Source organism: Halichoeres trimaculatus, unplaced genomic scaffold (genome assembly GCF_033239565.1).
Source record: "Halichoeres trimaculatus isolate MK-OKI-2021-1 unplaced genomic scaffold, fHalTri1.1 fHalTri1_scaffold_10, whole genome shotgun sequence".
NCBI classification, from domain to species: domain Eukaryota; kingdom Metazoa; phylum Chordata; class Actinopteri; order Labriformes; family Labridae; genus Halichoeres; species Halichoeres trimaculatus.
The window spans coordinates 14,386,619-14,454,812 of NW_027437187.1; the positions used below are offsets into that span (position 1 = coordinate 14,386,619).

Below are 68,194 nucleotides of genomic sequence, written 5' to 3' on the forward strand. Positions count from 1 at the left end.
TAGCATGCAGTTTCATTTTACCCCTACCCTGTGGATACATTTCATAAATAAGCAGAAATTTAAAATGTGCTAGTTAACCAAATAATAAACACAGATACATAATAGAAAATCATTTCCAGCTAGAGAGATACATTATAATGAACCTACTGCAGTATGCAGTGCTGACCAGTGTTAAAACTCAGAAGAGACATGTTCTATGGCATAAAAAAACGTGCACTACTGGATGTGCATCTTCACTTGCACACATGCATGTATATTTTGTTGTATGAGAAGCTGTGGTGTAATCTTGGATTTATAAGTAGGGGAAATGCTAACATTCCTCGGATCTGTATTTTGTCTAATGGCCAAAAGAAGGCTAATACTTGTTTTTCCCAAAGATTTTTGTCCTTGTCAGTACAAGATCTCAGGCAGTAGTTGCAAGTCTTGCAGCATAACAACCACTTCGTAAATGTTGATCTCATTTAGAGGGAACAAAGAATGTAAAGCACTGAAAGCTTCAGGGAAATTTATCTCAATGTACAGATTCTGTAAAGTGATGCAGGATGTAAAGGTATTACAACTGGATTTTGGAATGTGAAGTGTTCTGTTGAGGTTGATGTATGAGTAATCAGCCAGTCAGACTTTCTGAGTAGGACAAGGTGCAGAGCTTAATCCTACTCTGATGCAACCCCTGAACTCATCAGTAGTCATTCAACAGCAGTTTGGCTTTACTCTACATCTTTAAACAGACATCTGCGTACAAGTGAGATAATGTTTCCCTGGTAGATGTTTTTTTCTCAACACCAGCTACATCCTTGATCCTCAAGTTGCCAATCAATCCAGAATCAACAGCAACACAAGGAAAAGTTGATCCTAACAAGTAGTTTGTCATTAACTATTGGCTACACTAAGTGACCAAAAAGTCACTTTTGGCTCAAAATTTTTCAGATTGTGCGGCAAAAACACCAAAATGGAATAATCAAAATTAGCATTTTAATGTCACTATGTCTGCATCTGGTTCTTTATGGCCTGTACCACATACACAAACTAAAATGATTGCTTTATGAAATGTACATCAGTATTTTACTTGACCTAATGGTAGTGTTTTTATGAGGACTTTTCTGACTTAAAGAGATATTTCATGTTTTGTTTTTAGTAATGTAAGACATTGAGAATCAATGAATAAAACTGTTTCTATTTATTGCTGATTCAGACATTCTGCTACAAGTCACATCTCCTTTGAGATTCTAAGGCTCTGTCCTCTATTTCAGCCTCTTGATCTGACCACCCAACTCAAGAGTCCCTGTGCATACAAAAAATGTTTTGCTACAACTCATCTCACCTCTATTTACACCGTCTTTAGATTCTACTTCAAGTTTTTTTTATTTCTGTTAGTTCAGATCATTCCACTGTGTCACCAGAGGTCGGCTGCAGCCTGCAGCTCAGCGGCATTACGCTAACGAGTACTGAATGTTATTTACTACCACGTAGGTCAGAAAAACTGCAGCTGATGCAGTGGGTGCTGATGAATACATGCACAAGAGTAAAGGTAGTAATGTTGTACATTGCATCAATCAGAGCTAAGAATCGGTGCTGGGTGACTTAAAGGTGGACCAATAATTGGAGCTGCCAGTTTTTAAAGTACTCAGGTAGTTTGTTGACAAACTACATAAAAAGTATCCCAACAATTTTGGCTGTTTGACAGTTGTTTTTGAAACAGAATGAACTTTTACTCTGCTCTTCATCAGTCTCCAACAGTCAACAATGAAAGAAGCATAAAATTAAGCTTGTAAAACTTTCTACTGGCAACCTCAACTCTTGCATTCACTTTAATGTCATCGATACACTGTATAATAACAAGGACAGAAGAGCTATCTCAAGTGAAGCCATAACACTGAGAGCTCCCCCTGGTGACTGGGTGCTGTATTACAGACTGAAAGCCTGCCTCCTCTGTTATAGTAAATAGGACATGGATCTAAGTAGAACATTTAAATAAATGACCTCCTCAAACATGGTCTCTTACTTTTGTGCTGATTTATTTCCAAGTGTTCACTTTTTTCAGAGGTCAGTTTTATTGAGTTATTTGATGACTCAAATGTGTGTTTTCATTTGTGGTAACTGTGTGCATCCATCCCACAGCTTCACCAACTAGATCAATTCTACTCGTGGCCTGGCTCCACAAGCACACAGTCAGCGCTTGTAGAGGCTCTATTTTGGCTTCACACCACACATTGGTAAGAGATAGAGGCGTGTTAGTTTTTGAAGCACATACAGTAATTTACATATTTACTTGTGATTGGAAAATTTGTCAGCTCTGTTTTCATTTTGTGTGACACACAAGCATGTCTCTCCCATGCACCATTAACGCTGACATAAAGATTTTTGTACCCCAACTCTTGTACCTTTGCATCATTGACAGCCGCCCCTCCTTGAGTATCGGATTTGCACAGGTGGTGATCATCCAGCTGCTTTTGTGTCTTTGTTGTTGTGTGAGTCAAGAGGCTGCGATGAAAATCCATTCTCAGCTCTTGAGATATTTTGCTCTTGTTTGCAACATACACACACACACACACACACACACACACACACATACACACCAACAAACAAACACACACAAGCCCACTGTCCATCAGTCTGCTTTGTCCTTCTTCCTTGGTGTGACTTTACTCGCCACCGCAGATCCCACAGCTCCAACACCCCCCGTAACCATGGAGACACTTCCTTTGACGATTCCTGCGCTGGCTGCCGGCACACTGGTAACAGCTGTCTTGGTGAGCTCAAAACTTTTTGTTCCTACCCACGCAACGCCCCCCAGGGTCGCGCCAACAACGTTTCGTGTCATGCTGAATAAGCCGCCGCCTACTCTCCACATGACTCCGCCTTCTGGGATGGGGTGATCCTTATCTGTGTCTGAGAGATACAGAGAAAAAAAAGCTGTTAGGAGAGAAGAACAGTCAAAGCGACTTTAAGTGTCATGAAGAGACAGGCACACACAGAACTGATTATACAACACTACTTTGAGCAAAACCCAACAAAAAGACTGAACTTTTTGTTTTATCCTTCCAGTAAGCGCAAAAAATAATGACTCAAAGCCTCACAGAGAAAAAGACAATGTCTTAACCTTTTTCTTGTGGTACCTCTTATTACAATGTGCAGTATACAAAAGGGGCTGCAGGGTATGTCAACCATGAACCTTGGGGGCTAAAAAATTATGCCCAGCAGAAAAGGCTGTAGTCCCCAGGCCTTCAGCTAGGGGGCAGCTTCAGTCAGTCTACCACTGATCTCAATGATGAAATTTACATCAGACACGATTGAAAAGAGTTGAGTAGATTCTTTTTGTTGTTTGAAAGCTGCAACCTCTTATTGAGTTTCTTCTTTATGACATCTTAGATGAAAAGACCCATCATAAAACAAATCAATGAGCTAATTTCAATCAGCAGCAACACTGCTACATTCTACAAGCTAGCTTTTCTAACTAATTAGACCAGTGATTCTTAAATAGGGGCACGCGTATCTCTAGGGGTATGTGGGAGTACTGCAAGAGGTACTTGACAAATGTCAACAAAATATTGCATCAAAACAAATGGTAACACTTCATATTAAGGTCCTGTAATAAGCATTAATAAGACCTTTGTAAGTACTTATAAGATGCTTATTCACATTATCATTTGTTTATAATACTATATAACTGCTTAATAAGTGTTTAATAAGGTCATTGTAAGGGTTAATACAAGACAACCTAATCTATAAGGTATATGGAACCTAACCCTAACCCTCTTTGTTTTTTGTCCTCTGCTTTTGTCTCTCATGAGCCCTACCCCAGCCCTTCCTCTAAACCTAACCTGTGGGGCCCCATGCCTAAACCTAACCTGTGGGGCCTCACGCCCAACCCTTACAATGACCTTATTAAACACTTATTAAGCAGTTATATAGTCTTATAAACATATAATAATGTGAATAAGTATCTTATAAGTACTTACAAAGGTCTTATTAATGCTTATTACAGGGCCTTAATATAAAGCGATACCAAACAAATGATAAAAAATCTAATTTAAAAACAACTTTGTCAACAGCACTTATTTTTTATGTCAATGCAATATCAAACAGGGCACTATTTCCAAAATAAGCATATTAATTCATTATATACAAAACACCAACTGTCAATTATTCAGCCAGAGAGTATGTAGACTTTCATGTAAACAATAACGCGACCAGGCAGACAGCAGTGGACAGGTGGTTGAAATGAGACAAATCAGGTGGATCATGAAGAAACCGTCAAAAACAAAACTAAACAGTAATTTATGAAAACATTGCCAGTATCCGGAGGAATATATTCTGTAATCTTTTTATTCATGTTATTTCACGTATTATTTCCTGATTTTTTTTCTCTGCTTTATAAGGGGATACTTGGTCGAAATTGTTTTTAGAAGAGGGTACACAAAGTTTGAGAACCCCTGAAATGAACAACCCTGTTAAGTCACCATTGCAAAAGGAATCTCACTCTGTTTAACTGCCATAAACAAAATTACTGGGAGTGACTTTACAATCACACTTAACTTCTCTTTGCTCAACTTTGCCCCATTCCATTTCTCCTATCCTGTTTGGATTATGGCCGTTTCTGCTCGAAACAGGCAGAAGTGGCCAAACCCCAAATCTTCCAGTCGTCACGGTGGTAGTCCGCAAACTAAAGGGTGACATCACAATTGAGATGGACACTCCAGTTTATTCTCATTAAATGGGAAGGATGGCAAGGTCCATTCATAGACTTTAAGGCAACATGAAGTGTCACACTACAGACACCAACCCTATTACATGCTTGGCATATTTTTAGCTTACAGCAGGTTATGTGAAACTGCTCTCATATGATACGACAATAAAGTAGTCTATATACAACCAGAAATGTGGAAAACTCACAAATCTGTCATGTACAAATCCATTTTCACGAGACAAGACCAACTGGACCTGGGGAAAACGAGACCTGATCCACCATCAGCACTGGCAGCAGTACATAGCAGGAGCAGCGGAAGAAGTTTTATTTTGCTTCAATTTCCAAGTCTTTCTCTGTAATGACTGAAATGCTGACAGACCCACATACCTCAGACCATCACTTTAAAATGATAAAATGCCAAAAGGTTTGATCAAGGGAACCATGAATGGCTTGGTCGTCTGCGTTTTTGAAAACTGTCCTCAAACGTCTCACTCACCATTAGACTGTTCTTCTTGGAGGTCTGGGGGAACCTCCTCCTCTTCTCTGTCTTCACACATATGGTGGTTGTTGCTGAAGTCAACGGGGGAGTTACTCTCCTCCACTTCTTGCTGTGAATTCATCACCTGAAAAAAAAACTAATGGTCAATATTACAAAGAGCAAATACACAGAAAACAGGGCTATTTGTTAAAATGGAAGTCGTCATTTAACTAAAGTATTACGTGATGAGCTCTGCTGCTGCATTTTGTTCCCCACACATACGCCAAAATCCTACATCTTCAAAATATTCTTCTGAACACTAATTAAACCAAAAAGATTCCTACAAAGTCAACTACATTCATTTTAATTGGTGAGATTATGTTCTTCATATGGTTTTACCACATGAGGGATGAATCTAGATAGATACTATTTACAAGAAAGGTGCATCTTTACTTTTGTAGACAGGCCAGATTCATGTTCAAACAATACAGTCTTTTGTTTTGATTGGTATTCATTAATAATGTTTTTTTTGACATAGTGTTGTTTATTATTATTACTTTTATATAGTTTTTAATTTGAAGACATTCTGCAGGGTTAACTGTAGAGTTACTCCCATTCATTTTCTCCCCTAACAATTTGGCGATTAGCAACTCTAGACAGCTTCTTTACAACTCTTTGTATGTCAGCTATAGTGACATATTTTGATCACTTAGGCAAGGCCTGGTTCAAATCAAACCCTCAAACAAAAAAGAATGTCAAGTCTTGCTCAGATTTTAAAGGGGAGTGATAAGTATAAAATGCACAGGCTCGAGCCTTTGCATTGTGCACCTGGTCATGTGCATATACAAAGGGTTAGCAATGCCCATAATTCCACATAGGCTATTTCTTGCTAAGTCCATATCAGCAATCTTTCCAATAGCCCACAACAAAATATCAGCAAAATTGGTTAAAAGTAAGATTCGCAATGACTGGTGGAAGTAGAAGTATATTTTAGTACAGTTATACGCTCGAGAAAAACACAATGAACACATGCATATGAATGTGTTCATTATCGACCAAAAAAGTCTCCTCTCAGTTTTTAACAACTTGTGCGCACTGGCCTATGTTTGTGCAAAATAAGCAGACAAGGTTGTGTTTTTGATGCGACAGTAAAGCAACATCAATACGAGATTAGGCTCCATACCATCTCTGATCATTTAATCAGAGGAAATTCATTCATCTGACATCACTGTCGATGTTCGTCATCATTTTGAATGAAGGTAAATCCGTAAACCCACGGTTAGTCTAAGTTATATCATTGTTGTATTAATGCGTGGCAGAACTCTGTGTCCCAGCACCGTTACAGCAGGAGGGATTGTACATATACATTGAGAGATAACGGTAGCTCGCACAAACACACACATACGCACCCACATAAACACCAGCATATTCACGCAAGAACCGAGAACTATAAATACGAAAAATGGTTTACGGAAATATGGGTGTACTTACCTTCATTTAATTACGGCTTTCTGAAATGCTTCTTGATGTAAAGATGTTTTTATCGCTCCTGCTTTTGTTGTTTTGCTGTCAACCTGAAAGCGGAAGTGACGTCACGTTGTTTACTGTGTGCTTGCGGGTGTAATGGCAGCGCGCGACCGCACACTGTCAGTAGAGACACACTGGAGGCACTCACACTGGTCCTTCTTCATTTAAACCACTGTATTTCTACGATAAACATTGTTTGTTACTGTGAGAATGAGATACTTATAAACCTGCCGGACAGTGTCCAGCTCCTGTTTTTGTCCTGAGTCTACTTCTGCCTTAACGATTACGTTAAATCCATCCAAGAAGTCTGCTACTCTTTGTTCAAACCCTTATCTTGGTTATATCTTTGAATTGTCTCTGCAAGTGTGGTTGAATATAGCTATTTTATGTGTCTTAAAATACCCTCAATGAAAATTTTTCAAAGACATTTATTAAAATGGTGTTATTGCTTTGCTTTGTTTATTCTATTTATTGTATCCCGTTGAGGAAAGGTCACCATTGCTACACAGATTTGACGTATTCAAGTAATTTTTAAACAAAAGTAAAAACTCTCATATATTCTTTTCACACGTGCTTTATATTTCCTGTTAGCAGTTACTGAAACTAAATCTGGTTTAGTGTGCACTCAAGGCTGTGTTCAAACATGGATCTGGGACCCTTTTGAGCTTTAGGATCTTCTGATGGTGCCCTGCAGGCCTCTCACAGGCCACCATTTGTGATGACGGCTTTTGTGATAACTGTAATCAGTTTTTTTTTTCTTTTATATCTGTCATGTGTCATTTAAATCTTGCTTGCTGTAGGATGATAATATCAATACATATAAACAGCCTGCAAAATTATGCAAAGGGTGCAGCAGAGGAATCCGTAGCAGAGGAGTAATTTGGGAAGACTGCTGAGCCAGAGTATTATGTACATGAAGGTATATATTTCAGAAACTGAATTGAGTTTTGACTGAATCTGAAAACATTTGTGAGAGAATGGATGAACTGTTACATCGTCACTTTCACTCATTATTGGAATATGATGATTTATCTGAGTGTTGATAGCTCAGCCAAATAAGCCTGCCATGTGGAAAAGGCCCAGTGTGGCAAATTTTCTGTCTAGTTATTATTCAATCTTTATTTTGTGTCCATTTAGATTTAGTGTGTGGGAATGGAATGTTAAGACATAAAACAGATTTTTCTGAATAGCCACATATACCTGAAGAATCACTGCTTTTTTAACAGTAATACGGATAACTTGTTTTTTTTTACTGGAACCAATCCCTCTGGGATTTAAGAGTATAATGTCTCATACTAGTAACAAATAAACAGTCTGACCTTCACAGTGTTCCTGTGGTCACCTATTTTTGCACACAGATGTTTTGAAAACATCTGGTTTTGATCTTATCTCACCATTTTGAACATGAGTGGGAAGTTTTTAATCCAATTTTATGGTTTTATTCCAAAATTTCAGAGAAGCAAAAAAAATAACATATCACTAAAAACTTAAATTTTTTACTGTTCGGGAACACATGTAAATAACTGAATTTTCAATCAAAAAATAACAATGTGCTTTACTTTTTACTACAATTGTACATTTGAGAATTGATGGAAAACAACAATACTTATATTTCACAAATTAGAAACATGATTTTGATTCAAGAGCTTGCAAATCCTGGTGGATAAAACATTACAGAAACATAACAAGTGTTGTGATGGTCAGCTATAAACTGTTCATTTAGGGCAGTGGTGGCAAACACCGTACACTGGACAGTAGTCTAATAAATTTGTTAAGCACTGTTTATTTTAAAGGGATGATTATTTTTATCGAAGTGAGAATAACTTTCCATCCACAGGAGATGTCACTTCACCTACCCTCTTTGTCAAAAACAGAAAGCTAAAGTGTTACTTTGAAGATCCACTGTCATTTAGCCTCCCTTTTTTTCTGATTTAACTTTCAAAAATTGAAAACACTTGACTCTGGTTGATCCTCTGATACCTTTTGATCCAGAAAGGCCTTGAAGTACTGTTGTTACCAAGTCCCACACATGACAGTAGTGGCTTTCTTGGTTTGTGAGCTGGCAGTTAACACACCTGTACCTCACAGATTCTCAGCTAAGGGGCTGAGCTTGTCTGTGGGCTCTAGATTTACAGTTAAAAAGAAACTTTTAAAAACCCCTCTTCAAAAGAACCAACATATTCTTTAGACAAATACATGCAAAATCCTCGGCCAGATGTACTGCCTGTCTTCAAGAATAACTTGGAAAAAAAGTCATGCTGCTAAGTCGACATTGCACACTTATCTAGCTGCCCCTGTGCAGAATATTCACTAGCGTTACCTTTATAATTTGTTTTTTGTAATCCTTGTGAGTGACTTATGTTAACTTTAGGATTCTCTGTTTCTCCCACTTCCCTCAGTGCTCAAGAAACCACTGATCTTTGATTTCACCCGGCTTAGTTGTGAATGTCATCTCTACCTTCAGTGTGTCCTAATAGCAGATGTCAAAGGTTAATGAATGAGTCAGATGTTTGGACCATGTTGTGCTTTTACCCCTTTCCCTGACTCATATCCTCCAGCGATCAACATATCCTTTATCTGATACAAAGTGTTTGAATCTGAGTGACTCAGAAACTGCTCTGGTCAAACAGTTTGTTGGTTTTTGAAGCTCTGTCCTGTGAGGTTGCTTGAGAAGTAAAAAATGTACCTGTAAAATCCAGATGATTTTGAACCTTAGATGACTGATGTCCACACACTTTGGGCAGTATTTGTAAAAGCTGAGTTACAGTATGTGAACACAAACACCACTTCCTTCTGTTTCCTGTGAGAATTGACCTTTGACCCCTACATCTTGCTCCCAGCATCGAGTCCGACACATGGTCTCCCCTGGGAGCCTGACAGCATGTGCTCTACAAGGTCCCTGCTTTCCTTTGCCTGATTCTCTGTATATTTTTTAACTCTTAAAGTCTAAAAATACACTCGAGTGCGGATGTTGCTGCTGTGTTACATAAGCTTGTGGGATTGAAGTGTCAGGAATAAGAGGTTGTACAGAAAGTTTCTGGATCTCAGTTCTCCCTAAGTAAACAAGCATGGAAGAAAGGACAGTTTCCTGGAACAGCTTCACAGAGAAAAATCTACACTGAATTAACTTCAAGCTTCACATTTTGCTCACTTTTTGATATACTTGAGGACAGAGGTCTCAGGTTTCCTGGGCTCCACTTAAAAGTCTGACAACAATAAAATGAGTTCATTGAAGTCTATTTAGTCTGTATAACAGGTTTAAGGTGTCGTATCAGGAATATCATCCCCGCAGTATAAAGATGTGTCTCCTCAGCTCAAAAAATGGTCCTGGACTTTCTCTCTTTCTGCTGCTCTTCTTCATACATCCTCTCCAAAGCTGTAGAGTTAGGGACACAGAGTCTTCCGTATTTACATTCCTGCCATGTCATCTAAAGAGAGTACATTTCTGCTGATCAGCAGAGACACAAGATAAGGTATTTGGTTCAGAGCCCTTTTAGGTTGAAGCATAGCCAAATTGTTTATTGAGGAGTCACTCAGATTACTCTCTGGGGCCCTTATTTGTTTAACTCTGTAAAAGAGTCATAAAGAATGTTTGTGTACGATGGAGGGAAAAAAAACAAGAGCCAAAAAAATGTATGTCAGTGTGTATTATTGTATCATGAGGTAGAAATATGTGGCTGAGGACAAGCCTCATTGGACTATGCAGAAAATACCTTCAAAGACTATCAACATGAAAGCATTCCTGTTGAGATAAACCATTACTCTAGGTATACAAGATAAAATTAGATTCCAAATGTCAAGAGGGGAATTTCCCTTCATGCTACATTTTTATTTCTTCACCACAAAACGTGTTTTCATTGCGATTTTAAGCTGTTTTTTTTCCTGTATTCCCATCAGATCAAAGAGTCTTGTTATCATGAAACTTCAAGCTCTCTCTTTCTTGTTGACTCCTTATTCAAGTTACAGATGACAGCAGGTCCTCGTGTCTTTGAAAACTGAAAGAATGGGCGCTTTCTGTGCTCCAGGCAGGTATGTAGAGAAACTTGCTTTCCAAGACAAAAATTCTTCTTAAAATCATGAGCAGCTTTGCTTGCAGCAAATCAAGATATTGAAAGAAAATTCCTGCCAAAAAACAATGTTACCAGACTGGTTTAACTCATTCACAGTTGTGTTGTTGTGTGAAGAGCTTTTACAAAACAAAAATGAAAGAAACCGTAATAAACTCTTAAAGCGGTCATATATAGTGAGTAGATAACTAATGGGACTCCAACACAGTGAGATGACGTGACATGCAGTGAACGTGCTTCATCTCAAAGAGTTCCTGCTTTATGAAAAAAATCACTCCACATTATCCTTATTATGATGGTAAATGAAAGATGGACTGCACAACATTTAGTCCTTGAGCTACCCAGAGTTTCTTTTCACTACATGTCACATTCAGAACAAATTCAGACACTGATAGCAGCTATGCTAAGTGAGTATCAAGCTGGATGTCCCACCAGGAGCAAACCAGGGTCAGTGTCCCACCCATTGACACTGAGACATGTGGACTGTGGGAACTGGGGTCCAATCATCAACTCACAGAATGGAAGGCAACTGACTCCACCATATAGCCCCATGGTGGAGTCCTAAACTGATGCTTTGATGTAAAATAATGGACTTGTGTCCAAATGACTTGATGATTCTTTCATTTAAGATGGTCAGACAGAGGTGCAGTCTAAGCTGCATGCATGCAGCTGTAAACTCCATAGCCTGACATAGCTGAGGTTGAACCATAGACTGTAAAAAAAAGGTGGTGGCTTGAAGATATCATTTGGCTGTCTTGTATTTAAGTCCTCTTTTTTCTGAAAAGTTTTGTTTTCATTAGTTATAAGAGGTTAAAAACAAGGCTTACGTCACATTTAACAAAGATTGACAACTACTGTTCTTGTGTATTTTTTTCGGGGATTGTAAAATATGTCGGGAGGTAGAGTCAAGAAGTGATTAGACTCTTTAAAGAAAAAAAAAATTATTATTATTGTCACCCGGCTCCACTCAGATTCTCCCAGAATCCCTCACAGTCTCTACTGCGCAGACTCTGGCTGCACAACTGCTTCAATGGCTGCACCTGTAACTGGGGAATTTTGGCTTATTTTTGTTTCCTGACTGACAGATTCATCATAAGATTAATCTGATTTCTTGCTGCAAATTGACATGATTACAGGTAGACGTCCGGGGTCTGAGATCAAAAACAGATCATGTGCAGCAATCTGTTTTAGGGACACTAACATATGAGCTTAATGGCCAGGTGACTTAAAAGGTGAAATACTATGTGGGGTCTCTGTGTGTTTAAAAAATAAAGATATTTTATACGTCTGCATGTCTTGTCATTATTATGTGAGACACATACTCATCAATACGTTACAGTGTTTTAGTTTATCATTGCTCAACAAAATCTGTATCTGTATGTACAGTAAAAGCATATTTCCAGGAAAATTACAGTTTTGATAAGTTCATGGTAAGACACGGGAAACTACACCGTGAGACTCCAGGACTTACACTGTAAGACTGGAGCGTAACCCCACAGATACCCCATATTGTCATGGTACATGTGTGAGAGTAACCCCAACAGTTGAGGAAACTACACATTAAGACACGAAAACTACACCGTAAGACAACAGCTCTAACGCTTTAAGACACAAGTGTAACTACTACACAGGTTCTGCGAAATGACATGTACATTTCGAAAAGTTACCCTAAAAGTTGAGGAAACTCTACTGTAAGACGCGGGCCGCGTTATGAAGTGCTACCTAAGTTTCTACTGCACATAGCTATTATTATCAGTAGCCGTGCTCATGTCTCAGCTCTTGTTTTAGCCTTTAGCTCAGGCTTTAATACGATCACTAAGAAACTCCTCACAGCCCCTTTAAGTACATGGCTGGTGGAGTTTAGGAAACAAATTAAAATCAAAAGTTTGCCAGCAATGAAAAACACTTTCTATTCTTGACAGGACTCCATCTTGTCTCCTTGTTTAAAGTACTGCATTGTTTGAACCATGCGCCCCTCTCACACCCCAGACACTGTAACAGACTCAATCTGCTCTCTATCACGTCTTAGAGCAGCTGCTCTGATCGTCTAATATTGTCAAAGAGTTTTTTTTTCTTTTTTCTTTTTTAATTGGGTAGGAAATACTCAATGATACCATATGGCTGCTTTGCAATAGCTCAGAGTAAGCTAGTTACATTTTTGTTGACACTGAGGTGCTTTATTTAACTATATGAGATGCGGGAGATGAGAAATTTAGAATAGGTGGTTGCACAGTTTCCTCATCCTAACAATTTCAAAGCTTGAGTTCATTCTCTAATTGACAGTTTAATTTTTTTAATGAAAGTAGAGAGTTTATTTATTTATTTATTTATTTATTTTGCTGTAAATCACGTAGAGCTGCTATCAACACATGAGGGCCAGTATTGCGCCTAAACAAAGCACAATACCCCATCTGTAATTTTTTTTTTGTTTGTTTCACTGTCAGCAGGACTTTTACAGTACCCCACAGAACACTCTGGATCACATACACATTAACACTAAAACACAGAAGGTCAGTGTACTCCTCCTGAAGATTAACCACAACACATCAACAACCTTTCAAATTGTAAGGATTTGGTTTTCAGAAGATGTTTGACTACGTTTCAAATATAGACTGAATCTGAAACAAATCTGAAACGAGTTGATCCCATTGTGAACAGCATTACAGTGGGTGGGAGGGATTCCCTCCATTTGTCAGTCATACCAACTCCTCTGAAAACTATGAAATAGTTGCTTGTCGTCATCTTTACCAAAAATAAGAATAAAAATATTTCTGCTGCAGTCACATCAAATACTTCTACGTGAGTGATCAGTCCCATACTGGTGATCCATGAAGTGAAGTTATTTCTTTGGCAGCATTGAAGCAGTGTCCCTTCTTGGTAATCAGTGTAAAAAGGCACTCTACTCTGACTTCTATTTTATGAACACTAAGAGGGGAAAAAGGATTCTCTATTTAATCCTGTTTCTGGACAGTATTAGGGAAAGTTAGAATAATGGCCACTGATGTAGTGAAGATTTGTTTTATACTAGATTTAAGTCACACTATGTTGTGCAGAATCCTTGCAGCCTTTTCACTCTGTCTTTCAGTTTGAAATTTGTTGTGTTTCCTGTCGGCCAGGACAGTTTTTCAGCCTCTCTCAGGGTGACCAGAGGACTCAGATGGTCAAACCTTTCTTCTACCAATCCTCTGATCCACCAGAAATGTTTGGACTATCATCCAGTGATCCATGCTCATTTACTATTGGCAGGGTCTGGGAACAGGGAAGCCTCTGAATGTCAGTTTTATGAGTCACACCTCCACATAAAACTGCTTAAGCGCCCAAGTTGCTGGTGAGTATCATGTGTTTAGGAGGGTTTTGTTCTTCGCTGTTTTTATCTGACAGAGTTGAAACAGACATCCATTGATATTTCTTTTACTGATGAACTATGTGATGGTAAAGAGGAGACGGATTGATGTTGACCATTTTAAACAATAGTGGGGGGAATGAAGTAAAACAAAGTTACAAATAGGCCCAGTAAGGCACACGGTTGGCGTGTATGTCGTTACAGATCTCACATACAGTCAGTATCACTGATTCACTGCATGTAGAGACAATAAGGAAGGAGAGCTGGTGTAGCTTAGCTATCTGCTAAGTTAGCCATAACATGATCGATTTTAAGACTGGAGGTAACAAAGCTAAAGAGGAAGATTACACAGAGACCACCAGAAAAGTGACTTATTAAATTACCATATCACTGCCACTAAAAAGAAACAAATTTCCATCCTGGAAACCCAGGAATAAAGTAATGCATTAGAATATTCCTGTATTACCAAAAATCTGAAGTCCCTGGGCATAGATTGTTCTGGTATGGGCAGAATATGTTATATTAGCTCCACCTGCTCCAGCAAAACAGAAAAAAAAAAAAATAATAATAATAATAATAATAGTCGATGTCGAAGGTTATCACATTATGTTGTAAAAAATTTGCCTTGTCATTAAATTTGGGGTCACATCTCAACAACACATTATAAAACTGTGTTTGAATACCAATATTCCATAATTGAGCTTAAAGTGTTATACAATCTAGCCCGGCACTGCCAGACCAGTTGACAAATGAGTATTAGTCGGGAACTTAAATGGGGCATAACCAGTGAAAGAAGGAACAGGCCTCCAAGCCAGCTGGAAAGAAATGTTATTTAATACAACTTAATAAGTAATGTAACTTGACAGAAAATCTTTGCCGTAAGGTCTCTATGGGGAGGTTTTGTGAGCATAGCATATTGGATCTTGGCAGCAGAAGAAAATCCCCCATGGAGTCCCGACACTGGTGGTGGTAGTGGCTAATGACTCGCTAGGACCGGATGAAGTCTGACAACTCTGCAGAGACCAGGTGGAGATGTGGGACGAGGAGGGGAATCAACAGCAAGAAGGAAATAGAGGCAGGGGCAAGTTGATGTCAAGGTCAAAGTAAAATCTTTTCCTGGTTCGCTGTTTCTGAGAAATAACATCCAAATGGACCAGAGAGTATCACTCTAAGATGATTTCTGTTCCACTCTAGGTGTCGTCACAGATCCTGTATGAGTAGATTTGCTGCCTTTATATCCTGTGTTTCCTTTTGTGCATAGATTGGAAGGTTTTTGCACCTCTCAGGGTGTAATGTGTAATTTCTGGTTTACTGCTGACAGCTGTTTTACATCTCTTTCTAAAGTATCAGACTGATCACTGATAGGATGTAATTTATAGGTATGGACATATTCCCTGAGTCCAGCCTTATTCTTTTCATGTATCCTGATGAGGGGACTCCAAAGAAGTCTCTTTTTTAGGACTTTGATAGCAGAATGACTTAAGCCAATTCTCACTCGTGGACATTGCCTTTTTTATCCGACATTCTTGTTATGCCACTCTCCTCTGGTGTTCGAGATATTGGCTGCTTACTTTGATGTTTTGACCCTTCCATAAAATGGAGAAGGCTGAGCCGTCTTTTATTGTTTAGTTGAACCATAATTTATGTTGGTGCTCAACGACATTTCCTCGATGTCTTGTTTGGAGCCTCCGTAAACAACAGTGATGTAGTGCCCAGAATAAGAGGGAGAAATACCAAAACAAAGTTAGATGAACTGGTTCATGCTTCTTGAGGGTAGACTGCTTGAACTATTTCTGGTTCAGTATTTCCATAAAGACCACCATAGAGAGCACTGCTTCTAGCAAGACAAAGAAACATATGCACATTAGCCAGGTATTAAACACAGCCAGTGTTCTCACTTCTTTTAACTATCTTGATCACCTTTTTGATCACTTTGGAAAAACTAACCCAGCAGAGCTCTAATCTTTAGAAACCTTTAGAAACGGCTGGGAGTACATGCTGTCAAAACCTATCAGGGTCAAGCTGTTTTGAAAGAGTATGTTACACTGAAATAGTTTTCCCCATGAGACTCAACCTGTCCCATAGACTACATAAAAGAAACAAGACAAAGTCAGCATGACATCACCTATTAGACTGCTGATGATTACCTTTTCAAAGGTTTTACCTGGCTAATCATGGGTAATCCCACCCCAAGGAATACACTGCATAATCTGTACTTTTAGTCCAAATTGATCCATAATTACAAAATTAACTTTGTTCTAAAAGAAGATCTGAAACTAGTCACAGGAACAAGACACTCCTCAGGAAAACAAATTCTTGTGTGTACAAAGTGGAAAGCAGACAAACAGACTTCTTTCAGCTTTAAATTTACTTCCTGTTGGTTATTAAATTATAGCAGGTTCATTTTCTACCAACTTTTACATCTAAATTCTTGTCATGGCCTTTTTTACTATTTGTTTCCAATGCACTTTCTTTCCTTTTTCTTTCGTTGCACTGCACTGCAGGTATTTTATAATATACTAAGTAAGGTATAATGTAAAGTGAATTAGCAATTGTCCACTCGTAATGTACATAACCAGTCTACTTGACATCATTATGAAGCTTTCTTTCTGGTTACCATTTGGTCAAAATTTATCACCAGGGACGAGCCAATCACATGTAATATGAAATCAATCTGCAGAGGGGAGTCATTTATAGTTATAAATTAGTTGGTTATAATCATTTATGGATCTAAACTACACTGCCAGGCCAAAATACAGTAGCCACCAATAAAAAGGTCACACACACTAATATTTTGTTGGACCACCTTTAACTTTGATTACAGCACACATCGCTGTGGTATTGTTTCAATGAACCCCTGCAATGTCACAAGATTTATTTCCATCCAGTGTTGCATTAATTTTCACTAAGATTTCTCATTAAAATGAATGCAACATTGGATGGAAAAAAATCTGGTAACATTGTAAAAGCTTATCGAAACAATGCCACAGCGAATGTGTGCCATATTCAAAGCTAAGGGCGGTCCAAATATTGGAGTGTGTGACCTTTTTTTGTGGTGGTGACTTTTTTTTTGGCCAAGCTGTGTATAACTGAAATGGTAACTGGGAATATGCTCCCATTAAGTTGTGTGGTAGGAGAAGGTTTTAGAGAGCTGATGGCGTTTATTGAGCCAGAGTACAAGCCACCACCACAGAGAACATCTATGTGAGTGGAAAAGATGTACGTAAAGAATTTAACTACAGTCCGAGGGCTCTTTGCCCAGTGGCCCCCATTTTTGTTTACAATTAAAATTAAAATAGAAATAATCTGTGAGTGTTCAAGTATTAGATATTTAGAATAATATCGCCCTTTTGGCTGTGGCTGCCTTTCGCAGCAGCTCTCTCTTCTTTGTCCGTTTCTTTTAATTTTTTCATCTCTTTTTCGTAATCTTTCTTTTCCAATTTGGAGTGGATCATTACTTTTAATGGCTCATTTGTTGGTCATGGACACCAACTTTTTGTGGCTTCAGTGATATTTTTACTACTTTTTCTCCTGTGTTTGTCTGGAGATCCTACATGTAACCATGGCTGCATTGATGACATGTGAACTCAGCTGTTAGCAGCCTGTAGCATCTCAATGCTAACTACTGTAAGGCCTGATGTCTTCCCACAAGGTGAGAAGAAGGAGGTGAGGACGACATGCTGGTTGTCAGGTGTGAGCTGGGAAGTAGCATCGACCTGTCCTTCCATCCATCGTTGTTGTGAACGTAAGATCTATCTCTAATAGGATGGACGAGCTAGCTGTGTTAACCTAGCAACAGAGGGAATACCAGAGGGCAGAGTAGCATCATGCTATTCACAGACATGGCTAATGGAGCTAACATCAGACACCAACACCACATTGGAAGAACTTCACCTGCTGTGAGCAGACAGAATACGGGAGACAGAGACTGAACAGACTGCTGAAGAAGCTCAGTCCTGGACCCTGTGGAGGTGGAGGCTGGCTGAACTGGAGAATGATGGACAAGCTGTCATCATCTATTTTCTTATGGACCTTTTTGCACTTTCTATACACTTTCTTACTTCTGTTTTCTTGATTGCTGCTGTGACTTCAATTTCGTTGCACATGTTGCAATGACAATAAAGTTCTATTCTTATTCTATTCTAATCAAATGCAGTATATATGTTGGATTCCTTTGTGCAGATTGACATGAGGTGTCTAATCAGGCTGTTTCTGGAGAGTTCATTAGTGTTGTTTAGGGTTTCAACCAATCACAACCTAGTATTAAAGTCAGAATGCCTGTGTATAACACAATGTTAGCATATTTTGCTGTGATGTATTTGTGTTTTCAAAAATGTCTTTTTTTTTTCATCCATCCATGTTTAAATCCAACACAAACATACTCTGAAGGATGGACCGGTCAGAAACTGTCTCTGGTCATTTGTCATCTCTCTTAAAATGTTCTCAGCCATAACTCATGAGTTTTTATTCAAAGTGAGGGTCAACTTCATCAAAATGTCCAAGAGAGTAGATTAACTGAGTGACAACATTTATGACCCTAGATGTCAAAGGTCAGCTTCACTGAAGGGTTAAAATGACCTGGCCGTAACTCCTTTCCTTTCATGTTGACTCAACATCTGAGTTTCCTCAGAGTGAAATGTGCTTTAAAAAGAAAGCTGCTGTGCCCTGCCTCGCTCATACGACCAGCAGAGGCTTCACAGCCATCAGAGACTATCAGAGCCAAGTTCCTCCGATAAGGATAGTTTTCAAAACGTCATATTGGCGCCTCTGGTGTATGTACCAGTTTGTAGCATTAATTAATTCACTCTGAAGCCTGATATCATTTAGTGTACACACATACAGGCTTCTTCTGACACATGAGAATGTTGTTTGGAATGTTTTCAGTTGGTAAGCTGAGCCATGTTGTCATTTCTTTGACATGTAATGCATCAACTTTGACCCCGCTCTGATTTGTAGCCTCTGGCAGCGGGAGGGAGCGAGAAACCGGGGGAGAGGGAGAGAGAAATGTTGGGTGTGTATCGGGGTGGTTGATCTTGTAGTGATTACAGCGGCGTAGAGACAGACAGAGTGAGGGAGGGCACCTTGTGTTCATCAGAGTTTTATCGTTGTCTAAGTTTAGATCTTGGCTCACAGACGGCTTCTCAAGTAACAAGGCTGCAGGCTCACTTCAGCGACTCCACACTGAGACAGAAACAGAGCTCCACGCAGAGCTTTAAAGGGAGATGAGAAAAGGCACAAGAAAGAAGCAAGTCACAAAATCATAAGACGAGAGGCAGGAGATACTGACGTCTAATGAGAGATTTCAAACAGGAGACAGATGTAGAGAGAGGAGGAGCACAAAGCGGACTACTCTCTCTGGAAACAGTGCTTCGCTGCATCAGTTTGTCTCTGCTCTTTTACCTGCTGGGACTGGACAATGACAGAGGAGGCAGAGGTGGGAGTAGAGCCCTCTCCACCCTCAGAGCCTGAGCAACAGGCTCCTCATTTCCTACAAGATGTCATCTTCCATGGCAAGTTTAAGGTGAGTTTCTCCACGTGTGACATCAGTGAGACAAAGCCAGAGACTAAAATCTGACCAGGCAGAGATACATTCACTGAAGACTATACAAAGCTTCTTGTAAAAGCATTGCAAGAGGATTACTGAGATTTACTAATATTGTAAAAGTGATTCTCAATATCCTGTTAAACTGACTTTTCTTAAATATCAGTTTTTTTATTCCCACTAAAGTGCATTTATCTTAACTGTTGTAGCCTCTTAACCCTCACTGAACCCATTTTGCTGCAAATCATTCAAACTATTAAAGATGTTTTGAATTTTTGTGGGGATGCCAAAGTTTCTAAAGATACCAGTTATGTCACGGTGATTCCTGGAAAAGTATTTTCAGAAAGACAAACAAGACATTAGATGTTGTTGTTTTTTTCTGTTTTATGGTCCTGCTCCCTGGGCGCAAAGTTACGAAAAAGAAAAAGAAATATTCTGCTTTAAAAAGAAACTCGAGACTACCATTAGTTTAAAGAGGGCAGAAGCTTGAGGTTTCAAATGAATTAAAAAAACAATAACCAGCAAGAAGTGTATCATTACGAAAATACTAACGTACACCTGCTTTTGGGGGCAGCTGAAACCCTCGTAACTTTGCTGTGGATCTGGTTGATCAGTGCCTTCAAGGCACTTTGGTTCATTATGATGTATTTCCTTGAGCATCTTTAAACTCTTTACATTTCTTGAGTCTGTACAATATAAACAGAAAGACTAGTGATTCAAAAATTCATAAGAAATAATAATATCATAAATATTGATAGAAATTCTTGACTGTGCAATCAATAAAACTATGTCACATAATTCTGATGTTTATTGTAATTTCTGATTTAGAGAGCAGAGTTGGATTTTTAATAGTTAAATTGAACAAAAAATACATTTTTAGTAGTATTTGTGATAACTGTGATGCCTTTTTTTGTTAAAACTATGAATGTATTGCAAAACTACATTTGTGTTCAACCTTAAGGTCATATAGATAAAGTCAAGCTCAGCAAAATCCTCCTTTTGAATTTAAAAAATTTAGACAAAATAATAATTTAAAAAAATAGCATCAGACAGTTTTATAGGTAGGCAGGAGATCAACATGACCCAGGCTTTTCTTGTCAGCTGAGGTCACAATGAAACAACAAAGTTATGAATTGTTTTCACTTATTTAAGAGTATTTTTTTAACTAACAGGGCACTATGGGCTCCATAAATATGTCTGTTATTCAATGTAACTGTGTCAGATGGTAAATATGTTTTAGAAATATATCTAAATATTATTTTATTATTTTTTGTAATATTTTTTCCCCTCACAGGCCCTTGGTATCATTGTGTCTTTATGTTCTCCGTACGACACTCCTGATTATAACAAGCAGTACAAAGATGAAAACACATGTATTGGTATCCTTTGAGCATTTTTGATGATCTCTGAGGCATAATGTACTTTACTGTTGCTATCTTGACCTATAACTAAACCTAAAATGAAGTTAATTCCCCTCATTAATAGGAGAGCTTCCTCAGTATTTCATACATGACTCATCTCTGGTGGTCTGCAAAGCTGAGGGCTCATAAAACAAGAGCAGGATCAGGACAGGAAGGAAAGGCAGGACCTGGTGCCTCTTTTATGAGACATCCATACTCTTAGATTAAATCTTAATTTGAAAGCAGCGGTGAAGTATTTGATGATTCATAAATATATTCCTATAACCAAGCTACAAGTGGAACACAACCTCTGCACGACCCAAATACCACTTGTAAATCAAATCCAACTATCAGGGTTTAAATTGGGATTTGTAATGTGGGAGGGGTTTGTGGTTACAGGGTTGCACATGTGTGTGGGTGTAAGACACCTTCCTGGTCAGTGAGTGTGTTGGCAGGCAGAGAGTTAGCTTTTCAATGTGAATGCTGGCTCCACAGCTATGTCAAAAACGATAAATATAATATGAAAAAACCAACATTCATTCAGGAATTAAATATAGAGACACCTATCCTTTCTGATTGGATTGATATCTGATACAAATCAGCAGTCAGATTAATTCTAAATGCAAAGTCAAATGTTTGCTAGCAGTGGCTATACATTGCTACACACATTAAAGTGACAGTTATGGCAAAAAAAAAAAAAACAAGGTTACATAAAACCTGGTTGTATGAGGGGTAACTCAGAGGCAATGAGCAACCTGTCCTGTCTGATACTCTGTTTAACTTTTTTGAAAACACAGAGACATTTTAACACGTTAGCTGAGGCTACTTTGAAAACTTAGCCTAAGCTTGTCAGCTAGCTTAATGTCATAGTTAGCTACCCCAAATTGGAGGGAATCTGCAACGAGCCACTGGAGGTATTTCTTACACAAGCTAAGAGTTAGCAACATCTTCAACACCAATTTTACTTTTATGTTACAAATCTATGAATGTACAGGGATTTTTCTTTGTTTCTTCTTTATTTTTTCCTGGAATTATCACAAGTATGTATTAATTTGATAAACGTGGAATCAAGTAATGACATGTGGTTGAAGGAGAAGAGGCCTCTAAGTGTCGTCCTAATTTAACCCCTTTGGTACCTGGCCTTGGTATCTGGTATGAGCAGTGGAATCTCCCCCGGTAGCAGGTGTATCTGAGTGTCTCCATGATCAGTGTCTTCTTCTTGTGATCTTAGTTCTGTGCCTGACAGCTGACAGATGTTATTAGGCTGTTGAAATAAACACCGCTATTTCCACTTGTAACGTGACACGCACGTGCAGTGGTTTCTGCAGTAAACATGGCACTTGCAAACTAATGTCAACCTCCGTGTCCTTGGTATCTGCTCAACCAGGAGCATTTGGGGTTAATTTTAATTTAGGTTTTCCTTTAGACATAAAGTGAACAGACACCCCCTTTTCTGGCTGCTCAGAGTCCTATCAGCCACCCCCACCAGCCACTGGTAGTCTTGAACTGAAAAGACTTTTTAAATCAAACAACACTCCAAGGAGTTTAGTTTCTTTAAATACATGCTTAAAACTTAATGAGGGAGACAAGTGTATTTTGATGACTAATAATCTAACATGAGTGTCTCTTACATATTAAACTTTAGGGGATTTGGTTGCTTCCATAGCAGACTAATATAATTCACATTAAACTGAAAGTTTCTATTTGCTCTCCAGATGCTCTCACCTGCTTGAGATGTTCAGTGAGCACAGTGACAATCCATTTTTCCAACATAGAATGCTGAAGAAACAAGTCTTCAAAAATAATAAATAAATAAATAAATACCTTTCAGCCACAGTATCAACAGACCGAGGTCAAATGTGCTGGACTTCTGCAGATTGATGTGATATGATGTAAATGATCAGGCTGCCCTGGCATCACAGCCGAGGAATAAAGAGATTTAACAGTTTTGACATTTTCTTAAAGGTAGAGTCTGCAGGAATTTCCGTTACTTTTTAGTAAACATAAATTCAAACTGGGCTCCTCCTCCTTGGCTCAGTGCCAGCAGCAGCCCACACACACAGGCTCCAACCATGACAATATGAACACACTCACTAGCCCAGAAACCACCTGCAGCATCGCGTTTCTATGTGGGAAAGACTCAAGAGCTATGCATCAGACTTGGCATGTTAGCACAAGCTAATCACAGGAATTAAACACAAACCTGCTCAGTAGAAAGCCAACTTGCATAGCTTTTCATCCCGTGCTGCTAAAGCCCAGCCAAGCTTCACCCTCCTTTAAGAAAATACTTTATCTGTTTGGTGTTTTGTTTCCCTTTGGTTGTGTTGTTCTTTCTCTGTGCTACGTCCATTATCGTAGCTGTTGTGATTAGCTTCCACTCATTATCATCAACACGCAAAGTCACTTGCCCACTTGGTGCTCTGTGATTGGCTGAGGTAACCACACTTACTCTTGTAAGTTCCAAAAAAATGTTTTAACACGACCAATGAAATCAACATACAGGCAGAGGAGAGGGTTGAGGCAGACTTGGACACTGACACACACGAAAAGAGGCTTGTCAGAGATGATTTAGCAGGATTATTCCTGTGAAAGTTGACATTAGGAAAATCCTGCAGATCCTACCTTTAACAGTCTGTGACAAAAAAAAAGAAAAGAAAAATTTAAATGGATTTTCATTGATGGGACAATATTAGCCCCTTAAAATAGCTCATTTTACTTTGTATGTTTGAGATTGTTACACCCCTGTTAAAAATGTAATTAGTGTTCATAGTGTAGCAAAGTCACCTGCAATCAAGCTGACATTGAAAATGGTATAAGAGTTAAGACAGAGGTGAATCAGCCCCCGTGAGGCAGGAAGATGGAAGAAATTACACACTGGGTCAGAAGTAAAAGGCTGGTGTTTACTCTGTGTACTTTGATCTGAAGACACCTCCTGACTCATCTCCAGCCAGGCCTCATGAACAGACATTGCGGGGAGAAATACTGTAAGAAGCTGAGGTCACTGCAGCAGAGCTCATCATTCACAGAATATTTTTATCTCATACAGAGACACACAAAAGCATCATCTCCTCTACTCTGGCACTGAACTGCCCCTGAGAAAATTCATCTATCATGTGTCATCCAAATCACAGCAATGTGAAGGAAGTCCAGCTGTAACAGTACGCCCAGTGGGATTGCACAACACCACGCACATGCAGATAGCACTTTCATTAAAGGTGCAGCCTGCAGGTTCACTGCAGCCTCATTCATCACTGCTCAGTTGTAATAGTTAAACATTAGCAAGACAGAACTAAGAGCACAGAAAGTTTTGGTCCATTCACACCTCATATGTCCATCTCAATGGTTCAGTGGCAATGCTGAGACTAAATATGTTGCCTTTACAGCATTTACACTCTGCACTGATAAACTGGAATTACATCAGTAAAGAACAAGAAGACAAACATGAGAATGTTCCTGATAATCCAGTACTCTTACTTTTTTATTTTAAGGTAAAATGTTTCCTTAAAAAAAAAAAAAAGATCAACAGAAGTAGGACATTTAGACTATGTTGTCAGTGATTTGCAAGGACAGCTAAAAGATTGCTTCTTCATTCATGTAAGCATCCACAGCCTGTAATCCAGTGAAGGACTAGTAACCAGGGCTTCTTTTCTGCTGCCCTCATGTGGTGGAGACTCATTTATTGTGAGTTTTACTGCACTGTGGAGCAACCCTCTGACAGTGACAGCACCATAGTTTCTGTGTGCAGAAACTGAAAAAATGTGTTTTTCTTATACAAATGCTTTGGTCACAGGATCATGGTTGTTACAACATGGACTGTGAGGAGAAGTGTTTGTGGATAGTTTTTGATATAATGAATAAAAAAAACAGAAACTTAACAGTTGAAACAAAATTAGGAGCTGATTGTTTTACACTTTTTTTCAGGTTAGACCTTCTGGGTATTTGAAACATCACATGTAGAGACTAAGTGGTTGAAATGAAAAGTAAATGGTAATGGCAAATTAAACATTTGGATGAATGACCTCAAATGTAAAGTTTTCAAGATTAGATTATATTTCAGACACCTGCAAACATGTGCCTAGTCATCTGGGTCTGAATTGTGGCAACAAAGAAATGTGGAAAACCATTTTCTGTTTGGATGGTTTAATATGAGAATTAACCTTTATTTGTATTCATATTTTTTACGGTAATTAATGAAGTATTCAATTCTATTTTTTATTTTTTCGGATGGAACTTGTGTTTTCAACCCTGACTCTGGAAATAAGTGATTTATGAAACCCTTAATATTTCTTTAAAATCTGTTAAGTGTAAAAGTCAGTTTTGTTTAATCCTCATTTTCCAGTTTTATGCAATAAGACATCTGTCCACCCACAAGAGGCTGAGGTAGATCCCTCCCATTCTACACCCTCATACAACAGTAACTCAAAACAGCTGCCAAATATACTCTCAAGTACAGGACAGCAGGAAACTGTGTGCAAACTAAAATGTGAGTGTGAAGTCCTACAACCACTGAACCTACATGTCTTAAACATCATCAAGCGATCAGTCTGTGAATCTGTGATGACTTCAGTGTGACCACACATTGACACCTACGGAAGTCTTTGTCAACACTGTCACAAGTGAGTGATTGAGTCACAAAAGTTTAAAAGTTCAAAACATAAAAGTGGAAGAACTGGTTTTACTGTGTGCAGGAATGAACCAATAGGTCAACCAAGTTTTGGCCCTTGAGGGTTTTGGGGATGTGTCTGTTATTTTCAGGACTTTTGTTATACCCCTATGCATAAACAGAAATATTTAAAAGATTGAGTTTGTATTTACTTATGTGTGTTTAAATTATAAAGTTTGACCCCAAAAATGACTGTATTCAGCCACTGACAAGTTAATCCAGATTGATAAACTACAGTATGATGTTCCTTAAACTGATCCAACATTGCTGTATAACACATCACTCAGTCTCTTCCTTCTCCCTTTCTGTTCCCGTGTGCACACCTCCAGTTGCTGAAGTCTCTGACTCCAGAGCAGAACACCCACAGCCAGCATGGCCTCTTCTTCCAGGACGGGCAGCGGCGTGTTGACTACGTCCTCATCTATCATGTGAAGAAACCAGGTGGGGGCCGCTCCATCCGGCCGTCAACACACCTTTTGACTGAAAATGCCGTCGCACGCAGTCTACGACGAGGCCCCAGAAGTCGAGAGGAACGTCTCAAACGTCATCAGGCTCAAAAGCCGAATGACTCTGCTGCAGCAGACGTGGAACTGGGCCTTCATGGAGAAACCCTGAACAGTCAGGAGGACCACAAGACTTTCAAAAGGGAGGAGTTTGAGGGGAAACTGAGGGACATGGGGCTGGAGCTGGAGAAAGATGAGGATGTAAGTTAATGTTTTACATTGCCTTCACATAGATCTGTTTTTGACAATGTCCATGCTCTGCTTTACTCAGTACACAGAAAGAAACGTGTTTCTTTATTCATTTTAAGTGTTTATCATTACTTCTGATTTGGGCTGGGTCCAGTTCCTGTTGTCTTTGGTTAGGGGCCTGTACATCCTGCAGGTTGCCAGTCAGTCACAGTGCTGACACACAGAGAAACAAATACATAATACCAACACTCACTGACAGGCTCTTTGGAGTCACCAGATGACCTCATAAGTATATCTTTAGACTGTGTGGGGAGGACTTGGAGGATACACACAAATTCCCTTTTGTCAGTGCTTTCATTCATTACGTTGAGCATAATTTATTTTGGACTCCCTACAAGAGAGGTATCCAATGATGCCACTAACTTATAAATACAATGGTTTCAGTGGTGGTACTGCATTTCAGCCTGTGTCAAGATATTTTATTTGAGCATTTCCTAGGGCATGAAAAAAGGTTTTATTTTATTTTCATGCATTCATTCATTTTCTATATGGCTTATTGTGTTCAGGGTTGTGGGTGGCTGGAGCCTATGCCAGGGTCTTAGGGCAGGAGTGGACTGGACAGGTCACCAGTCAATTGCAGGGCTGACACATGGGGACAGATAACTTTCACACAGACATTTACACCAGCGGGTAATTTAGAACCTCAAATTAAACTGATGAGCATGTTTTTGGACTGTGGGAGGAAGCCAGGGTACCTGATGAGAGCCCACGCATGCACAGGAGAAATCTCCTCATAGAAAGGCTAGCCTGAGCCGGGATTCTCACTGATGACCTTCTGGTTGCAAGGCAGTAGCACTAACTGTCCTGCCACCATGCAGCCCTTTACTTTATTTTATTTTATCTTATCTTATTCTATTCTATTTGATTTTTGTAACATTTGATTTGTCTTAACCTCACAGCAAGAAGGTCACCGGTTCGATTCCCAACCTCGGCCGGTGGGTCTTTCTGTGTGGAGTTTGCATGTTCTCCCCGTGCATGCGTGGGTTCTCTCCGGGTACTCCGCCTTCCTCCCACAGTCCAAAAACATGCTTACCAGGTTAATTGGTCACACCAAATTGTCCCTAGGTGTGAGTGTGTGCATGCATGGTTGTCTGTCTATGTGTCAGCCCTGCGATTGACTGGCGACCAGTCCAGGGTGTACCCTGCCTCTCGCCCAATGATTGCTGGGATAGGCTCCAGCCACCCGCGACCCTAAAACAGGATAAGCGGTATAGAAAATGGATGGATGGATGGATTTGTCTTAAGTAAGTTACAGGTATGCATGTGAGGGTTAGAGCATATCAGCTAGAAAAAATACAAAGTTAAAACATGTGAATAATATGTTGAAATGTTGAGCAAAGTAATTAATAGAATTACCAAAAACAGAATTTTATTCATTTTTACATTAAGTCCTTACTGTTTTATGCTGAATGCTCAGTGTAGTCTACCGATGTGTACACATCTATTTCTTTATGAAAAAATGAAATACATGAAAAGATTTTTTCTGTCATGCTCTAAGAAGAATAATTTCAAAGAATCTTATTCATTTATTTATTTAACAATCAACCATCCATTGACGTGCCAGCACCATAGAAAATAGCTAAATCATTAAATGGATGCATAAATAAGTACTGATAGAGGATAATTAATTAAGATGAATGAATGAAAGAATGAATGAGCTAATAAATAGTAATGATAAAAAAAACAGTTGATTATAATACAGAAGGTAAAATGCACAAGTAATAAATAAGTACACTCAGAAAAAATGTTGACACAGGCTTCTATATTACATGCATCACTGTTAAAAAGAAAAAGACCAAATTAATTTCAAATTAATTTCCAGATATACACATGGATCTTCGTCTTCACCTGACAGCCAGGGGCTCTACTTTTTTATAGGGAATGTGTTTTGTAAAAAAACTGAACTGAGGTTGCTTTGGATAGCAGCATCAATGTGCATGGGTAGGTCAGCAGGTCCTCCAAAACGATCAAACAACATGTTCCCATCTGACAGTTTGTTTGATTTTAAGTTTAATCTTAAGCTATTTATTTCACCTGAAAGGTACAAAAAGGCTTCAATAGCTGCAAAAGCACTGATTATAGACAACGCACTTCTTTAGAGCACCTCCACTTTAAAAACTGTCATCATTACAGGAAGGATGGCTGCACAGGTAGAGCCGTTTGGTTTTATTCAAAAGAACTACTTATATTGCTCTCTTTGAAGTCATCAGACCTACAAGACAGAAGTTTCTTACTTGAATTTACAGGGTTGTTACTAAGTGGGGATTCATTTGTAACATTGTCAGAAACGTACAGTTTTTGACTGTTAGTGTGTAATGCTGTGTCTAAAACTTCTCCATTCCTCTATTAATTCATGTCTGACAAGCTGAAGGCCTGCTGGGATATCTCAGACCCCAGAACTCATCTGCACCTGGTTACTGCTATATGTAACCAATCCTGTGTCTTAATAGTTTTACACAGCTTCCTGTCTGACCTGCTAAGCTGACAGAGTGCATTTCACTTGAGCTTGGGTCATTCAGGTACTGATGACACACCCTTGTATATACAACCACCCACCTAAGTGTTTCCCATCTGTTAGAGGATACAAGAGTATTTCAATCCAAACAGATTGCCTGACTAACAGGTTCAAGTGTCAGGACAGCTGCCCAGATATGAGCCAGTAAATCCATCAAGACTGAGTGTTCAACTATAAAAGAAACCATAAAGTTTAAAGTGCTGAATTCAGAAGTTCAGTTCTGCAGATTTGAGGATTCTGTGGCTGCACTTAGAGGAAGTCAGGAGGTCTGAAGAGGACTTTAAAGAGTTTACACAGACTTCTAGGTGTCCCATTGGAGCACAAACAATGAGTGCGTTAAAGATGATTCTGACTATAACTTTTATTCAACATGGCTGATTTGGGAACCAGGTGAATATACAGCTTTGTGTCAGAGTTATTTCCCTTAAAGTGCACCGGGGGGCATGAGGGCTTATCCTGATCTGATCAGCTGCTCACGACTGCTCAGTTGAATTTCTGGCATGTTACAAATTTTGGTCGGCTGACAGCAGACTTGAACGCTGTGAAGGCAACACCTCAAGCCAATTCTGCAACTTGAGCTTCAAGTCAGGGCTTTTTTTTTCCTGCATCTGGGCCCACACAGATTAGAAGGTAGCATCCAAAAGCACCAAGACCAGATGTAATGCAGACAAAATACACAAAGATTAAAAAAACAACAACAATCAGCCATAACGTTACAACCATATATCCATTACAACAACTTAGAAGTTTTACAAACTGTCCATGTTTTCACTTTCAATGGAAGTGTAGTAAAGATAGTTGTGCTTATGGTTGTGTTTGAAGTCTCTGACATCAAAGACACTTCACCATTCCTGAAACTGACTTAACTCTCACTAATCTCAACCATTCAATCGTTGACCTTAGATCTCTGATAAGACTTGCTGAAGTAAGGGAAATATATCCCTTACAAGACTCTTGCTTGGATCAAATTCACTGTCTTTTGATGTCTGTGAGCTTAGCGAAGAATGTCCAGCTGTTAACAACCATCATGCGGACATGTTTGATGTGAAAATGTGAGACTAAAGTTGTTTTTAATGAGTCAAAAGAATTCAGACATTGCTTCAGCATTGTCTATTTTTAACTACCTGAGGCCTGGAGACATCTACTTGTGAATGTCTTAGACAATTTAAGTAGCGGCCAGTTTCTTGTAAAAGTATTTGCGGGGTTTGCAACTTAGACATATCTGTGTATCATCCGCGTAAAGCTGTAAAATGATATTCTGGCTATGTATAAGATGTCCTAATGCCAGCATATAAATAGAAAATTAGGCTCTATGGCAGCGTTTGAAGGGTCTGACCTGAGGCTGCCGCACCACATAGGAGATTTCTGTTTTCCTTTCGCTGGGGCAAGAGGCAAACACAAACACACGTGTGTCAGCGACTTATTTGTGAGGTGATTTAATGATCACTGATGGTGGCTCACACTAAGCTAGGCCATGTGTGATGTTGTAGAGAGGCTGGAGTCAACTTTCAGTGATGACAAATCACATAATCTTCTCTCAGACCTGGCACTGAACCAGCAGACTCGTTTCTTGGATCAGAGGAGATGATAATTTGGAAAAGACAATGTAAACAGAAGAGCAAACTGTTTCTCAGACAGAATTTGGCCAGGACATTTTTTAAATGCTTAGCCGAATAGTTTTGTTTCTTCCATGAAACAAAATCTTCTCCACCAGTGCTGAACAACTTATCCTGCCGTAGCTTTTGACTCTTGTTTTGAGCTGCTGACAACCAGGTGCTTGATTTTCACCTAACTATCAGCACTCGAGAGAAACGGCCCCATAGACAGGGCCATTCAGGCTGGTGATCTGTAAAACCAAGCTGCAGCAATATTTGCAGTGGGCATTGGTACAACACTCAGACAAGATCTGTCCTCACCCTGTCACCACTTAGGAACAGTAGACTTTCTTCTACCAATTTGCAGTCAAGATTTTCAGGAGGATATGAGCGATTTGCTGTTGAAGCAACGTCTTCCACAGTGAAAAAAAAGCAATACTAAAAAAAAATTAGATTCTGCAACCAGAGATGATCCCATATCTCCACAGTCTGAAACTGAACTTTATCCTCTAACCGGACAACACTGGTACCCACAGAGCAGGGTTTCACAGGGACTACCTCCAGGATTTGGGAGTGGAGAGAATGGAATAGTCCAGGGGTGGCCAACCAGTCTGAGACCAAAAGCCACAAAAATTATCTATCTATCTATCTATATAGATAGATAGATAGATAGATAGATAGATAGATAGATAGATAGATAGATAGATAGATAGATAGATAGATAGATAGATAGATAGATAGATAGATAGATAGATCACATGGGCGATTAGAGAAGAAGAGAAACTGAAACTTAAGTACAGAAGAGAAACTGAAACTTAAGTATCAACCTCATCACCTAAGTATTGCTCAATACTAATCCAAACGTTGGCAAGGTAGGAGCTGCATACCAAAAGGCAAAGAGCCACATGCGGCTCACGAGCCGCAGGTTGGCCTATACTGGAATTGTCCAACAGCAGTCCTGAAAAAAGTCAACAGCAGTATGATCTGTTCAGAGTTGGCTGAGAAGCTTTTTCTATAGGTGCAACCCAAATATTCAGCTCTGCTGCTCATCCCACAAATTCACATTCACTACAAATGTGGCACCGTTTATTGGAAAATTAACAGGCTTTCCAATGGTATACAATTTATTTACGAGAAGTATTGTTAAAACAAAGAAATAATCTACCAAAAAAAAAACGGCCTGACTTTTTTGTTAAATTGTGCCTGTGATGCTTTCCCATTGGCACCAAACCACATTATAGATTAATGCTACAAAATCTATTGTTTTATTTATTTATTTTTATCTTTTTTTTTCTTCTCAGACCAAAATTCCAGGAGTTGCTTTTGTGAAGATCCACGCTCCATGGAACGTTCTCTGTCGAGAGGCAGAGTTAATGAAGCTAAAAATGCCCACCAAGAAGGTAAAACTAAATGTCTGCTCTTTTAGTCTTTGAAATGTCATGTCTCTTTGGTGTCAGGATACATTTCATTCACACTGAAAGCCCAAGTCCAAATAATTTTGAACAAAAATCAGAAATTTCTGGTTTCTCACTCATTTAAGCCTATACTAACAAGTTACTGTTTGTTTATTATAAAAACTACAGAAAAAAATTATGAAATAAGAAAGCCAGGGCAGGGGGTGAGGGTATATATTTTGACAATAGACAATTAAAACGAAAGCAAGAGAAAAATTGAAAAACTAAAAATCATGTATTTTAAAGGTGTTTTTAAAATCAATCTTGAGTTATTTTTTGTGGTTGTGTTCTGTGGGAATTTTTCAGGTGTATGAGGTGAAGCAGTCGGGCAGTGTTATGGAGAAGATCAGTTCTCTGGTCAGTAAAGCTCTGGAGCCTCTCCATCCTCAGGTTGAGGAACATCAGCCAAAAAACTTCAAACATCTGTCACACACCTTCTCCAGAGAAAAACAGCACCTGTGAGTAAACCTAAGATACTCGTAACCTCACAAGACCATACTGGCCTCAAAGCACTTTGAATGAAAAGTTTTCCTTCGATAAGAGGCATACAAAATTTTACACAAGGACTTTTGCAGAATACTTTAGACTTCACCTTTCAAAATGCGTTGCTTCAGGCTGCGGTCGACTATAAAACACAGGAAGAGTTAAAATTACATGTGTTTGTGTTTTAAAGGTTTGACCTCTCAGACAAAGATTACTTCTTTGACAGCAGAACAAGGAGTTCAATGGTAAGTCCGTGAATTTTCTTTCTGTGTTAACCAACATAAAGATAATAAATCAAACACACACTTTTCTCACTGATATGTAAATGTCAGCCATGACATTATGGAAACCTGCTTTAGACTGTGTGGCCTCTCATCACTTATGATCCAATAAACCAGCCCAACACACAGATACCCAATCAGATTGAGATTTGGGGAATTTGGAGGCCAAGTCAGCACCATGAGCTTGATGACACGCTCTTCAGACCACTTTTTCACATTAATCTATGGTCTGGTTGTGATGCTCTTGTGGCCACTGTAAGGTGTTTTTTCGTCAGTCGGCAGGGGTCAGCATGTGAGCACTCTGACCTGTCAGCCTCATATGTAACAAACTGGGATGCACTGCATTCTGACACCTTATCGTTTTCAGCGTCTAATAGCTCTGGATTAGACCTCAGAGGCCAGCTATCACTCTCCACGAGCTTCATCAAGCCACAGCCACCCATGATCCTGTCATTGACAGACATGTACTCCTCCTTTTGACCACTTAGAAAAATAAAACAAAGACAACAAAAAAATCCAAAAAGGCTCCAGTTTTGAGATTGCTTCTAGGCCGTCACAATTTGGCCCTGTCAGGGTCACTTATAGGATTGAGAGTTACTTTATATATGTAGTCTGATACAGTTATTAATTACCTGTAAATGAAGTTATCAGTAATGTACAGTAATATCAAAGTAATGTTACTTGATTATCTTCAATTACTTTTGGATTACTCTGATAAAAAATATGCTAATAAAGACCAAAGAAACTAAATATCAATAAAATGAGTAACTTTTGTGTAAGACACCTAAACAATTTAACCTAGTACAAGAAATTGAGGAAACCCAGTTTCTGCAGTAACTTATAGTCCTACCATGAAAGTGCCCAAGCCTTGACTACATAGTAGTTTATTAAGAAAATAAAACTAAAACTGCTTCTTTTACGTGGCAGACACAATATGCTTTTTTTAAATTCACAGGATAGATTTAAAGCATCAATAATACTTTTTCAGCTAAATTTAAATAAACTAAACTGAAACTAGTAATTCCTTAATTTAAAGAATAAATAAATGAATAAAATTAAATTGAATTAAATAGAAAAAAGATGTGACAAACAAAATGAAAGATAATAAAACCACAAAATAAATTTAGGTAGTGGGTTCATGAATTTTAAATTTAAGTTTGGTCCAACAGAACAGTGGAAAACAAAAACAAAGTCTGCTCCTCATACAGTAAACACAAAATCATCAACCATGTATTCTGTTACTCCCCAAGCCTGATCACTTACATAACATTGCTCTGTTAAACAAAATTTCAACCCACCCAGTGACAGGTATTAAAGAGAGATGATCAAAGTAGGAAAAAATCAATGTGTTTTTGGTTTAAATTCCAGAGGTGTTCTCATGACAAAAAGGTTGAAAAATGTTGAAGTAGCTACAGCTACATTTAGCACTTATCTTGTCTTCAACAACCCAAACACCACCTTTAACACTTAGACTGAGATTATACTGGATGTATATTTGCATATCAAACAAGCTCTCACATATAGTGCTGTCAAGTTATTTGGAGAACTGATTTGATGCAGTTTGAGCAGAAACGATAGTCAGTTGCTTTGTCTTTGTTGCTGTTGCAGGTGGCTCCAATACTTTTTTCAACAATCTTGAATGTTTTGCTGTGTAACATGATGAGTTAGACTCTGGGCTGACTTTTTTAATTCCTCTCAGGTTTATGAAATACTAAAAAGAACAAAGTGTAAGGCCAAGTACAGCATGGGTAAGTCTGGATCTTTGCTTCTCTCATTTCAGCATTTTGCTTAGACTGTTTATGTGGGAGTGTGAGGATGGAAACTACATGTATGTGAATATGAACTGCCTGTGTGGAGTTACATTGACTTTTACAAAGACATTTAAATTATGACAGATGTCATTCATGCTTTCCATGCTGTTCTCAGACTAGTTCAGTATGAAGTTGAAAAAATTATATGTGTATGCCTATAGCCTTAAAGGAAAATATTATATTAGCTGACTTTGTCCAAATGTACAAACCCCAGTGACAGTAGCACACCATCTAGGCTTCATCCTCTCTTCTAGGGTCACTGATGGTTTTATTGCCTGTCTCTTCACCATCAAATCCTAGACAGCTTTCCTGAACATGCCACACCAGCTGAGTGATTCAGCATGAAAACAGTGAAACCACAGTAACAGTTGCTTTGTTTGCTCTCTCTACAGGAATCACAAGTCTGCTGGGCAGTGGTGTCTATACAGCGGCTTACCCTCTCCATGATGTGAGTCACACCTAACCCAGAGCTCAAAGATTATTTCTGTTTTATCCATTGTATTATTGATTAAAGGCTGTTATTTCAGTCATCCTGGTTAATCATAACCCCATGATGTGGTTTTAAAAAGGCAAGCATAACAAAAATTGCTGCAGGTTCATCTCTTTAAAAAACTCCCTGTCAGACAACGAAATCCTGGTCAACATATCTTTATGGTGAGTGCAAAATAACAACCTTTGGTGTTGCTTTTTCCAGGGGGATATAAATGAAGAGAGTGCAGAGCTCAATGACAGAAAGGTAAGAACGTTGTCTATGAATCTGTCCAAGTCATGGGGAAAGCGTGCACAGCTGGTGCATTTATTTAGTGTTTGTGCAGCTTATAGTCTTGCATATATATATATATATATATATATATATATATATATATATATATATATATATATATATATATATATATATATATATACAGTAAATATATCCGCAACAACTCAAAGATTCGAGTAGTAACAGTAAGGCTTTTAAAATGCTCCTACAGTCCAACATCTTTTTGCTTGTAGTAACGTGCCTAACAGACGCTCATACTGATCCCAGCTAAAGTGATTCAGTTGGTCTCATTCACTATCAGACAAATGGAGATAGAAAGTCCACCCAAGTGAAATTGAATTGTTTATAAATTTCCATGAGATGATGAAACTAAACATTGTTGATTGTCTTCCTCAGCTTTTATATGAAGAGTGGGCAAACTACAGTGTCTTCTACAAGTACCAGCCTATTGGACTTGTACGGTAAGTAAATATATTTCTTCATAAAAATGATCTTTAACCTTGTATTTATGTCAGTACAATTTCAGAATTCATCTGCCTCTGCTTCTCTGACAGAGGTGGCCTGTGTTTCTGGACTTCTGCTGAAGCCTGTAAAAGTTTAGAGAACTAATACTCTGTGCCAAAACTTGCAAAACCTGTTGCTCTTTACAAACAGTTCAAGTATACCTTTTATTTTTTAATTACTTGAACGATGGAACGTTTTTTTATGGACATATCAGGTGAATTATGAGTAGGGATGGGTACCTTTCACATTCAAAATGATACGGTATTGGTACCCGGTACCTGGCAATCGGTACCGGTACTCAACGGTTTTGGGTACTTTTTTGTCTTTAAGTGGTAAAAACTATCCATTTCTTTAATAATACATTTTTTTATTCTAACACATTTATTCTTCAATAACCTTGAAATGCTGTGTTTATGTCCAGTATGGAAAATTGCCTACTCTTTCACTCCCTCACAGTCACAAGGATGCGTTTAGGCACCTAAACATGGTACCTTTTGATTTTACGTGAATCGGTACCCGGTACTTTTGACAGAATTTGGTCGGTACCAATAAAAGTACCTAATTCAATGTCCATCCCTAATTATGAGTGCCCACCCTCCAAACCCATCCAACTCATTGAGTTTGCTTATTAAGTTACAGTCTACCAAAAGGCCCCTGGTGGCCTAATGCCCCCAGTGCCTTTGGAACTAGTTAGGTATAGAGCATGGCTGTCCAATTTAGGGCCCGCTGCCCATGTTTGAATTATTATTATCTATATATTTTTTTATCATCATTATTTTTCTTCCACTGCCAGCAGCTTGAATTTCTCATTCATTATCTACTTATCGTTGCACTTCCTTTCCTGACCACAAATTAACACTGTGTTGCATTGGGAGTAGGGTGGTACTAGTCCCATCAGTTCAAATCTGGAAGTCCATGACCAGAGAGTGAAAGGATGCTGAGTCATGGCTGAGATGGAGTGTACAAGACAGTGGCACAGTTACAAAAGAAAGTTTAAAAGTAGTTGGGAACATGACTACTTTTTTTACAGAAATTGATTCCACAGCAGTATGCCTAGTATGTAGGCAGGAAGTTGCTGTTTTAAAAGAGTGTAATCTTCGTAAATTAGCGTAAATTCAATAGTCATTTACAGGGAAACAAAATCTAAAGCAGGTGTCCAGTTTCATTGCTATTCCTCATTTTAAAAGGATGGACAAGCACTATTTTGGTTTTATAGGAGCATGTTGTGTCCCATCTTGTTCAGGCTACATTGCACTAAATGTCTTTGAAGACACAGGCCCAGTATTTGTGCCATATGGATGTTCAGTAGTTTCATGCTGTGAAATACAGCAAAGAAACGTTTTTTCATTTTCAAAATTATGTGTATGAGTATTTACTTTGAACAATTATGCTAAAAGCATATTTAATATCTGCAACATGAATGTTTAGTTTTGGTCCGCGACCCTCCACCCAGATTCGTTTTTGGCCCTTTACTTAAAAGTATTAGGGCACCCCTGGTATAGAGAGACAGCACATCAGCAGGGTCATCATTTTTGGGTAAGAGCCTACCAGAGCTAGGCAGAATGCTCTACCTCCCAGCTCCATACAAACAGAGAGATGTTAGAAACAGGATGGACAGCCAGGGGAGAAGCCAGTCCAGGCCAGGACTCACCCCCTCCCTGGGTAAGAAGAGTGCAGAGGAAAGAGAAAACTCAGGGGGGAAAGAGTAGAGCCTGACCCGTCCTCGGTTGAGCCACTCATGCATTTTTATATTGGCTCCCTGAAGTTAAATAGTTCACACAAATCTCTCACTTCTTTGACATGCTGACATGCTTCACCTGACGTCTGGTCAATCTGAATAATGTTAATCTTCTTTGTGATGTTTAGGAAATACTTTGGTGAGAAGATTGGTTTGTACTTTGCTTGGTTGGGTCTGTATACCCAGATGCTGATTCCTGCCTCTCTAGTGGGGGTCATCGTCTTTCTGTATGGATGTGCAACTGTTGATGACAACATACCAAGGTAAACACACACTCAACACATGCAGCATATACACATGAACACAAACTTACAATTAATGCTGCAGCCTTGGCACATGTCTTAAAGAGGGGGTATTGTGCTTTTTTTTTAGGCGCTATACTAGCCCTGTTGTATCTCGATAGCTTTACGTAATTTAAAGCAAAAAAAAAATCCCCATTTTCTCACACTAGTGTATCAGAAAACCATCCTTCAGCCTCTGTCTGACATACTTAGTTTAGTTACTGTCTCTTTAAGGCTGCCCCTCCAACATGACTTAATGGAGGATCCCTATGCATTTCGTCATTTTTATTATTTTAGCAAGGCTTTTTATTTAAAACAGAACGATTTAGGGATTTCTACAAATAGTGAATAAACAGGGGTTAGAAAATCTTCACAACATCCTGCTTTGTCAATTTACATCCATTTTTAAAAATATGGGGCAGCATAATACCCCCTCTTTAAGGTTGCAGTTTGCGTCCATAAAAAGCATACCTGCCTCATAAGTTTAAAGTTGGTGTTCTCAAAAGTTAGCATTGGTTCAATAGAAATTTGTGCATTTTATCATTTTGTTGATTTTCTTGAGAAGTGGTAGACCAGCAACTCCTACAAGCTTGAATTACCATTTTTGTCAGTAGTGTCTGGTGGTTTAAGAGTAATTGACCAGCTGTTTTGGTTGTCTTTTTTGTTTTTGTTTTGTTTCTTCTTGAAAAACATCTGACTGTGTAACAAAAACTTTATTTTAAAGAAATAGATAAAAGATCAATTTTTTCTATTGTTGTCAGAAAGTGAATGTAATTTTATTATCTGCAAGCTTCTCTTTGAGGTAAACTTACTTGTTGTAAATTAGTATGATTCAAAGGATCTCTGAAGAAAAGAGCTAAAGAAAAGGTAGATAAGGAAATTAAAAAAAAAGAATTAGACGGAGAGGAGAGTTTGACAAATGAGTTGAGAAACTACGACCTCCTCTCCTTCCTCTGCCTGCTTCTCATCATCCACAGGATATTATGACACGTGCTGCCGGCACACACCTGCACGAAACGCAGATATACACCACACACACTCAATAAAAGTGTTACTGTCAGACTATTGACCTGACCCTCAGTGCAGAGTAAGACAAAGCAGACCAGCAGTCTGTCTGGTTTTGAGTGCTAGACATTTTCAGCTGTGCACAGTGTTAGAGAGACGACTGCCTCTATGAGCCTACCCAACAGATGTTCTTCATTCGGAGCTGAACACTAAAAGAGGAGTTACAACTCATGGAAATAATAAAATAATCTAAGAACTGGAAAGCATCCCAAAAACTTTTGTTACTTACATTATTATACTTAAGTCCTAAAAATTAAATTTATCAAAAGATTGTTTTGTCTGACAAGTGAACATTAACCTGCAAGGGGCCAAAAAGTGATGCTTGCAACACTTCGTAAACCGCTCTATACTGTTTAACTGCAAACTCCCATGTTGTTCAACTTTGGCAGTTTTCCAAGTCTTTTATTGTAATTAAGACATTGGTAGGTAAGAACTGAATTTCAACAAAAGACTTTGAAATTGGTTACAGTCTTAGTGCAGCATTTATGGGACAAGAAACCTCTGTTCTGATTGAGTTTAAAGTTTACTGGCCTAAAATCATAGTCAATTGGTCTGCATGTGTAATCTCATGTGTGGGCTTTTTTTGTCCCAGCATGGAGATCTGCCATCCAAGAAACAACATCACCATGTGTCCCCTGTGTGATCAAGTGTGCAGCTACTGGAAACTCAGCAGTGCCTGTGGAACAGCACGAGCCAGTCACCTGTTTGACAACCCAGCCACAGTTTTCTTCTCAATATTCATGGCTCTCTGGGGTGAGTGAACACACATCCATTCACTCTGCCACTATTCACGTCATAAAGGCCTACTAAACTACTCCAACAGTTCCAAGTACAAATGTAACACAGCACCGATCCGATATTAGAAGGTAGAGCTACAGGCTACAACACTACAGGCCGTTAATTGGGCAAAAGAATCGTCACTTACCGCGCGACGGCGGCTTCCGTATTTCTCCTGGCGGCACAGTCTTCTCTGAAACAAAGCTTCATTTAACTTTGTATCAAAAAGCTACATGCCAATCACAAGAGGAAAAACTGCTGGATGTCTTCCATTGTTGTTCTTTGTTTACTGTGTCGCGTTTTTCTTCTTCGTTGGATTTATTAGCGGGTTACACTGTGTCGCGCTGCTTGGCGTCACACTATTATGATACTGATGTGGCTGTCGACATCCAGCTTACACGCCGCCTACCACGAGGGGGCACTGTTGGCTGTAGAAACGCAAACGGGACCAAGCTTAATCGAGACAACCCAAACCAAACTGTACAGATCTAAACCGGACTGCTTGGTGGTGTGTCTGTATACATTTCAGTGTCAGTGTTCAGTGAGATTATCAGTGTAATTATTATTTTTTTCCTCTGGTTCATAGCTGCCATGTTCATGGAGCACTGGAAGAGGAGGCAGATGAGACTTAACCATGAATGGGACCTGACTGGGTTTGAAGATGAAGAGGTGAGAGAAAGCAGAGCACATTAAAGAATAGGAATTGTTAAACAAATCATCATTGGAAAAACAAACAACAACAACAACAAAAACTTAAAGCTGTGAAGCCAAACTGCTGAACTGGTATCATACGCAGCAGCACACTTTAAGATCTGGTTATTTTATCATATTCAACATTTCTAACCCCTGATGGTAACTCATCATTATATCCATTATTAATGACAGGTGAGCTTAAGTAAGTGCTTAAATACAAACAAACAAAGGCTCCTGTATTTGCCTATGTTTATCAGACAAAAACCTCAATATATATTTTTATTTTTTTGGCCTCCTTCTGTTGGGTTTCTTTTTTATTTTGTGATCCTGCAATGTGAATAAACTATTTCAAAGTATGTCTTACTTCTAAACACTGAGAATACATGAAGTCAAACAAATCTCTGTCCCCCTCTCCAACCCCTTCCCTCTCTTTCTCTCCTAATTCATTTTTCACAGGAAGCTCTCAAGGTTTGGAGAAAATTCAAAATGTACTCCTATCTTTACTTTTCCTAGCCTTTCTGCTGTCACTGCTGCTGCTAATGATGCTTCAACCTTTAATCCATAACACTAAACTTTTCTTATAATGTACCCCAATATTTAAAAATCTGAAAGTGTTTTTGTACGGTACATTTAAAAGTTTTTAATACAATTTCACTAACCATACATTTCTAGTTCAACCTCAACTATTCTGTCCATTCGATTTTATGTCTGACCCTTACAACTCCTTACATGACTCAAATGAGCAAAAGTGTTAACAAATAATTTAACAGTCAATGTTAGATACGTACAGTGCCTGAAACCCTATGCTTGTTGTTGAGGCTGTATAAAAATGAAGTTTTGGGGTTTTGAAAGATTTGAGCCGCAGTGTAGAATATCGTCTGCGTAAAGAGTGATCGCAAATTGAGACCTTGAGATGAAATTCTGTGACAGGGAGAGCTTTTGTTTTGAATCAGTTAGTAGTAAAACAGCTTGTCAGCAATGCAGAAGGGACCACATAACATGGAGGTGGCACCTGTAATGTTCCCTAGTTGTCTGAATTTTTAGTTTTATGGGTGTTTAGGCAACAAAAGACTTGGTACTCAAAGGAGACTATAACGAGGAACTATACACTTTTATGTATGAAGTTTTTGATACTGCATAATGGCTGTAAAAATTCTTTTAACACTAATGTAACCTATCGTTAGACATCACACCAGGGACCAAAGTTGTCAATGTTTGCCTCAAATAAATATTCCTTTGCAAGCTTTATTTCTGCTTCTTCTCTCGCAGTCACACTAATAGGAGTCTGGGATTGATGCCAGAAAGAAAAAATGAAGTACATAGGAGGATTTTATATAAGGTGATAAGATAACCATTATTTATTTTTCAGAACAAAGATATTGAGAAAAACACATTTTGTACAAACAGTGTGACTACAGGGCTGAAAATCCCTGAGATTATATATTATCTTGTACTAATACACTTTCTAAGGGGTGTCGTTTAAGATTTTATTACAAATAAATGCATCTCCCAGGCTCCATCAACTGCAGCCACTGTCACCTTTAGTCTTTTTTCTCTCTTTACGTGCTGAATTTCTTTCCTTTGGGGAACCTGGTGGGCAAGCCAATAACCGCTTACAAAAGGCTTTCATAATTACCAACATCTAACACAGCTAACTGCTCCTCTGTGTGTTGTTTGTCATTTTTGTCTATGTCACCACCACAGGACCACCCCAGGGCTGAATATGAGTTCAGGGTTATGCAGAAGTCTCTCAGCAATGATAAGAAATCCCGGTACAAGGTAATTATATGAAAGGCTCCCCAAACCTTTCAAACTGTATACATTCTTCCTATGTCCAATGTTGACACTATTTCACCAAGTGTTTCAGAGCTTTCAGTGAGAAGCTTCTTAGGCAGGTGTTTAAACAACATGAAGCACTGGTGTATGGCTGTATTTGCATGACAGACAGCCTTTCTTCTGAAGACTGGGCTCTCTGCAGCCCATGTAAGGGCTTGATTCTGAAAACTGAACAGTCTGTTGGTCTGTTGGAATGTACAGTTACAGGACATTTGTTTTATTTTCATGCTGCATTTTTGCATTTGTTTTTAGAGGGAAAAGCTCACATGTCAAGACCGCCTTCCTGCCTACATGACTAACATTGTCATGATGCTGTTGATGGTAAGAAAAGTAACCTCCACTGATACATCACTGATAATAAAAAGTTGGCCAATCCTTACAAATTTCAATATGTTATCCCTTACACTGCACAGATTGGTGTCACATTCGCCATCGTGTTTGGCGTGATCCTTTACCGAATCTCCACTAAAGCCGCTCTTCATATGAGCACCAACCCGACAACACGGAACCACGTACAGCTGACCGTTAAAACCACCGCAGCCATCATCAACCTGGTGGTCATCCTCATATTGGACGAGGTGTATGGAGCTGTGGCACGATGGCTCACCGTGTTAGGTAGGTCCTTAAGAAGTGAACTGGTCCAACAGGTCACATGTCCATAATCATAGCCGGCGATGGGACATCTTAATCTAAAGATAACCAAGAGGTACTGTCCAAAAACTGCCATCAGGGACCAAAACTGTAAGATGCAGCAAAACCAATCATGATCACCTCTCTCAAAACTGGTCTCTTTTTATATTTTGGTTAGTCAAGACAGAAAACACATTTAGATTAGCATGTGGCGCTTTAACTGAAGAGCTATACGTTGAATCAAATTTTGTATTCAATCTATTGACTTCTTGTTTGGTTTTAGAGGTTCCTAAAACTGATAAGAGCTTTGAGGAAAGACTCATCTTCAAGACTTTCATTCTCAAGTTTTTCAACGCATTCACCCCAATCATCTACATCGCTTTCTTCAGAGGAAGGTGGGAAACAATTTTAAAATCACTTTGTTGTTTTTTTTTGTTTGTTTTTTTTTGTTTATTTTATTATTTTTATTTTTTTGTATTACTTATTTTATTTTATTTTATTTTATTTTAATTCTATTATTATTATTATTATTATTATTATTATTATTATTATTATTATTATTATTATTATTTATTTATTATTTATTTATTTATTTATTTATTTATTTATTTATTTTGGGGGGGGGGGGGTTCTTTTATTCCACTATCTCAGAATCATTGGAAAACACAACAAATCTAACAATGATAAGTACATGTTTTAAGGTATGAAGGATTTTTATATCTCATATCTCCTTCTCACCTTCTCACCCTTCTGTAATCACCCCTTCAGACTGGTGGGCAGACCAGGCAGCTACCTTTATGTGTTTGAATCCTACAGAATGGAAGAGGTAAGGTTCTCTAAAATAATGCTGTTATTAAAACAAGTGGCTCTTGAGTGAAATGGCAAAATGTTTTTTAAGCTTTATTTATGGTGAGCGGATGATTATGCAGAATTGATCTTCAGTTTTTCTACATGATGAACATTGTCTTTTGGTCAAGAAAATGTTGAAGAATTTAGGAGCAAGGATGAGCAGACCTTAGATCTTGAAGTCATACCTGCTTTAAACCAAGTCTGGGTGCATCTGACATCAGTTTTGAGTTAAGATCAGAAGTCTGGCCTTATCTTGAAATATGTTGATTGGTGAGTGAGAGGTGACATAAGCGTGTGCAGCAATGACATTTTTTCTACTGGGTGCGCTAAGAGATCTGTAAAAAAACAGCTGACCCTGAGTTTGTTATTGCACTTAGCATGTATAATACAGAGGTTGCGTATGAAAAATCTTTAATGTCAGAATGCTGTGAGTGGACACAGGCCCTAAAACTTTTCCACATTATCTTACAGTGTGCTCATGGTGGCTGTCTGATGGAGCTGTGTATCCAGCTGAGTATCACCATGTTGGGAAAGCAGCTAATTCAGAACAACCTTTTTGAAATTGGAGTACCGTGAGTAAAAATTATTTATCAGTACACCATAACTTCAGAAACTGCATATTAGACATCAATAATATTTATCAAATGAACTTTGGATAAGTTGTGAGATTTTTATCTTTTTATCTGTGTGCATGTTTGTGTGTGTGTGTGGGCTTTGATGTTTTTCAGCAAACTAAAAAAACTGATTCGCTACATTCGGTCCAAACAAGGCGCTTTCCAGGAAGAGGAGAGAAAGAAGAGGCTGGAGAGATATGAAAAAGACCACTTCCTGGAACCCTTTGCTGGGTTAACACCTGAATACATGGAAATGAGTCAGTACTTCACAGCAAATACTTTCAAATGCACTTTCTGCTTTGTTTTCTCTGCAACTTGAACAAATTGTTAAGACTTTTAGGTAATAAGAGGGTTCAACCTAACAAAAACAAAAAAACATACATGAAAAAGATTCATTGGGTTATCATAAACCAGACCTGATGGTGCATTACATTTGCGTCAGAACTAGACAGAGAGGAGCAAGAATGAAGATGAAGATGAAGATGAAGATGAAGATAAAGATCCTCAAATTAAAAACAATCTAGTTCCCAAATACAACAACACATCTGGTGCTAATTTGGCAGAGGCTATTAGTCCTTAGTGCAACAAACATTAGGTAGAAATAATAAAACAAACTGAATATTACTGTCACACCCTGGGCAACCATCTTTGATGATGTTGATTGATGTAAACACGGGACTGGTGTAGATTCGCCGACTTCCCTGTAGGAAATTCTGACCTCAGGGGGTGTTCCAGTTGAAATTTTGGTAACATTTTACTTTAGAGGTCCGCAAATTTCATCACACTTGAGTAATAATTAGACAGAGTTTTTCTTATTTCTTTAAGATTAGCACATAACTTCTTTACAATAATTTCCAAATTTATTGTCACAAGTCACAATTAGTAGGTTACTGTTTTTTTCTAGTTTTTTTTTTAATTTACTCAAATTGCAAGTTAAGAGGGTGATGATTAGCAAATAATTTATTTGAAATTGAATCACAACCCACCATAAAATGTTTTTAGAACTATCCCAACATTTCTGCTATTTCCAGAGAAGCAGGTGATAAATAGCTGCTTAGTTCTTTATTACAGAAGTAAGAAGGTTCATTGTTTCCTCTGATAATTACCTTTGAAATGTGAAGTAAATAATTCAAATTCCCAATAAGCAGTTGATAGTTAGCTATTTGTTATTTCATTTCACCAAGTTCTGTAGTACCGTGTTTGTGGATATGCATATTTCAGATCACGTGCAAAATGATAAACCTTTATGATACGGCCTATGATGTTTTACATGATACAACTGAAGAGTGGGGTTGTTAATTGGCCTTACCTGAATGTGGCCAGAAGTTATGTCCTAATTTTTCACCAAATTCTCATGACATTTCTGGGGTAATTTCAAAGAAATAAGAAAAAACTTTGTCTAATTATTACCTCAGTGCGATGAAATTTGCGGACCTCTAAAGTACAGTGTTACCCAAATTTTCCACTCAGACCTCATAACTCCCAACTTCTGAGTACAAATGGAGCACACCATTTAAGACAGCAGGTGATGGTGCTTATGAAAAATGTAGCACACACTCCAGATATTGTTCATAGCAGAATCAGGAAAATGTTCTCATGCCCTCATGTTTTTTTTTTAATTTTAAAATGGTTCATGCTCTTCTTGTTCATTATAAATCCTTTTCTTTGTCCTCCTCTGTGCCTAGTCATTCAGTTTGGTTTTGTCACTCTGTTCGTGGCATCCTTCCCCCTGGCTCCTCTCTTTGCTCTGCTCAATAACATCATTGAAATACGACTCGATGCCAAGAAATTTGTGTCTGAGCTAAGAAGACCAGTGGCAGCAAGAGCCAAGGACATAGGTGGGTTGTGTTCAACAGGTGTTACAATAATTTTCCCCTGATGGCCAAAGTGAGAGTAAATGTTCCTGATGATTAAAAAGCAGCTGATGATACTTGTGGGTTTGTCTACAGGTATATGGTACAATATACTTAGAGGGGTGGCGAAAGTGGCTGTCATCATCAATGTAAGTAAAACACCCACTGACTCACTCAAACTGATGCATGTGCTGTAAAAAGTCTCCTGGTGTTCTGCTTTTGGTGCTGCTCTCCATCACACTGATTTGAAACAATGCAGTGACAGGCACAGTTTCAGCTGTAACTTGGTGGTGGTGAAGGTAAAAAAAAAAAAAAAAAAAAAAAAAAAAAAAGGGAAGAAGACAAGGGTTCACCCTCTGCTGGCCATTTGGACAGACTGCAGGTTTAAGACTCTGCAGCATGTGCTACATCCACTTCTCTTCATCCTGTGAGAACCAAATAACAATGAAAGTCAGGTCTTTGTTCTTTTAAGTGCTTTCATTGTGGAACAGCAAAACGAAAGTGACATTAGCCAGAGACAGTGTTTCTCAGCTCATAAAGACTTTTATTTAAGATGACTTCACACAGCCATTCACACAGGGTTTTTACAATTATACACTCGTAAGTCCTTGAGTCACTGCTGGCCCTGACTGCTGAGCTGATTAGAAAGGTTAAGACAAGGTTTTCATCAGAGAGTCACTTGTTATGCCTCTTATATTCAGCCCAGCTACCACAAACCACTGCATTGTTTCATTTCAACTTGTATGTTGTTAAATTCCACTCGTATTCACACATGCAACATTAAATCTTTCTTAACATTAGTCTAACTACCATTTCTGTCCCTAATCTCCGATCCTTCACCCCTCCAACCACCTTCCCTGCCACACTTCCCAGGCATTTGTCATCTCCTTCACCTCAGACTTCATCCCTCGGATGGTCTACCAGTATATGTACAGCCCTGATGGCTCCATGCATGGATTTGTCAACCATACGCTGTCCTATTTTAATGTCAGCCACTTCCAGGAAGGCAAAGAAACCATCAACCCATTGCACCTTGGGTATCCTGTAGAGATCTGCAGGTGGGCGATCCATATCAGTTCACAACTGTCAATTTCATGATGACCACATGTTCATTATTTTCAAATTCCACATTGTTTACTTGTGTTGTTTTTGGGAATGTTAAAAGAAAATTGTTAATTCAGTTTCCTCAACCAGGTTATGATAGTCATCACAGAAGGTTCAAGGAAGTTATTTGTTTTACTTATTGTGGAATAAAGAGGATATGCTAGATATCTGTCAAAGACTTTGTTCCAGATTTGTCTATAGCCTTTGTAACTTCACATGCTTTTTGGTTAGCAGTTGCTATTTCTCTTTTAAGCTTGCTGGGAGCTTTCTGTCTCTAGATACTGGTGCGATGTCTGAGCTTGTGATTTTTTTTTGCTGTATCAGCTCCTTCAGTTTTGATTAAACCAAAGACTATTTCTCATTTAGAGCTGTGCTCAGGTCAATTCACCAACAAATAGAGAAAATTGTGTGTTGCAGAATTGCTTAAAGTAATTTTGAAAATCTAAAGAACATAAATAATGAAATCTGTAGTGATAACTCCTAACCAATAGGTGGCAGTATTACGTTGATCATTCAAACAGCACAATCCACTTTCAGTCTCAGGTAATTTTTATCTACATTTAACTTCAAACAGGAAACACTTTGTTCTGAAAGCTTTTACTTGATTTAAGACATGGAGTGGAGATCTTCTTGCCACATTTCATCCATGAAACTGAAATGTTTCTCCAATGTCCTCTCAGGTATAAAGACTACAGAGAACCTCCATGGTCAACCACTCCCTATGAGATCTCGAAGGAGTTCTGGGCCGTGCTGGCCGTCCGACTGGCCTTTGTTATTGTTTTCCAGGTAAAGAGAAACATTATGACATCATTAACTGTTAGCGTGGAAACACATTTGTTTTTCCCTGAGAGTTGAGGATGTTTGTTTTGTAGTTTCACTCCCTGCATCAAGCTTTACAAGCTGCAGTTTGTTGCTTTAAATTCTGATCCTTGCATCCCCATGTTTGCTAAAAATACAAATGAAGGCACATATAATAATTCACCTGTTCAGTGCAGTAGCAGTCTTGCTGTTTATGTGATCTTTTGATTTCAAGTGCATCTTACACGAAGTCTGTAGAGAAATTCAAGGAGCAGATCAATACTGGTGCACCCAGTAGAGCACAAGTACTTAAAGGTCCCATATTCTGCTCCTTTTCTGCAGTTTGATATGGATCATTGATGTCTTCATGAAATGGTAGTAACATGTTTTGGTCCAAAAAGCCAATAAATCAAGCACAGCAGCATTGTTTCCAGGCTCTCATAGCCCCTCTGTTCAGAACGCTCTGATTTAGTGGGCGTGGCCTTCATATGTAAATGAGCCACCGCTGATACCGTCCCGCTCTTCAGTGTCACTGAGAGCGGCGCCACGAGCTCCAAGTGCACAATGTTTAGAAAACAGCGAAGCTCGTTTACCGTAACATTACAGGCTAAAACAACAGGCTAACCACAGCTACAGTTAGCATCCTAAAGCTAACACGGAGACAGGGGGGACACTGAGGAAAAGCTCTTACATCTGCTCCACAGCACACAGCATTTAAAATACTCACATGTCCAGGGTCTGAGGTTTGTTGGAGGATGATTGGTAATGCGCCTGGATTCAGGACCAGTCTAGCTCTCTGTTGTACTGTCCAAAGTTGGAAAAGCAGTCAGCCGTGAAGTGACTAGCACACACATGCACAGTTTTACTGAGTTTAGCTGGAACAGTTCCTTGATAAATGAACTCTAGTCACTTAGTCTTGTCTTCTTCTGGGATGGAAAGCTTGAGCATGGAACTATGCGGCTGTTTACAGCCAACAACAGTGCAGCTTTAGCTTTCTGAACAGCAGTGGGGAGGGGAGGGAAGGGGGTATCTGCTACGGTGGACCAATCAGGTCAGACTTGCTCCTGATAGGTCAAAAAAGGGAATCGCTGACGTCGGCAAATCCCGGAAATTCCAAACAGCTCATTTTAGGTCAGGATTTCACATTCACAAGCATTACTAAGTACAGGTTTTGACATTAAATATCACGTTTTGTGGCCAAAGACCCACAAATTTCACTAAAAGACTTAATAAAGTGATTTTTACATAATATGGGACCTTTAATGATACTTAAGTTATTAGTGTAACATATTTTTTACATATTAAATCAAAACTATATATGTCAAGTTTTGTAGGAATATGGACCTAGAAAATAGACAACATGTTTCCTTTTATGTATCGTTTCCAGAATGTCGTGATGCTAATGAGCGACATTGTGGACTGGCTCATCCCAGACATCCCCAAAGACATCAGCCTCCAGATCCACAATGAGAAGAAATTACTGGTGGACCTTTTCATGAAAGAAGAGCAAGGAAAGATCCAGAATCTGGAAAGCAGGGCCTCCGTAAGGAACAAGAACTGTAGCACAAGAAGCAACAACAACAACAACAGCACGACGGCTCAGCAGCGTTCTGGACTACACAACAACAGCACTAAAAGCCTCTAATGCTCTCAACCCAGATTTCTTTGTTCAGTCCTGGTATGTTTTGTAGCAACCTGTCATCAGGATCATCTAGCTCCTGTGTTTTTGTTCTTGTTCAAGTCATTCCAACATATGGGAGAGCAGCTGTCTGTTAAGATGTGAAGAAAGATAAAGTGAATGTGTGAGATCAAAATGTTGTTTTATGTATGTGAGTGTTTGTTGACGAGTAATGATATTTATCTCAATTTGCATACTCTGATGTATGAATGTACAGGAATCTATACGTGTTCACAAATGTATAAATGGGCACACATATTTCAGATTGTATAAAAGACTAATGCATGCTCAAATCTCTTTCTATGGATATGATTTCTATGTTGTATAAGAATCTGAAGATGTATACTTAAAGAAAAAAACACTGAATAGATTTTTATGAGTGAGTGAAGAGTGCAAAGGCCTTTATCATAATCATCAACTACAGTAAGGGATTTTTGTGGACACTGGTCGACTGAAATCTGAAAAAAAAAAAAAGATTTTTCTGTAACTAAACATGTTTCTTTTCCTTTTCTTTTTTTTCTTTTTTTGTGAAGGCAGTTTTGAAACTGGAAGTTTGTATTTCATCATGTATGGTGCAACCAAGTGAAACACTGAGGTGAAGTTGTGAGAATTACCTGGTTGTTGTATTACTGCTTTTTTATGGTGTTTTTCTCAGTGGAAAAGCTGTACTAAAAAAAATGTATGCATCTTTAAACATGAGTTTCTCTCTCTTTGTTACTCACTGCTGAGTCAGACCCTCTTTGTAGCAGCAAAACTGGATAAAGAGTAAGACTGTCACTGTTAATGAAGTTAACACTTTTCGTGCTGCGTTCATAATGCAAAAATAAAACCACCACCACTTCAACAGATGGCACATTTTACATCTAAGAAATAGGGATAACCCGATACCGATACCAGCTTTTTTTTAAGGTACCGGTATTCGAGAAGGCTGCAGATACTAGCAGCAGATACTCTAGGCAAAAACATCTTACATCTAGCAAGTCCTCCTCGCCACTAGATGCTGCTAATTGCTGCGGTTTAACACCACGGCAAATGTGCGCCAGGTCCTGTTCAAACAACATGAATTAACCAGGAAGAGTTCACAGTTAAACTTTTTTATTTTTGCACTTCAGTTTACTTTAAAAAGTCCTTAAACTCTGACAGTTGTTATTTTTATACTGCACCTTTAACAGATGTATTTTTAATATTTATCAAAAAAAGTCCTAAACTTAGAGAGTTGTTTGTTTTTTATTTGGACTTAATGGCATAGTGACGGTGCTGTCTTTGATCAAAATGATCTGTTACTGTTAATTGAAATTTTATGTAACAAAAGTACTACTAGTATCGGTACTCGGTATCGATGAGTACTCAAGAAAGAGTACTCATACTGGTATCGGTCTGAACAAAAATAGGTATCAAACATTCCTACTAGGCAGCTCACAAGTCAAAAGTAATCTGCACTTTGTGTCAAACAGAATGAAAGTATCACAGAGGTACTCGGGTTATATTATATAGTTCAATTTATATAGTTAGATCGATGACAACAGATTGATATCATTGTTACAGATTATGGATTTTTATTTTGAGCTGTAAATCACAATGAGCTACTATGAGGGTACCACAGGGCTGGTATAAGGCCTTAAAATGCACAATACCCTCTCTTCAACAAATCCTGCAGAGTTCTTTAGAGGGAAATCAGACAAGAGGAGGGACAGAAATCAACAATTAAAACAAAATAAACATCAGAATGTGGCTTTTATGAGCTGTTAGGGTTTTTTCTTGCTGTCAACAAACCTTGTGTTAAAACTGACACTTACATTAGGTCGTCCATCACCTCTGAATATTATGTCCTACAGTATGTCTGCATAGATTCACTGTCTTGCTTTAAGCCAACAGGATTGCACGAGGAAAGATCCACCCACTCAAGATCAAGGGACATGTTAATGTGCAAACCACTACTGGCAATGGCCCCGGTGAAGACCTCAGTAGATTGAATTATGTCACTAATTTTTAAGGTATCAAGCTTTGTTGAGTAAAGGCACATCAATTCAAAACAAACCCTACAGTAAGCCATGGAGTGTTTTTTAAGGATGGTTGCAGTGTTTATTTTTTCATTTTTTTTTATTTTGAAAGGCTCACTTTTGGCCTTTTACAATAACAATTCAGCACAACAGACCCAAAATATTCAACAAGCCCCTGTCTGTGTGTGATTTAAACACCCAGCTGCTCTTCTTCTCTTAGGAAAACTTCATTACAAAAAGACAAGGCAGTAGCTAATCAAGTAATAAACTCATAGTGACTCAGTAATAGTAATTTAAATTACATACAAATTCTCCGGTAGTTTCCTCCATAAAACTTGCTTCACTCCAGTTATAAAGATAAGGAAGGCACTTGATTTGCAGGTAGATTTGACAAACAAGGAAATGTTTTTTTTTGTTTGTTTTTTGTTCACTCATCATTTTTCATTCTGATAGATTATAATTCACATTTCATTGAAAATATTTCCTCTTTGATATTTATTTACATCCATATTTTCTCTAAGCATGACCTAAGAACTGTAATAAGTGTGATGAGCGTTTCAGTCCCTGCTGCTTCTCTCAGTGATGCACTTGTGAATTCTCACACCTGACCGTCGGGTAAATTTCTTCTTAGAAACAGGACAGCTGAACGACTTCTCACCAGTGTGGAGCGTCATATGCTGTTTCATGTGTACTTTTTGTGTAAATCTTTGGTCGCACACTGAGCAGCTAAAGGGTTTCTCCCCTGTGTGGATCATCATGTGTTTCAGCAAAGACTGACTCAGATTGAAACTCTTGTTACACTCTGTGCAGCTGTAAGGCTTCTCTCCTGTGTGGACTCTGGAGTGTCGGGCCAGACATCCACGGGTGATGAAGCATCTTGAACAGACTGAGCAGGTGAATGGTTTCTCTTTTGTGTGGGTCCTCATGTGTTGTCTAAGACCTGTGCTCTGGGCAAATCCATGACCACAAACAGAGCACCTAAAGGGTCTCTCCCCCGTGTGAATCCTGATATGGCGCACAGCATCCCCTTTGAAGCTAAACTGTTTTCTGCAAACTGAACACCGGAATGTGTTTTTATCTGTACGACCTTTCTTAAGGGTGAGTACTCTTGCCGTCTTAGTGGATCTTTGAACACAGACTGAGCAAAGCTGTTGGTTACTTCCTGGAGCATTGTTTGTGTGGCTCTGGACACAGTTGTCAGGGTGAAATATTTTTCTACAATCTAAACACCTGATGGATTTCTTCTGAGAGTTACGTTTTTTATGCACTGAAGACACACCATTGCTTTTCTGTCTTTTTAACTTTGTCTGAGGTTTCACTGACTCCTCCTGCTTGACATCATCGCTCTCACCCTGAGGTTCAGAAGAGTCTGAAGTCCCGTCATCACTGATTCCTGTCTGAACTACCATCACAGCTGGCTCAGGCTCTCTGCTGGGCTGCTCAGTTTGTTCTTCAAGCTCTGGAGTCTCATCTCCATCTGAGGGACCGTTAACTTGAGCTGATACTTCATAGCCTTTCTCATTTCTGTCAGACTCCATCTGATGAGTTGAGCTGCTTGCTGTTATTTGACTTTGATGAAATTGCGAGGACTGAACCTTCTCATCTTTGCTCTTCGTTGATTCAGGTTTATGCCCACCTCCGTGACTGCTGCAGAGCTGCTCTTCTTCCTCGTTGGATCGCATTGACTTGGAATCTGCAATAAAAATGAAATATCAAATCACGGCACACACACACACACACACACACACACACACACACACACACACACACACACACACACAAGTACTAGATGCATCTAGTTCCCTTTCTTTTCTGGTACTTTTAACCTTTGTTAACACCTGTTATCGCTCCTTGTTATCCTGAATGATTCAATCTCACCACACACTGGACTTAGTTTTATGACTTCTGCATAAAGTGATAGGCCAGTAATGTTAGGGCATTTTTTTCTTCCTTTAGTTTTTATTCTTTTCTGATTGAATTTAACTGAAAACAATACAGATTCATTTTTCTGTTGCTGTTGTTGTTTGTTTTATGTTTTTTGTGTTGTTGTTAAACATGATTCCAAATTACAACACAATTGGAAAAAAGTTGGACCACAGTGTAAAAAAGATTTTGATGGTCATCGTGTATTTTAAACCCTTTATTTGATGAAGAACTGTGTTAAGACAACATTTTACCTGCTGAAATAGAAAAAAACACTGTTCCAGGTTAATCATATGCTCATCTGAAATTTGATGGATGTGACACATTTCAAAGTTGGAACAGGACCATTGTGTTTAATCATCTTGTCTTGACATTCTTTAAACAGGGCTCCAGTTTCTGGAGTTTTAAGGGTGAAATGTTGTCCTATCCTGGCCTTGTACTATTAGAGCTGTTTAACAGTTTGAAATCTCCTTTGAGGACATTTTCATATTACTATGTGCAATTGGCCCCGAGTGGAACCATTGAGCTAGACCACACGAGCTAGCTGCTAGCATCTTTGTGACATATTTGTGTATATCTTCCCTCTTTGCATGTCCCGGCCTGACTTCATCATTAATTTTGAAAAGTTGCATGGCCATGCATGCTGCAGGTTTTTTTTTTAATGATTGTTGTATTAAAATAACACATTCTTATCCATAAAAATATTCCTGTCACAACAAACCATGGGTTCTTCCTACTGACATTAAGCAGTGTAACAGGTAATAAACAGTAGTTAATCTACCTGTCAGATTCGTCACTTGTCATGACACAACGAGTGTAAATCAAGGGACATTAGTGTCACTTTGAATTCTGAAACTGGCTCAAATCACTCGATAAGGTTTGAATATCACCCACCTGCTCTGTGTAAACACACTTCTGGATTCAGAACGGCATCGAGCAGTTTCCGCTGTCGCTCATTTTCCTGCTTTGAAAGATAAAGTTCCTCTTCACACTCAGCCATGGTTCTCCCAAACAGTCCCAAGATTTCTTCAGCGGCCGCAGCAAGACGCTGAGTCACCGCCGTCCTTAAATCATCTACTTTCGACATGTTTCAATGTCAATCCGTCAAACTTTTTTCAACTGTCAGGCTGTGCACGTTCACAACGTCAGAAATCTTCTTCCGTGAATTGTCCGACAGTAATGGACAGAAACATACGACGACTTCCGGTTTGTAATTTTCAAAATAAAACCGAACGCTTTGACAGGCTGAACACTGACAGATGTAGACAGATGTCTGTGTGTGTAACCTGCATGGTTGTAGCGGGTACTTTACTTTGAAATACTACGGTGGATTACCTCCGATCTAAAAATACAAGGTAATGCAGACAAACTGCAGTTTATGAGGCTTCCGCTTGAGGCTGGCTCCGTAAGTACCAGAAACCACATACACAGCAAGCCAACAAAAGCCATTTTCACAGTAGAAATTTAAGAGTTTACACCCTGGAACAAAAAATATCTTAAGATCATCTTACATCTAAACCGCTTGTTTCTCTAGGCACAGAGAGATGGGTGACCTCACAGGGGCTGCATACATTTATTATTTAGACCTTCTATTCATACTATCTGTGTTTTAAGTCAATAAAGAAAAAAAGCTGATTTATCCAGCAACAGAACATTGATGGTGTGCTGAAGAAAAAAAAAACATTAAAAGGGAAGTTTATGTTGCAAAAAAAAATGTCACAGTACAGCTCTATTCTGGATATGGCTCTCTGTGTCAGTTCACAGATAAGTGAGAAGAGCTTTAATGCCCTGTTTTTCCAAACTGTTCTCTCTTCCAGGAATAAGTACATCCTCGAATAGAGCCCTGAATAGAGTGGGATTGATAACAAAAACTGCATTCATTGTTGGTGGCAGATAAAGACAGAGTTCATAGAAATGATAACATGTATGATCACATGTGAAATAAATTATGTGTTTTTCTTCCTTTTTGAAAAGTAGTGTCAGAAGAGGAACATTTTATTGTATATTTGGTTTACACATTCACAAAATGAACCAATTACCACTGCTTAAATGTCAACATGACCGTTTCAAACTATTCTGTTTTCTTCTCATTGGTTCTCTTCTGAATTACAAACAAAAAGATTTTTTACTTCCATTACATTTCAAACATTTCTTGTTGTCTGGTGTTATGGGACGAAACACAACACTCATACTTTTGCTAGTAGCTGTTGGTTAAAATAAAAAAGTGGCTGCAGAGTAGCTGTCTGTACGCGTCAGTCATTCCTTGCAGACAAGGATTGTAACCAATGATACTCAGGGATACAATAACAACTGGGTCCGCCCAATTACTGCCAAAGAGAAGATACACTGTGGAGCTGGAGAGCAATGCAGTAGTTACATGCTCACTCAGATTCTGAATATGCTCAAAGAATGGTTTCCTTTTCTCAGGCCCCATTACTGTGGCCTCAGAATAAACTCTCACTAAACTAATATGCTGAGAAGAATGTTTGACTCGCACACAGGGCTCCTCCTTTTTGGAAACAGATTGCCATCATAACTCAAAACAAATTCTTTGTTTATCCCAACCAGGTAAGAATTTAATGCAGCTTCTTGTGTTTATTTTAAGGCAGTATTATCTGGCACATGCTCAGTTTTTCACATTTATATTAGTTTTAATCCAGAATACAAACATCTTTACTTGTAACTTGCACCAGCACACTTATGGGATTTCAAATTTCCCAGCACATTAAAATTCCTTTCACAAACACTGCACTTGTATGGTTTCTCACCAGTATGGACTCTTATATGTCTCCTCAAGGTCACCTCCTGACTGAAACTTTTTCCACAGAACGAGCAGCCAAATGGTCTCTCTCCTGAGTGACTTCTCATGTGTGCGACTAATGTTTTCCTCTGTCTAAAACTTTTGTCACACATGGAACAGCAGTACGGTCTCTCTCCTGTGTGGAGTCTGAGGTGTGAAACTAATGCCTTCTTCTGACCAAAAGCTTTGCCACAAACTGAGCAGCTGAATGGTTTCTCTCCAGTGTGTCTTTGCATATGTCTTTTCATATTGCCTTTTGCACTAAAACTTCTGTTACAGACCGTGCAGGAGAAAGGCTTCTCTCCTGTATGGCTCCTCATGTGGGCGCGAAGATTTCCCTTAAAGGCAAGTCTTTTATCACAAATGGTGCAACGAAAAGGTCTTTTTTCTGCATTGGCATCTGCCACTTGCTCTCTGGTCTCTGTCCAATATTCATTACTATCCTCAGTCTCTGATTCAGTACTTTGTAAAGATACCAGCTGGTTACCGCTGTCAGCTACTGTTTCCATCTGCTCAGCTGAACTACACAGCTGAAGCTCTGTTACTCTGCTATCCTCTGTTCTTTTGTTCTGAAGCAGTGACAGCAGAGTTCCCTCTTCCTCATCTTCATTCTTCACAAAGTTAGAGTTAAATGTGAACTGGATAGTGTCATTTTCCTCCTGTCCTTGAAGCTGCTCTCCCTCCTGATTGCTCAGCACTTCCTCCTCTTCGTTTTTCACCTGTAGGAGCTCGTGAAACGTACTGGTCCTCAGCTCCACCTCATCTTCTTTTACGGTGAATGTTTGGACACATGACACTGGAATAATGACAAACATTTATTAGAAAAGAACCTGAAAAAAATGTAAAACTATTGTCAAAAATACAATAGCATTTTTAAGTCCTATGATGCTACATTTGCGAACCATTTATTTGTTGCATTTGTTGAGAGTGTCTGCCTGTACTTCATAAAAAAGCAAGCAAGGTGTACTTGTACTAGAGCCCGACCGATTAATCGGGCCGATTATGCCTGTCACCGATTAATCAACATCAGCCAAAATGTAGCCGATTATAAAAAATAAATAAATAAAAAAATTTTGCTCCTCGGAGATTCTGTCACTCCTGTTCCTGTGTGTCTGTGTGTTGGGCTGCACGCTGCCCAAGTGCCCGCCCCCTCAGTCCACCATTATGTAATGTAAGACTTAAGAACGGCGTTTTAACGTCGAGTTAGTTGTTTTTTTGTGAGATAAACAGAGATAAATGGTACTGTTATTTCACACGTCCACCATTATCTAATGTAAGACTTTAATATGGCATTCAAACGACGAGTAAGTTGCTCATTGTGTGTTTACATTTTTTTTTTATATACTTACTGTGTTTACAGTTTGACTTCTTTATTTATTATTGTGTTTACAGCTTGTTCTTATTTATCATTGGTTTAAACTACAGTTCTTATGTTGACAGTTTCATAATTAAAGCTCCTTGTTTTAATTTAATAGTATTCTGTCTCTGTCTTGAATCATATGGGTATTATAATAATTTGTGATTATATACAGTATATATCCTGTGTATATCAATGAATTTATTATATATATCAGCCGATATCTGCTTTTTTTTTGCCCCCAGTATCAGTATCGACATCGGCCCCAAAAATCCCATATCGGTCGGGCTCTAACTTGTACACTTCCTAGTTATTAATAAAGAAAGCAAGATCCATGGACACTGAAAAAAACTTGCACAAAATTAGAGATTCTGCAGTAAACTATACACTGCCATCAAATGAAGCAACAAACTTTAAGATGTTTGCATTTAGTAAAGACATCTTCAAATTAAGATAGGTCAGCCTACTTATTTGAATGTTTTTGCTTTGACACATAGTCACAACACCAAACTTAAGCACCACAGTGTTATCCTGTACCACTAATATGTGTTTTCTTCAATATGCTCCTGCTTTATCTACACTTTACTGGTGCATCACAATTCTCACGCATGATTAAAAAGACTTCCCACCAGCTTGATCAGTCAAAATTAAGAATTTGCTCATGTATTAACGAGTTATGATGAGTAGAAGAAACACATGTGGCACAAGTTTCATCTAAGTCTTTATTTATCGTGAGCTTTGGATGCTTTTGGTTCAGTCCTGTAACCTAATCAGCTTCAGCTACTATGTCTCCAGAAGTACTTTCACCGTATCTCTCAATGCTGCGCTGTTGGTTTCGCTGAATTTGAGTCCATAATCGTCTTGTATAGTTAAAGTCTGTATTAGTGTTGGATTTTTGACTGTACTAAAAACAAAAACCAGATCCACAGACCTGCTCTGTCACTGGGGTAAACGGGCTGAGAAACCTCCTCCAGCAGTCTGCGCTGACGATCTATCTCTTCCTCGTAGTTTGAAATGGTCGTTTGCAGGAGCTCGAAGATTTCCTCCACAGCCACAGTCAGCCGCTGGTTTGCGAAAGCTTTCAGGGCTTCAAACGTTGACATTTTCTCTTCATACCTTGTCTGACTGTTGGTAGTGTTTTGATATGTTTCTCTGGCTCTCTCCATATTCGTCCCCTTGTTTCTTCTTTACTGTTTGAGGCTGGTGACTACCAGCTTTCACGGGCACTACCGCCACCTACTGTACTGGAGTGGAAGACCTATTGCCTTTCTCTTCTTAACGTCTTTCTTTTCTCAATCTAGAGTAGGCTACTTTTGGCATTGAAGAACAGTCCTCTGGTTTATCTATTACAAGTAGATTTAATATTATCCTGTGGGGTATTTTCTTGACAAATAGGGGTTTATTGGGTACTACTCAAAACCTTTTTACAATATTTTCCAATCTTGAGGTTCTTTTAGCAGGCTTCTCTAGAACCAAGTACACTAAGATTTATACTATCACTCAACCTTTTCCTGTTTAATGACTTTAACTTTTTTTTTTAATTGACCAACATGATTTTTATTTTCACAGTTTTTTTAGTGCTTCTGTAATTCACTTTTAATTTCTGTCCACTGTCACAGTTTGGATTATACTCAAAGAGCAACCCTGAGAACATATGTCAATTGAAACTGCACTTCAACAATTTTTAGGTTTTTTTTTATTTATTTAATTTCATCCTTATCCTTGAAAATATCATATTATTAAACACTTTGATGTCACTAAAGAGCCCATTTTAATTCATAATGACATTTTATCTAATTTGTGTTTGAAAAGAATAAAGACCCTACACTACAGTGATTTGACTGTGAACACTGATCGTATTACCTCTCGTATTACTTCTATCAACTGCTAAATCATGTAGAAAATGGTAACAGCAAACAAGAATAATAAATTGTTATTGATTGTTAATGTCTAACACTTTTATTTTGGCCATAACCGTGTGGGGTTTTGTTGGATACAGCGATGACAACTCTTGGGTAAGTGGGTGAAGCTGGAGAGGATCAATGGGTTTGCCCAAACCAACCTGTGAGCTAATATTAGAATCAACTTAGCAAGGAAGATAATGCAAGAATCGGTTGTAATTGTGGTAACTAAGTAACCAATCTGACCAGTATGTAGCACACAAAATGTACTAATTGAAATTATTCACAGCAGGCACTAGACTGACTTTTGGTAAAACCAAACTCTGATGAATAAGACTCTTTCTCTAGGGGAAAGTTAGAGTGGGGAATTTTACTGTTACAGCAGCAGCAAGGGAAGCAAAGTCAAAAATGGAGTTTACTCTATGTTAGATACATAACCATGAAGTATAGAATAAACATACTAATACCATAAACAACTAGAATTTTATAGCATAAAGTAAAAAAAAAAAAAAAAAGAATACTTGTCTTACAAAAAAACCCTAAACCCATGATTATTCAGTTAAAAGGTTGGCGATGGAACTTGATGAGTAGCTGCTTATTTTTATGCTTACGTCCTCTTGACATTGTATCAGTGAGTCTATATTTGAACACCAGGGGGTGGTGTTTACTTTAAGATGAGCTGAAAACGCCGCCCGTGACAGCAGCAAACAGATGATGTCTTATTCCTCTGCTTAAGATTTTTTCATTATTAATGTAACCTAGATTTGATTCTCCAGAACAACAAGTCAGGGTTTAAGTGACATCTGTTGTTCTTTAAACACAGTTTCCCTGCCTGCTTGGTTTACTGGTCGCTATTTCTCAAAGATTTTATTCCTGCTGTTCCTGTATGAGAAAAGGTTTTATCTAACATTCAGGAAATAAACCAAGAAAATGTGTGTTTTCCTTTCATAATCCAGCTTCTCCGCTTCAAGTTTTGCATTTTTGCTTGTATAGATCTGTCATATTCCACAATAAGCAGTAAAAATCTCTTGTATAGAGCCCCTGCATTGAGTTTCATAAACTGCTGCAGATTAAGTTATCCTGTGAGCCTCCCTGGTATAGCCACAGATGTCCAGCTTCACCAGAGGTGGACAACAGGCTGGGCAGAAGTAGTCCTAAAGACGTCTAGTCACTCTGTTCAAAGCCAGAGGAACCAAATTACACATATCGTGCATTCAGGTTGAAAGAGTTGCACTGAATGCAAAACAAAGGACATTGACCCAAAATGCAGTCTACACCCCAATGAGTTCTGATAGCTCTGGCTTAAAATAAACTAACTTTTATATTATTAGCCTTTTAAACAATTTAATAAAGGATCCCTTCTGACATCACATCCCCGTGGGCCACCATTGTTTCGAGAACTGTCAAAAGGTAAAGTCACATTCATTGTTATCAACCATGGGCTTGTTGAGTGCCTGTGTTTGTGCTTCTGCATGAGAAATTGTTCTGATCTTCAGCACCAGTAAGCAGCTCTCACATTAGTCAAAAAAACCTCAGGAACCTCGGAGTCGGCACCGATTAGAGCATCGACTTTGGTCCTCCAGGTCTGAAGCTCCCGCCTTCAAACACGAAATGATGTGGCGTGTGCTGGGCCTGGTTGACTCACGAGACACATAGTAGCTTATTCACACATGCCCCTCATAGCCTTAAGTTTTCTCTGTCTTGCAGGAAGGCGTGGGCTCAGGAGGCAGGGAGTGAGGAAAAAGGACACTATTTCATGATGAAACTCCACCAGATCTGTTTTCTGTCCGTCTCTACTCTGTCACTGTTCATTATCTGATCTGTTCATGTGTTCTGTCACACTAACTTTGCTCTGTTGAATGTTGGAGAGCTGATACCCAAGACTTTGGTTTTTGCTAAATGCCAGAGCAAGACACATTTACTTGCTTTGAGCGGCACAGGTACAGCTGCAGGGTCATCAGCTCATAAAATTTTCTGGCAGACATTTCACCATCGAGGGGCGGTGAACAGCGGCAGTCCTGGCTAGTTTTGCACCCTGGGGGTGACTGAGCGGCAACATTCACAGCAGAGGAGGGTTGGAGTGCGTATGAGCAGTGAGATCACTCATGGAGAGACAGTGACACAAAACCTGTATGCATGACTCTCAGCGGCAGGTTGACGTGATAATAGGAGCACCCCAGCACCAACTCCACTGACTTGACCTGGAAAAGAGAGGCATCCCTCAGAAACTAGCGTGTTTTTTATTTTTCTTTCTTTCTTTTTTGACACTTCTTGCAGCTAACTTTCAGAGTGGCTCACTCTACCATCCCTCTTCACCTTCTCTGGTTCCTCCTTTGTTGCCCTGTGTTTTCTGGTTCCCCTGTACTGACATGTCAGTTTTAGCAGCATGAGTTTCAAACAAGGGACTGCACGGGGCCTCACAGCAAGAAGGTCACGAGTTCCATTCCCAGCTTGGCCGGTGGGCCTTTCTGTGTGAAGTTTGCATTTTCTCCCTGTGCATGCATGAGTTCTCTCTGGGTCCTCTGGCTTCCTCCCACACAAGGTTATAATAGTGAACTAAAACAAAACTAAAAATGAAAACTAAAATTTAAAAAACATGGCAGTTAACTCAAACTAATAAAAACGAGAAAAGAAAAGAAAAACGATAAGTAAACTAAAACTGTATCTTGCGTTCACAAAACTAACTGAAACTAACCAAATTAAAGGCAAAATGTCCTTCGTTTTAGTTTTTGACAATACTAATAGCCTTAAGGATTTAAATTAATCTGACACATTTTCCCAACCAATTTTAGACAGTTTTAGGCAGTTGTCAACGCTGTACGGCACCATCACAGCGACGTACTGGAACATGCTTGTTGACTGCACTGATTGGCTGTGCGCTGTGATGCGACAAAACGTGGCGGAGCAATGAATCAGAGCATCTGTAATAGTTAAATTGCATGTGAGTTTAACTTTTATTGTATTTATATTTGCCTTTATTGTTACAGAGTCCAAGTTTCTGATTATTAAAGCTCATACTATATTGTTTTATATAATTTATGTTTATATTTTTATAATAAGTTTATATTATTTTTCTTGTGTTTAAGGCAGCAGCCAACAGTTCAGTATCAGCATTGACTGAGCAGTGAGCACTATGATGGACTTGAAAATAAACTGTATTATAAAATATTTACTCTGACCTTTTTGAATCCTGCACCTGGTTAATAAGGTATGAAAAAACTAAAACTAAACTAAAACTAAACTGAAACTAAACTAAAACTAAGCCTTGTTGCAAAACTTAAAACTAAATAAAAACTAGAATGCCCGCTCCAAAACTAATTAAAACTAAACTGTAATGGAAAAAAAAAATGTAAAAACTAACCAAAACTGATTTATAATGACAAATCCAAAACTATCTTAACCTTGCTCCCACAGTCCAAAAACATACTCATTAGGTTAATTGGTCACTCTAAATTGTTCGTAGGTGTGAGTGTGTATGAATGGTTGTCTATCTATGTGTCAGCCCCGTGACTGGCTGGTGACCAGCTCAGGGTGTACCCTCTCGCCCAATGACAGCCGGGATAGGCCCCAGCCACCTGCGACCCTGAACAGGATAAGCGGTTCAGAAAATGAATGAATGAATGAGTTTCAAACAAAGTGTCCAGCACTCACCTCCAGCAGGCGCAGCTCCCTCTGCTTCCAAAGTGTGTGTGAGAGATGCATGTGTATCCACCTAGGGTTTGTTGATGCTTTATCTTGAAGTAAACCTTAGAAATACACATTCTGACACAGGATCAAAGTCATTATCAGGATTTCAAGTTTTAATCTGTCAGTGAATACTTTCATAACTTTATTAAAGCTTTCTAACTGATAGATTTTCTCCTGGAAATGAAATATCTCCCATTGGCTACGTCTCCTTTAAACAATAAAAAGTGACTTGGCAGAAGATTATGAAGAGTGTTCGGTGGTCCTGCAGCCTCTCTAATGGCTGACCAGCCAACAGAAGCAGTAAATTTCACTAATGACTTTCCAATGGTCTTTAATTCTCCATTTAGGAGGAGAGGAAATGTCAGGGCCGATGGAAAGGTTAATGTGACTTTCACCCACTAATAAACATGCCTTGATCAGAGAACAATGCAATTAAAAGCTTTCTTTTATTCACTGGACATACACCAACGCTTGCCCACACACACACACATGCGCGCGCACACACACACACGTATTCACACAGATATCACAAGGATTTACCAATTAGATTTTTCAATTTTGATCTAAATTGAGTAAGTTAATGAAATGGTCTTTTAGAAACAGACTGATTTTCAGAGCAAGAGAGGGTAATAAATTTACAGAGGGAATCACTCATAGAGGTCTGAAAATGTGATGTTTTAATAAGAACAACAGATTAAAGAGCGGGTCTTTAAGATTGGTCTGAAAATGAAATGAGTATCAAAACAAACTCCTGCATCTGATGGTTGGGCTGATATGATACTGAGTGCTGGATGCTGTTTCTGCAGCTTTTCTCATCAGTGATGATTCAATGTAAGCTATTTGTTTCAGTCCCTATACAAATTAATTCAAACTAGTTTAAAAGTTTTCCCTTTTTTTCCTTCATGCAGTCTCCCAACTTTTATTTTTTATCCAAACGATGCATGTTTTCAATCAGAGGCTCCAGATCAGATTGATGTGCAGTCACTTCACTGATTGAGAATGGTGAACAAACAATTTCAATGCTCACGATGCAGCTCATGTGTGTCCACAGCTTGAATCGGAAATAAAAAAAATAAAATTTAAAAATAATTTATATTGGTGCTGACAATCTCATTTTAAAGTGTGGATTACAATCAGGCATAAATTAAGAAATGAGACTTTTTCATGATCACTTAGAAAGTCCCCACAGAGACTTTAAAGGGGTTTTAAAGAGTTTCAAAGTGATTTTGAAAAAGTCTTACTTCTAGATGTATGCCTGGTCGTAATCTACTAACTTAAATAAGATTATCAGCACTAAAAAAAAGGTTGTCATAAAATGTTATTTCTCAGCTTCCCAATTGGATCGAACAGGACCACACTTATTTACAGCACATGACGTCAAGGTCTCTATGACAACACTACGCTGGCTAACAGAGTTTAGCAGTGAGAAGAGAGATCTGTTTTTCTCTGAAGAAAAAGATTTCTGTGATTCATTTTGTAGTGATGGTGGACACAGGAGCCTAGATGTCAATAAGAAAAAGGAAAGAAGAGCAGAAGAAAACTAAACAGTAGAGTGATACAGCCCAAGCTGAAGCAAGGACTAAGCTGTTTGTGATAATGTTCATTTCAACCCACAGTCAGCAGTTATTCTGCAGTGGTCTGTTCAAACTTGAGAGTCTATCAATAAAATGAAGAGTGAGGTTACGTTAGCTCTGCTTGGTAGATGACTGGCAGGACATAACCAAAATTTACTAACATGACACATTACCAACATGTCTCACAGCACCGGACTGTCAGTAGCGCTGCATATGGACAACTACTAAACTACTGTATTAAACTGACAGTTTGCAGTTTGTCACATTAGCCTATGGAATGGAAAGAACTGGGCTGCTAGTAACGCTAAATGTAGCCGGCTACTGACGTACACAAACGTAAAACATTTGCTTGTTGTCACGTATCAAGCAACAGCGCTACGTACCTCGTACTAGGAAAAAAGTTGCCTTGAAAAAAGAAATAACAAACACACGTGTTTTTAAATGTCACATCTTTATGACAGTGCATGTGAGACACCGGGCCAGAAGGTGGTGAGGCAGTCCAATTAAAACAGATCCTCCTCATAGCACACATTTGAGTGCCCTGACTCCATAATGGTTTACCCAAGTCAATCTGGATCTAAAATAGACAGAAGGAAAGAAAATCTGTTTTCTTTACTGCTGACTATGGACAGAGGGAAGATGCTGAGCTGTTCCACATCAACTGAGGCATGCCATCCGTCTCCTCACTCACACTCACACACACACACACACACACACACACACACACACACACACACACACACACACACACACACACACACACACACACACACACACACACACACACACACACACACACACACAGCTTGCTGAACACAAGCTGAATGCGAACCTAGAGACTTCTGGAGCAGCTGGAGAATCACTGACCCTGAGAGAGAAGAGGACAACTCCAAGTCATTTGAGAGCTGCAGCATCACATATCTGCAGTTACTGGATATTCACGGCAAAGAATAAAAGACAGAGAGAAAAAAAAAAGACTGGACACTTACAATAAGTTCACTGCTCATGTCAAAGTCTCTATCCTAAAGTATTTAGAATATATTTTCTTTACTACACGTGGGGGCGCTAAAATCAACACCACCATAAGCTCCTCACAGCAGCTTTATGCTTCTAATGCCTGTAGATTTGCACAGAAAGATAACTGAAGTCATACCCATAAATGTATTAAAAGTGAATTGTATGGATAGATAAGTGTATTTTTTTTTAATATCTCTACATTATTTCTTATCAACTTAGACTCCTTGACTGCCATGAATAAAAAACTAACTAAAGTAAGGATGCACACAAATTATCTGACCTTATCTAAAAACAGCAGAGGAAAAGAGTGAGTCAGACAAAGTGACAGCAGGACTGGACCCATAGTATTTGTAGATTGAGCTTCCCGATAAGCCCGTTGTGGACCTTCAGGCGTGGCCAGCTAAACTGGCCTAGATTAAAGTTTGTATACAGCAAAATGTGTTCAACTTTTATTTGAAAACTAAAGAAAGCAAAAGCCATCACCTTAAAAAAAATGTTTATTGTATGACAAAGAAATAAAACACAGTGATCTTAACAACGAATTTTCCAAGTACCTCTCATTCAAGAAATGTTTCATATGCTGCTCTTTGGAGGATTGAGACACCCATACACACTCACACAAACGCTCCCATTTAAAAAGCCTTCACCATCCCTCCCCCCTCTGTGTCACTGCACACACCCACCCACACACATACCCACACACAGTTAATAGCTGCTAAGAAATCACATTTGGTAAATTGCATTGTGGCATTAACCTTTTCTCTAGTAATTAAATGAAGAGGATAGGAGGCCTGCCTTAATCAAGTCAGCAATTTACTGTTACACACACACACACACACACACACACACACACACACACACACACACACACACACACACGTATGCAGTACAGTATGAAGGAAAACTTCAAAATGAGAAACCAAACAAAAATATAATATTAAATTCAACAGCCTAGCTCCTGTTGTTTATAGTTATACTACAAGTTTCAGCAGTTGCTAGTTCCACTTCACGAACCTACAACATTTGCTTGTTGTCACGTTTCAGACAACAGTGTTACGTAACTGAAATGATAAATACCTTACCTTGTCATGTTGTATCCTGTAAAAAGTTGTTTTGAACGAAGAAAATTAGTTACAAAACAAATACACCCCTGGTTAGAAGTCATGTCTTCACGACAGTGTGCGCATGACTCCGGGCCAGAAGGTGGCGAGGCAGTCCGATTAAAACAGATCCTCCTAATAGCATCTTTTAGGATAATTTTTTGAAATCAAATCGTTTTCAGTTTGCCGTTTTTTATTGGCACTATTTTCAAAAACAACCAGGTTTTATTATTTGCAAAGCACCACATTCTGTTTTTATAAACAGTTTTTAAATCATCCTCACTTTTAGGGGGGGATTACGAATTTGATGGGCTGCTGATTCAATCTAATACGTACTATACTCACACGCAAAAAAACATACACGATCTGGTCTGCAACCTTATAAAAAGAATCCAACAATTTTATATACCAATCTCTACGTGTTCAAGACAAAAATATGTCTTGTGAAAAACTGAAGGTAAAATGTGTAAACTGAAAAAATACAGTTTGTGCTTGTGTGTGTGTGTGTGTGTGTGTGTGTGTGTGTGTGTGTGTGTGTGTGTGTGTGTGTGTGTGTGTGTGTGTGTGTGTGTGTGTGTGTGTGTGTGTGTGTGTGTGTGTGTGTTTGAGTATGGGGGGTGTTAAAGACTTATAACAGCAAGTCAAGGGCTAGGCTCCTATTCAAAACAGTGTAAAGACAAACTGCAGCCCCTCCCTCCTTGAAGTAATTACTGTCCATTTAGATGATTACCTGTAATTAGTTGTTAGCTGTCAGCATGAGACAGACCCTCCGTCTGAGACACGAGGAGGAGGACGAGGAGGTGGAGGAAAGCCGAACAGAAGAAAAGTTGTGAGGTGTCAGAGGTGGAAAGAGCGGAGGTGACATGAAGAGGAGGACAAAGAGGAGGATAGAATGAAAAGGAGGAGTGGTAGGAGTGGTACAAGGAGATAGATGAGATGGAGGAGGAGCTGAGGACAGAGAGCAGAGTGTTGACACATGTTTTTGTCAAAAAGGTCAAGTCGTTGCTGTCTCTTCTTTCAGCTGCTGTCCATCAGATCGCGCCGGCGTATTAAT

General features: G+C 38.8%; 4 protein-coding genes across 4 annotated transcripts in view; 1 reads left to right on the forward strand and 3 right to left on the reverse strand.

The window, feature by feature from the left end:
• The window catches only part of LOC141796358 (transmembrane protein 263-A), a 9,153-nt gene extending 2,362 nt beyond the window's left edge, over nt 1-6,791 (reverse strand). Inside the window, exons 1-3 of the mRNA XM_074677418.1 lie at nt 6,657-6,791; nt 5,184-5,310; nt 1-2,889 (exon numbers count right to left, since the gene is read on the reverse strand). The exon at nt 1-2,889 is cut by the window's left edge and continues 2,362 nt beyond it. Of these exons, the coding sequence (XP_074533519.1) occupies nt 2,609-2,889; nt 5,184-5,310; nt 6,657-6,662 (414 nt within the window). The 5' untranslated portion in view covers nt 6,663-6,791 and the 3' untranslated portion in view covers nt 1-2,608. The remainder of the gene's footprint in view (nt 2,890-5,183; nt 5,311-6,656) is intronic.
• A 12,451-nt stretch (nt 6,792-19,242) lies between these two features.
• On the forward strand, nt 19,243-50,364 carry ano1b (anoctamin 1, calcium activated chloride channel b). Its single transcript, XM_074677413.1, has 25 exons — nt 19,243-19,623; nt 26,037-26,411; nt 31,871-31,969; nt 32,330-32,481; nt 32,697-32,751; nt 34,487-34,535; nt 34,991-35,046; nt 35,293-35,334; nt 35,758-35,822; nt 37,732-37,866; nt 39,542-39,702; nt 40,313-40,395; nt 40,876-40,887; nt 42,124-42,198; nt 42,508-42,576; nt 42,669-42,870; nt 43,169-43,280; nt 43,654-43,711; nt 44,206-44,306; nt 44,463-44,605; nt 46,034-46,186; nt 46,298-46,350; nt 47,075-47,259; nt 47,986-48,091; nt 49,491-50,364. Exons 1-25 carry the CDS (start codon nt 19,519-19,521, stop codon nt 49,746-49,748), a joined length of 2,904 nt encoding a protein of 967 aa, XP_074533514.1. The 5' UTR covers nt 19,243-19,518; the 3' UTR covers nt 49,749-50,364.
• Nucleotides 50,365-51,264: 900 nt separating this feature from the next.
• On the reverse strand, nt 51,265-54,852 carry LOC141796356 (uncharacterized). Its single transcript, XM_074677416.1, has 2 exons — nt 54,599-54,852; nt 51,265-53,474 (listed from the first exon to the last, which is right to left on the reverse strand). The coding sequence occupies exons 1-2, from the start codon at nt 54,789-54,791 to the stop codon at nt 52,339-52,341; spliced, it is 1,329 nt and encodes a 442-aa protein (XP_074533517.1). The 5' UTR covers nt 54,792-54,852; the 3' UTR covers nt 51,265-52,338.
• A 568-nt stretch (nt 54,853-55,420) lies between these two features.
• On the reverse strand, nt 55,421-59,059 carry LOC141796357 (uncharacterized). The gene is made up of 2 exons (XM_074677417.1): nt 58,793-59,059; nt 55,421-57,300 (listed from the first exon to the last, which is right to left on the reverse strand). The coding sequence occupies exons 1-2, from the start codon at nt 59,025-59,027 to the stop codon at nt 56,378-56,380; spliced, it is 1,158 nt and encodes a 385-aa protein (XP_074533518.1). The 5' UTR covers nt 59,028-59,059; the 3' UTR covers nt 55,421-56,377.
• Between the last annotated feature and the right edge of the window lie 9,135 nt (nt 59,060-68,194).

Coding starts and splice junctions, on each gene's coding strand:
- ano1b (XM_074677413.1), top strand. CDS start 19,519: ATGACAGAGGAGGCAGAGGTGGGAGTAGAGCCCTCTCCACCCTCAGAG. Junction 42,577..42,668: donor TTGTCATGATGCTGTTGATG/GTAAGAAAAGTA, acceptor TACACTGCACAG/ATTGGTGTCACATTCGCCAT. Junction 47,260..47,985: donor TATCCTGTAGAGATCTGCAG/GTGGGCGATCCA, acceptor ATGTCCTCTCAG/GTATAAAGACTACAGAGAAC.
- LOC141796356 (XM_074677416.1), bottom strand. CDS start 54,791: ATGTCGAAAGTAGATGATTTAAGGACGGCGGTGACTCAGCGTCTTGCT. Junction 53,475..54,598: donor AGTGTGTTTACACAGAGCAG/GTGGGTGATATT, acceptor TTTTTATTGCAG/ATTCCAAGTCAATGCGATCC.
- LOC141796357 (XM_074677417.1), bottom strand. CDS start 59,027: ATGGAGAGAGCCAGAGAAACATATCAAAACACTACCAACAGTCAGACA. Junction 57,301..58,792: donor TTACCCCAGTGACAGAGCAG/GTCTGTGGATCT, acceptor TCATTATTCCAG/TGTCATGTGTCCAAACATTC.